The 71,082-nt window shown below is 36.9% G+C and overlaps 5 protein-coding genes, 1 long non-coding RNA gene and 2 pseudogenes across 10 annotated transcripts; 7 read left to right on the top strand and 1 right to left on the bottom strand.

The window, feature by feature from the left end:
- Positions 1-2,925: 2,925 nt before the first annotated feature.
- LOC109109890 (5'-AMP-activated protein kinase subunit beta-1-like) lies at positions 2,926-10,311 on the top strand. Of its 2 annotated transcripts, XM_042729020.1 has the most exons (9): positions 2,941-3,072; positions 3,725-3,739; positions 3,895-4,042; positions 4,171-4,322; positions 7,658-7,751; positions 7,859-7,973; positions 8,048-8,181; positions 9,399-9,467; positions 9,841-10,311. In XM_042729020.1, exons 3-9 carry the CDS (start codon positions 3,902-3,904, stop codon positions 9,916-9,918), a joined length of 783 nt encoding a protein of 260 aa, XP_042584954.1. In that variant the 5' UTR covers positions 2,941-3,072; positions 3,725-3,739; positions 3,895-3,901; the 3' UTR covers positions 9,919-10,311. The 2 variants fall into 2 exon arrangements, with proteins under 2 accessions (XP_018978446.2, XP_042584954.1); XM_019122901.2 differs by lacking the exon at positions 3,725-3,739 and having other exon boundaries at positions 2,926-3,072.
- A 1,213-nt stretch (positions 10,312-11,524) lies between these two features.
- Positions 11,525-15,865, top strand: LOC109089505 (phospholipase A2-like). Its single transcript, XM_042729026.1, has 5 exons — positions 11,525-12,012; positions 12,986-13,038; positions 13,310-13,457; positions 13,565-13,698; positions 15,088-15,865. The coding sequence occupies exons 2-5, from the start codon at positions 12,990-12,992 to the stop codon at positions 15,294-15,296; spliced, it is 540 nt and encodes a 179-aa protein (XP_042584960.1). The 5' UTR covers positions 11,525-12,012; positions 12,986-12,989; the 3' UTR covers positions 15,297-15,865.
- Positions 15,866-15,992: 127 nt separating this feature from the next.
- LOC122138134 (phospholipase A2, minor isoenzyme-like) lies at positions 15,993-19,463 on the top strand. Its single transcript, XM_042729027.1, has 4 exons — positions 15,993-16,084; positions 18,324-18,474; positions 19,039-19,172; positions 19,282-19,463. The coding sequence occupies exons 1-4, from the start codon at positions 16,036-16,038 to the stop codon at positions 19,401-19,403; spliced, it is 456 nt and encodes a 151-aa protein (XP_042584961.1). The 5' UTR covers positions 15,993-16,035; the 3' UTR covers positions 19,404-19,463.
- Positions 19,464-22,700: 3,237 nt separating this feature from the next.
- On the bottom strand, positions 22,701-26,747 carry LOC109109888 (C-type lectin domain family 4 member E-like). 4 transcript variants are annotated; one of them, XM_042729024.1, is made up of 8 exons: positions 26,643-26,747; positions 24,940-25,072; positions 24,609-24,699; positions 24,211-24,231; positions 24,039-24,125; positions 23,766-23,905; positions 23,246-23,358; positions 22,701-23,093 (listed from the first exon to the last, which is right to left on the bottom strand). In XM_042729024.1, exons 3-8 carry the CDS (start codon positions 24,676-24,678, stop codon positions 22,937-22,939), a joined length of 588 nt encoding a protein of 195 aa, XP_042584958.1. In that variant the 5' UTR covers positions 24,679-24,699; positions 24,940-25,072; positions 26,643-26,747; the 3' UTR covers positions 22,701-22,936. The 4 variants fall into 4 exon arrangements, with proteins under 4 accessions (XP_042584958.1, XP_018978437.1, XP_042584957.1 ...); XM_019122892.2 differs by having other exon boundaries at positions 24,211-24,288; positions 26,643-26,661; XM_042729023.1 differs by lacking the exon at positions 26,643-26,747 and having other exon boundaries at positions 24,211-24,288; positions 24,940-25,090.
- LOC109109889 (cytochrome c oxidase subunit 6A, mitochondrial-like) lies at positions 26,743-29,155 on the top strand. Its single transcript, XM_019122895.2, has 3 exons — positions 26,743-26,935; positions 27,283-27,425; positions 28,821-29,155. The coding sequence occupies exons 1-3, from the start codon at positions 26,758-26,760 to the stop codon at positions 28,908-28,910; spliced, it is 411 nt and encodes a 136-aa protein (XP_018978440.1). The 5' UTR covers positions 26,743-26,757; the 3' UTR covers positions 28,911-29,155.
- A 3,485-nt stretch (positions 29,156-32,640) lies between these two features.
- On the top strand, positions 32,641-34,047 carry LOC122138137. Its single transcript, XR_006155340.1, has 3 exons — positions 32,641-32,927; positions 33,646-33,762; positions 33,957-34,047. It is a non-coding gene; the product is annotated as an uncharacterized LOC122138137 (long non-coding RNA).
- A 185-nt stretch (positions 34,048-34,232) lies between these two features.
- On the top strand, positions 34,233-37,841 carry LOC122138131 (annotated as a pseudogene).
- Positions 37,842-47,277: 9,436 nt separating this feature from the next.
- Positions 47,278-51,675, top strand: LOC122138146 (annotated as a pseudogene).
- Positions 51,676-71,082: the final 19,407 nt, after the last annotated feature.

Raw genomic sequence — 71,082 nt, forward strand, 5'->3', positions numbered from 1 at the left:
ATATGCTACAAATGTATTTTTACAATAAGCATAATTTCTGTATTGCTTCATTTAAATGAATGTCTTTGAGTTTTTTCATCCTCAAATTATTATTTTGTGAAATTGTGTCTAGTCACGGTTAGGATTTCTCTCTCATTCAGTCTCAAAGCAGTTATGATGCAGAAGACTATGAAGGAGCTCAACGGTTGGGGAGAAAGGCTCTTCACATGGGAATTGCTTCCTTAGTCATTGGCCTTGTGATCATAATGATCTTCTCTGTTGTACACTTCACCACGGTACTCATTTGCACAAAGCTGTCTTGAATATATTATAAATGTGGTTTGTTTAAAGAATAGTTCACGTAAAAATGAAAATGTAGTCATTATTCACTCATGTCTCAGTCTTGCCAAACCCATATGAACTTTTGGAGAAAATCCTAGCCACTGGTTTCAGTATAATGAAAGTGAAGGACTAGCCAAAAAAACACCATAAAAGTATTCTAAAAGTAGTTCTTATGACTCATGCGCTATATTTCAAGTGTTCTGAAATTATATGATAGCTTTATATGAGAAACAGACTGAAATTTAACTCATTAATCACTGAAAGTCTTGGCAATGCTTCATTTGTGAACAAAGTTTTCCCTTAAGTTGAATCTTTTATATGAATTAATTGATTCTACTCACAAAATAAGTGTAAATAGATTGATAACAGATTGGACTGATCTGGTTTTTTAAAGTCATTGACTTGATGGTCCAATTGCAGTGGTTAAAATTCAGCTGGAGGAGAAGATAATCAGTGAACTTAAATTTCAGTCTGTTCATCACACAAAGCCTTTATGTGGCTTCAGATAACTACAAGAGATGTACCCACTTTTAGGGAGCTTTTTAAACTTTTTTGAGACTTGAAAACTCTTAATCCTATTTATTCACCAGATTTTCTCCTTTTCTGTTTCAAAAGAGAAAACTGAGTTTGGAACAACATGAGGATTACTAACTTGAGCATTCATTTTTCTGTGAACTATTCCTTTAAATAATCAGATGAACGTTATATTCTTATTGCATATCCTGTTAAGTAACATGATTTATTCATTGTGTTCTCATTTAGTAACAATTTATTTATTTTTTTTATATATCAACTAAACAGGATGCAATCTGATCATGGAGAAACCAGTTCGACGGGAAGACTACACAATAAATTGGTGGAAATCAGTTCCAGTGAATGCAGGAGGACAATGAGCTACACCCAAAACGCGTGGTTTCACTGTGGTGGCTACATGAGCTTGAACCATCTCGGGTTTATAAGTAATCAATATTTTCAAATGGAATGTATAAGTGGGTCTGATTTGCTCAAAGCATGGCCAAGAATCTGAACTACAGGAAATCTTACACTAAAAGTCATTTAATATTCATAGCATCTCAGAATGATGTTGTTTATTTCCGCAGGCAGTACAACTGCATTTGTACGTCTGTGTTTGCTGAGTATGATGACGCATCAAATATTGTAAATGTGTAGTTTAGAGGTACATTGTACAGTTACATTGTATTTGTCCTAAAAGCGTACAAAAACGATGCTTGAACCCAAATACCTGATGCTTTTACAGAACACAAGCCAGTGTATGTTTTTGGATGAATGTAAAATTACAAGAAGTATGATCATTTTTTATGAATATAAATAAACGTGCAATGTATGAAACGACTCAGTACACTAAATTCACAAGTGTCTGTAACAGTTATGGATTATAGCTGCACTAGACAGTGACTCCATCTCCAACTTTACACCCAATGCAATCTGCAGCGTTTGGAGTATCCTGTATTTTGATATGCAATATTATAGCCAGCTAAGGTTAAGTCTCGAGTCTTGGCAATCGCAGCAAACAAGCTAAATATGCAATGGTATACCAGTGGTAGTATTTACTTTAAGTGTTTCATTGACAAGTTTTCAGTGTACTTCAATGTACGGGTGATTATAGTAATAGTAATCAGTGTGTCACTACCATCAATCTCTCTTGAGTTACTAACTAATGTTTTCCCAAGATGTACTGCTGGCCCATCTCACTGCTGTTGCCACCCATGTCTGTGTTTATTGAAGTGTGCTTCGCCGGATACAGTTTCACTTATCCCAGTACCTCATTGCCAGTCATGACACTGCGAAACTGAACCATGAGAATGTGGCAAGCTTCTGATGAACACGTTTGTGGACACTCAAACACAGCTGGCTCACTCCATCACAGGACACACCCTATGGCATAGCCCCTAAAAAAATTAAATGAAGTAACTATGAAATATAAAATTAACCTTACTTCAAAATATTTGAAAAAAAAAAAAAAAAAAAAAAAAAAAAAATATAATATATATATATATATATATATATATATATATAGATATATATATATATATACTATATATATATATATATATTAAATAAAATATTTTAAATAAAATATATAAATGTTAAAATATTAAAACAGTATGTGCTGTTTAAACTCAGATAATTCCTTTATTCTTTTAAATAAACCACATTTCATATAATACTTAAAATGGAATAAATATGATGGTAGGTGGCCTACATTTGATTATTATAATAAACTCATACATAACATTAAAAATGTTTCTGTTAGTGTAACGACCCGTAGGTATGTAGTCAAAACTGCACTTTTATGAATAAGTAGCAGATTACACTGTATTTATATGTAGCAAACAAATATGTGAATAATATATTATATAAAAATATTAACAACGTGCTGTTTGAACTCATATACTTCCTTTATTATCTTAAATAGGCTAAAGCACATTTCATATGCTTTTTACGCAGTTTATTAATAACAAGCAGATTACACTGCATTAATTTGTAGCAAACAAATATGTGAATAATATACATTTGAGACAGAGCAAAAAAAGACCGTGTTACAGAAGTGGCTAAATGCAGTTTTCCTCCAGTTTAACTTCATGCAGAGCTCGCGCTGGTTATTTCCCCTGTCCCGAGCAGCAGGCGGAAGAGGTGTGCTTAACATTTAACCTTTTTGTGAGGCAATGTGAAAATGGCGTTATGAAAAGTTACACAATCGCGGGCTACAGGCAAATAAAGTTTTCAGAGGTAAGATATCTATTCATGAGGGAAATCACCACAGCCCGAAATGAAACGAAGATAAGCGACACTGTGGTCGTTTCTGTAGGCGAGACTTACACGCAAGAACAGGAACAAAGAAAAACGATGTCAAAATACGACCAAAGAAACATCATCCCAGTTTTTACTTCCTTGGTATTTCTAGGTTAGCCTATTCAACTCTTCGATTCCAAACTGCACAAAACGCCGTGTATCCATAAAATACGTGATTTCCAAAACAGCGGTCAAAGGTTAGGCTACTTTAATCGCTCGTATTGCATCGGTTTTTAACAACCTTGCGATATTTTTAAAAACTTTTATATTAAAAAATAATAAAACATCTCAAAAAAATATCTCGTAAAAATAAAAATAAGAATCTTCCTCTGCAATCTGCAGTCGGTTCGTCTTGTGGAACGCAAACTGTTCTTTTAGCACATTTTGGCTAAACGTCGATTATCTGAAAAAGCAAAACAGTAAGGGTTTCTGCCATGTATGTCCTATATGGTAAGTAAATCGTAAATAAATTGAAAATAATGACATTATATTTAATTGACTTTTTCCATACTATGTAAGTCAATGGCTACTGTCAGCTATTTTGTGACCGATTAACATTCTTCAAAATATCTTCTTTTGTATTTCACAGAAGAGCAACTTGAGGGTGAGTAAATGATGACAGAATTGTAATTTTTAGGATGACTATCTTTTTAGAAATGAACTTTTAAGACCCCAAGTGAATATGCTTTTGAGTGAGATGAATTGTGAAGAAAGCTCTTTTTCAAAACTGGAAGTCTCATTAAAATGCATGTAAATAAGGAGCAGCATGGGCAACACCAGCAGTGAGAGAAGCGGAGCGGAGAAGACGCAAAGGCGAGAGAGCCGTGGTGGCAAAGATGGCGCTCGACCCAAAATCCTTATGGACAGTGCGGAGGACGGAGACATCTTCCAAACAGATGATGCCAAGGTGGTGTGGTTACAGTGAAACATTAACCTTGAAAACATGTTCCTTAACTCATTTATTGCAGCAATGTCTGACTGCTCTGCTTCTATTAGCTGCACACACCTCATCCATCTTTATGTCTGTCTTACTAGGAATTTCTAGCCTGGCAACAAGATCAGGAATCAGATACTAAAGGCCTGCCAGAGGAAAGGCCCACCGTGTTCCGCTGGAACGGTCCAGGGAAAGAGATCTACCTGTCTGGCTCCTTCAACAACTGGTCCAGCAAAATCCCCTTGACTAAAAGGTGAGTGCTGACAGATCATTAGATCATTAGCATGACATGGTAGACTATGTTAGCACAAGAAACACAGCAGGAGGTATTTGCATCATCTTTAAAATTATAGCGCTAAACGATCTACAAGGTGCTGTAAGTCAGCTGGTCCTCGATAGTGGGTCTGTTCAGATAGACTCAAAGGACAGCAGGGGAAAATGAGAAGCTAAATTCAAATAGTAACATGCATTTGAAGGAGTAATCCATATTTAATACGTGTTAAGCTCAACTGACAGCTTTTGTGGTGCAAGGTTGATTTGCACAAACACTGCTGTTCAAAACTGCAAATCCAGAATATTCCTTCAACTACATTATTGTACATAATTGTCTAGCTTCACACATTTCAAAAGTGAACAGAAAACACTTCATTATGTTAATATAGCATTAGAACACTTTATCTCTCTGGTGCTGTAGTTTTGGCCTCTTTGTTAATCACTAAAATTGGGAAATTAAAGGGATACTCCATCCCAAAATGAAGATTTTATCAATAATCACTTACCCCCATGTCGTTCCAAACCCGTAAAAGCTTCGTTCGTCTTCGGAACAAAATTTAAGATATTTTGGATGAAAACCAGGAGGCCTGTGACTGTCCCATAGACTGCCAAGTAAATAACAGTGTCAAGGTCCAGAAAAGGTATGAAAGTTGTCGTCAGAATACTCCATCTGCCATCAGACATGCAATCGGGGTTATATGAAGCGACGGGAACACTTTTTGTAAGCGAAGAAAACAAAAATAAAGACACAAATCAAAGACTGTTGACTTAACGGTCTCCTCTGTGTCTCTCCATATCACCGTATGCTGCTTATGCTCTTCTGTATCATCCGCGCCACAAGGATGAGCTGTTTCTACGGGTGTTTAGCTTTGATTTGAAATAAAACAGCGTGTCCTTGTGGCGCAGATGATACAGAAGAGCATACACAGCATACGGTGATATGGAGAGACACAGAGGAGACTGTTGACAAAGGAATTATTGAATAAAGTCATTTTTTTCCCCTTACTTTTTGTACACGCTGTGTTCCCGTCGCTTCATATAACCCAGATTGCACGTCTGATGGCAGATGTTATGGACCTTGACACTGTTATTTATTTGGCAGTCTATGGGACAGTCTCAAGCCTCCAGGTTTTCATCCAAAATATCTTAAACTGTCTTCTGAAGACAAACTTAGCTTTTACGGGTTTGGATAGACATGGGGGTAAGTGATTAATGACAAAATTATCATTTTGGGATGGAGTATCCCTTAAAGACAGCACTTGCTGTGCTTTTACATGCTCAACACTAGTGGTCAGTGTGCACTTAAAAGAAACTGGAAAAAAACAACAGAGGACACTGGTGATCTCATGCTGAAAGCAAAAAGGCATCTTCCAGAATATACCTCCTTTTCATTCACTGTCATCACAAGTATGTTTAACTGTTTAAACGTAACTGTGAAGTACTTGTTCTCTGAGATTTTAATATGAATTGGTAAGATAAGCATTGTAGAAAAAAACTTAAGGATCTGACCTCAAAATGTGATTATCAACAGATGATTAGTGGACCCACACGTATTAGTCGGAAAACATAAACCTTAATAGATTTGGTATTTACGAATAAACCTGAACATATAACAAAAATGTATAGTTTAGTTTGTGGTTTGTCTGATCATAATATGGTATTAATTGCTAGAAAACTTGATTAGAAAACGATTAGTAAGATATCATAATAATCATGATGGATTAGTAAAATTTGAGATTCCTCGTAAAGACCGGGCTGAATTTGAGAAGGAATTAATGGCAATAGGTTGGAATGAAGTTTTACAACATAATCATGTAAATAAGTGTTGTGTTGAATTTATGATTTATATCAGTCGTATTGTAGATAAATTTATTAAATGTCAGAAGAAATCATATAGAAAAATACAGCTTCCTTGGATTAACGATACAATACGTCAATTAATGAAACTGACATTATGCCTTGAAGACTTTTCTTAAAACTAGACATGAAATAGATTTGCAGTTGTTTAAAGGACTAAGAAATCGAGTACTTAAGGAACTTCGTACTTTAAAATCAAATTACTACATTCACATTATCTGAAGCTAAGGGAAATGGTAATATAACATGTAAACAAATTAACAGTTTAATAAAACCAAAAAGTAAAGTTCAGGATAAATATATTCTTAAAGCTGGAAATGAACTTGTTCATGATTCAAAAAGAATTGCAAATATATTTAATGATTTTTTTATTCAGTCAGTAAAAGATCTTGCATCTCATTTTTCAAACGTTGAAGTTGATAGGCAGTACTTAGTCGTGGATGAAGATGCTAATCAATTTGAGAATATAGAGGATAATGTTAAATTATTTAAAATCTAGGAAGTGGATCAGTCTGTAATTATGAGAATTATTAATAAATTAAATACTACATATTCTAAAGATCTATATAATCTTGATACTGCCTTTTTTTTTTTTAAATGGAAGTGTTTTAGTTAAGCCCCTTACCCATCATATTAATCTTTCGATCAGAACTGGGCAGTTCCCTGATAGTTGGAGAAAAAGCATTGGTAAAGCCTATTTTCTATCTGGGAATATAGATGATATAATTAACTACAGACCAATAAGTCCCGGTTCTTTCTAAAGTGCTGTATCAGAACAATTTTTGCATCACTTAGAGACTTATAATCTTTTACACCCTTTACAATTTAATTTTAGGCATGACCATTCTACAGAAACTGCTACTTGCTTATTATTAGAAAATGTGGTCACTCGATAAAGGATTTAAAGTTAGTGCAGTATTCCTGGATCTGAAAAAGGCATTTGATACCGTAAATCATAATGCTTTAATGTCAAAAATAACAAAATATAATATATCAAAACGATCTCTGTTATGGTTTGATTCGTACTTAAAAAATCGTGAACAAAGTGTTGTCATTAATAATCTTAAGTCAGTTCTTCATAATATTGATGTAGGAATTCCTCAGGGAACAATTTTGGGTCTGATTCTTTTTACCATTTATATCACTGATCTTCCAGTCCTGGAAATCAACAAACCTGTAGTCATGTTTAGTGTACTTATATTATAAATTTGTGTACTACTTGTTTATTGTAATTGTAATTTATAAAAGCCCTACTAGGGACAAGTGATGCAAATTAGCTTTCGGCTACAAGCACTATGGTACCTGCATTGGATAACTGTTGTTTCATTTTCATCTATTTTCATCTGTTTATTGTATCTGTCCCTAACAAATAAAAAAAATTTAAAAAAAGAATAGAAAGAGAAAAGAACCTTCCACTTGCTTTTCCTTACTGTTTTGTTCTCTATCTCCTTTTAACAGTCATAATAATTTTGTGGCCATAATTGACCTGCCAGAAGGCGAGCACCAGTATAAGTTCTATGTGGACGGACACTGGATATTAGACCCCAAAGAGGTGGGAAAGAGTTTCTTACAGCGTTTGATTATCTGATAATCCTCATTCAGTAATGTATTTTGAAACTTGTACTTGCATTATGTTTAATTAATTCTATTTTCTTCTAGCCTGTTGTGACTAATAAGTCAGGTGTGATGAATAATGTTGTTAAAGTGAGGAAAACAGACTTTGAGGTTTTTGATGCACTGAAGACAGACTCTGAGAAATGTGCCGACATGTCAGGTAAGTATAAATCTATTCACTGTTAAGTAGTAGAAATATGCTACAGGTTCTGAGCTTCTGCTTTTTTCTGTCAGACTTGTCCAGTTCCCCACCTGGACCGTACCATCAGGATCCCTACTCAACCAAATCAGAAGACAGACTGCGCTCTCCTCCCATTCTCCCGCCACACCTGCTGCAGGTGCTCCTCAACAAAGACACTGGCATCTCTGTAAGTACTGCTCTGCAACATCCTGAACGTAAACCTGATCACCCAATGACAGCAGCTGCTCAGTATTCCTGAGATGTAATGTATTCCTGAGATGCAAAGCTGAATTTTCATCAGCCATTACGCCAGTCTTCAGTGTCACGTGATCCTTCAGAAATTATTCTAATGTGCTGATTTATTATTAATGCTGGAAACTGCTGTGCTGCTTAATACTTTTGGAACCTGTGACACTTTTCAGTATTCTTTGATGAATAAAAAGTTAAAAGAAACAGCATTTAAAAAAAAAAATAGAAATCTTTTCTAACAATATAAATCTTTACAATCACTTTTTATTAATTTAACAAATCCTTTCTGAATAAAAATATTAATTTATATCAATAAAAAGAAAGAAAAAGGTTTTCTATGTTTATATAAAGAATTATATTTTAAATAAATGCTGTTCTTTTTTTATTTTTATTTATCAAACCATCTTGAAAAATTTATCACAGGTTCAAAAAAATAAAAAAAATATTAATTATATATATATATATATATATATAGATTATATATATATATAATATATATATATATATATATATATATATATAAAACAGCACTACTGTTTCTAACATTGATAATAAATCAGCATATTAAAATGATTTCTTATCACAGAAAAAAAGTAAAGTATATTATAATTATTAAAAATATTATTTTATATTGCAACACAATATCAAAATATAACCTTTTTCAAATAAATTTAGGTTTTTCTTAAGCACAAAATCGCATGGCAAAGCACATGGCAAAGTTACTAAAACTTGCACATAAAATTTAAAGTTTTAGTAATTTTAGAAAAGTAATCTTAAAAGTGCATTCATAATATTAAATAAATAACGTAATAGTATTTAAAAGAAATAGAAAATTAACAATGGTGTATATTTTTGTTGTTTTAATTTATTTATTTATTTAGCTAGCTAGCTTTCTGGAACATAAAACTATTTGCATTACATTAATAGACGCTTCATTTGGGTTTTCTTACACACATGAAATCTGTTGGAAACGGATCAAGTGATTTGAAAGGAGGTTGATTCTTTGTAAATACAGTGTTGCAGTTAAAGCAGTTCCTTTTGCTGCTTAAAGAGATAAGAAAAGATAAGATCCTATGGTTGGAAATTGCTGAGTGTGGGCAATTTTTAGGAAAGCAGAGACTTTCCCTAACTTGTTCCCATGTCTGCTTTTAACAGTGTGACCCAACCCTGCTGCCTGAACCAAACCATGTGATGCTCAACCACCTGTACGCCCTTTCCATCAAGGTCTGGCAGGAAACTACACACACACTATAAAGAGACTCATAGAAGAAATTCTCTAATAATGTCCACACCCTCAGTGATAGTTCACCCAAAAATGAACCTTCTGTTATTTAATAACGATAATTTCAGTCAAAATCTGTGAGTTTTTTTTTTCTTCCGTGCAACACAAAAGTAGATGTTGCTGTCCAAAAATAACAAAAGCACCATAAAAGCACGTTACTTTAGTAGATAAAAGTGAGTAATGAGTTATCGAGTAAATGAGTTCTTATTTTCAGGTGAACTATCCCTTTAATCATTTTTATTTTGCATATGGTAGAGGTGGCCAGCATTTCCAGTCGATATCACTGATGTGCATCTGTTTGCTCTCCTCACACAGGATGGCGTGATGGTTCTTAGTGCCACACACCGCTACAAAAAGAAGTATGTGACCACACTAGTGTACAAGCCTATATGATCTCAATCCACCAACACTATTCTCACTGGTTTCTGTCTTATTCCACTAAATGTTACTCACCGAAGAAAGGGACCATGCCTATCAAACGTCACCAAACGCATGCGTCTCTGTGAGTTTATATTTGTGTGTTTCTGAATGTCAGTGTCCGATCCATAAACCAGTATCTACAATGTTTGCACAAATAATGTAATGCATTTGCCAAATGTAAAAATATCAGCTTGTAGACGTGTTTTGTATGTGGCTTTTCAGTTTATGAATTTCAAAATACTCATAGATCATTCAAAGGACATCTGTGATGTCTGTTTCTGTCTTTTCAGATTTAGAAAATCTGCAAATAAAATTATAACTGTTGATGAATGGACCATTGTGCTAATAAAATGCACACTAAAACATTGTGTATTGTTTGTTTACATGAAGCAATCACACACTGATAGTGTATTTTGTTGGATAAGCTATACTTTTTTAACTATTCTGCTGCTTTAATATGAGCACTACATATCTGTCTAGATGGGTATATGATGCATTATGTTCATGTTTTTCTCAATGCAAGGTTTTCTTTGTTGCATTTTGCACAGAGGTAATTGAATATTCTCTTGCACATAAAGGTGGTTTCTGTAAGCTAGTCTATATTATTGATATCCCTACATGGCAACAGTTTTGGTTATTAAGGTTGGTAGGTGTTTTTTGTAGTGATGATACCAGGCGACAATGTTGAAAGTCCTGCTAAACTGAACTAAATATTTGCGGTGTTTTTAGATTGCAGGAAATCTCTCATCTGCAACGCATGAGCCTTGAAAACAAGCTTATCAAAGTTAGTGTGATACTGTTTTGTAATTTGGAATCCATCCTAAAATATCACACCAAAAAGTTTCACCAAAACAAAACACTAGATCTTTTAGTTTTCAGTAAGACTTGCGATTTAACATTACACAATACAAAATTTTGATTACACAATATCCAATAAGGCATTAAAGATTCTTATTTGATCTCAGTAATAATAATAATAATAATAATAATAATAGTTGTTTACATTTATATAGCACTTTTCTGGGCACTCAAAGTGCTTTACACACTGTAGAAGGGGGTAATCTCCTCAACCACCACCAGTGTACAGCATCCACCTGGATGAGGCAACGGCAGCCATATTGCGCCAGAACGCCCACCACACACCATCTTATTGGTGGAGAGGAGACAGAGTGATGAAGCCAATCAGCAGATTTGGGGATGGTTAGGAGGCCATGATGGTCAGAGGCCAATGGGCGAATTTGGCCAGGATGCCAGGGTTACACCCCTACTCTTTTTCGACATCCTGGGATTTTTAATGACCACAGAGGGTCGGGACCTCTGTTTAACATCTCATCCGAAAGACGGTGCTTTTTGACAGTATAGTGTCCCCGTCACTACACTGCAGTGTTAGGACCCACACAGACCACAGGGTGAGCACTCCCTGCTGGCCTCACTAACACCTCTTTCAGCAGCAACGTAGTTTTCCCAGGAGGTCTCCCATACAGGAACTGACCAGGCTCAAACCTGCATAGCTTCAGTGGGCAACCAGTCTTGCGCTGCAGGGTGATATTGCTGCTTCAGTAGGATCCTGGGGGGGGGGGGGGATCTAAATACTGTACGTTATGAATGCATTTAAATAACCAGTTTCAGTATAACCTCGGTTTTTATACCGAAAGTGGAGCATGTGGGCAGAGAAAGGAAAATGCCACCTGTTACTGAAAAGACTTGGCAAAATCAGCGGATAAATTTACAAGTGGCTTGCTTTAATCTCTCTTACTTTGAGTTCAGTTAAAGTCTTTTTTCTCTGTCATAAAAGTATGTGACACAGGTTTAATGAAAAATGCAAAGTATGCAATACACCAAACTAGTCGACAGACTGGTTGACTTAAATAACAAGCTGCTCACATGTACAAAAAAAAAAAAAAAAAAAAAATCCTGTCTACAAAAAGAAGGCTGTCAGTTAGAGAAGAGACAGTTTTATGGTGCAAGTCATAGTGATTGGTATAGCGCTTTAGCTCACTACTTGTAAAATTACAGCGTTTATTGCTTAAATCATTTAACCAGAGAGGAAGCCTTTGGATATTGGAGGTAAGATAGTGAAACAGTCATTGTTATATTGACTTTATATTTTCTTTATTAAATTGACTTTTCCATTACGAACATTATGATTAAATGGTAGCATGCAAAGGTGTCACATAATATAGTCAGAAATACATCTGCGTTCTTACTGAGAATAATGCACTGTCTACATTAAGATCATAAGCTACAATTATCCCACATATTATTTTCGTCATTTATAATAAATGAAATTAAGTTAGAGGAAAGAGTGTTGTTAACTGTGACTGAAACGGAATTTAAGCCCTTTTAGAATTTATACAACCTTGCTCTCTGTATGGCTATATTTGGATTACATAACAGATATACACTATTCATAAATAGATAAAATACACAGTAAATGGAGCAGTGGTGTAATGTATGTATTTGTTTAAAGCAGGTTGAATATTCATGCTCCTGGGGTCTTAATCTGTGTTTTGTATCATTTAGCTTAGGTAGTCTGTCTCATGAGAATTGTTATGTCACAGTGATTTACTGCATCAAGAGAAAGGTGTGTTTTCGTTGACATGTGAAGCCACATCACACCCAACCAGCCTCAGTTCTCCAACATGCCTTTATTTATTCAGAAGACACTTAAACACACAAGCATTGTGCTTAAGAAGATTTGTGCCTGTAGTTAGAGGTAAAAGGTTGTAAGGGAAGTGAAGTTTAGAACAATGCTGCACAAGACAGCTTGCAAAAATAGTTTGGGTTGGTATATTTTAATTTTCATGTAATGTTTAAAAAATGACACTATTGTATCCAAAGCAATATGCACATTCTCTCAACTGATCTCCATGGCCTTTTTGAACATGGTTAACCTCCAGGATCTCAGACAGGAGACAAAAAGCTGCTGCAAATTTCTAATCTCTGAGAAATCTCTTATTTCCTAATGTGTGAGAAAACAACAGTAAAATTAATAGATCTACAATAATATATGCACTATGACATTTTTTGCTTCTTGCAGTGGTATGGCTGTCTATCTCACACTCTTGATCTTTATCGTGACTCTGCCAACATGTAAGTATACTGTTAACCATAGCCTTCTTAACAATGACATAGCCTATTCATTACAACTTTTTCTAATTTCATGTGAACTGATTTAAATAAAATTGACACATTTTATCAATATAATGCATAATTGCTGAGGGAAAAAAAAGTATTAAACCTTACAGACCCCAAACTTTTGAATATCTAGCAGTTTGTTCCCGTCAGTAGATTTGTTTTAGTACTCAAACTGATTCAAAACCACATTTAGCACTTGAGTTTTCCAGTGATATCTTCTCTGTAGCTCATCTGAACAGCATTAAAAACTTACTGCAGTTCGAGGACATGATTGAGTGCACAGTACCGAACAGTTCACCGCTGCTGGACTATGCAGACTATGGCTGCTATTGTGGTTTAGGTGGAACAGGGACGCCTGTTGACCAGCTCGACCGGTTAGTGTATTATATTATATTTTGTGAGAATGTGTTAGTGTTTATCACACAGTGTTTATTCTGAGTAATTGTGTATTATTAATGTTCTTTCTCTAATGATCTGGTAGGTGTTGTTTTACCCATGATGCTTGCTATGGCACAGCAAAGACCCTTCAGTCCTGCTCATCAGTGTTTGACAGTCCCTACACAAACACGTATGACTACACGTGTGATAAGAATACCAAAACGATCACGTGTCTGGGTGAGTGAAAATGCGGGGACGCCAACATGAAGAAAAAAATATATCACTAACATCACATGTAAAATTTATACACATAAAAAAAAAAATAATAATAATAATAATTTTTTCTCTGCTATCAGAACTTTTTTCAAGACAAGCCACAGATGAATTAGACTAACTGTTGTGCGTCTCAGAACAAGTGGCATTTCTTTTCTGAATGAATCAATGTTGCCGAATGAATCGGTTGAGTGAAAAAATCAATGACTCACTCAAAATCCCTGACAGAACAAGTGTTGTTGAACGAATTGGTTGGTTGAGTGGCTAAATTGTAAAGGTAATGTTGGCTATAACTGAAGAAACTTCCCCACAACTAATACAAAACTGACAGTCTGTTTGAAATAAACAGACAAATGTAATATACAACCAATGGAACACAATTAACTGTTGTATAAGTTAATTTTATATCATTCTGAGCATTCTGAGCATCAAAATATAATTCTAAGCATTTTTTAAAGAGTACAGAAAAATATACTGCAAACTATAAATGTTTCAGAAAAATTACTGCATTTTAATTGAAATTAAATGAAAATGTATTAAATTCAATCTTCTAATAAATGCAATTAGTTGACCTTTTTTTGAGCCACTAAGGTAGGACATATACCTGTAATTTCATAATTAGACTACTTCGTTTACTTTAGTTTGTTGTGTCCTTATTACAGTGTAATTATACATTTAAGTATCGAGTAATATTAATTAACTACTTACTATATGGTTAGGATTAGGGTTACTTGCATGTAATTATGCATAATTTGTTGTTATTATAATAGTAAGTACATGTGTACTTTTGAATACTTACCAGCATTTATGGTAAAGTATATTTGAAGAGTTCATTTGCAAAAACAGAAAACTGTTTTTAACAATTTTCGAAAATCATGTTTTTCATTGTGCATTCCAATAAATCTCAATCAAACTGCAGTTGGGTTATTTTGATGAGGTAAAAAATACAGCTAACACAATAAAAACATGATAACATAAAAAACATGATTTTTGATTTATGTTTTTGCAAATAAACTCTTCATTTGTAATTAGACATTTGTAATGATGAAGTTGCAGTTTAGTAAAATGTTAACTTTAATATTAAATAAAACACTACAAATTATAATCAAGTACTTAACTTGTTTTAGTGTGTTATTCAACACATCAACATAAGTGTACTTTAAATCACAACAAAAGATCTTTAAAACATCACATTTTAAGTTTACATAAGTGTTATTAAACCGTCTTTAAAGTGTACTCTCTTTGAATATATTTAAGTGGCCTTGTGTTATATTATCTGCAAGTAATAGCTAAAGTGCATATTTAATAAAACTAAACACACTCCTTTATACAACCTCTCTTTTTCTCTTTCAGACAGTAATGATGAGTGTGACATGTTCATATGCAGGTGTGACAAGGCTGCAGCGGAGTGTTTTGCTCAATCACCTTATAATGCCTCCAATAATCATCTGCCCTCGAGTGTTTGCAGCTCAGCTTCCAGAGACCAGCAGCTTTCTTACCGCTCTCACTGCATTCGCAGTCACTCTCACACTCCTATAACACAACAAAATACCTTGCAATAAGTGAAATGTACATGCACTGAACATAACCATGTTATTTCTTGTGATTTTGGTCATTTAAAACCCTTTTGTATGCCGACAGCTGTTTTACATGTACTCAAGCATTTTGTAACTTTTTCCAAGACTTATGAAATTCTCATGCTTTTTCGAGAAAACTGAATTCTTCTTGTACCAGCTGTGCAAATTGCAAACACATGCTGACGTTCCCAAAGATGAAAACACATACACACACACATGCGTGTTTACTTAGCTATCTAAATGGGGACATTCCATAAGCATAATGGTTTTATACTGTACAAACTGTATATTCTACTGTCCAGCCCTACACCTAAACCTTACCCCTAACAGAAAACTTTCTGCATTTTTACAGTTTTAAAAAAACTTTATTTTTATACTAGTTAATACTAGTTTATACTAGTTATACAAATGTGGACTTCTGCAAAGGGAGGTTGTTGGTGATTTTGTCAGGTTTAGCTCACTTTTGTGTACAAATTTGTCCCCAAAATATGGTTTAGTAGGTACACGTAGACAATCCATAAACACACTCAACTTGCACAAAACTGTTACAATCTAAGCAACTTTCCTTTTGGGAGCTTGTGTATGTGCATGCATATTTATTAACATATCTTATGTTTCTAATTCACAAAGTTAGCTTATCAATGTGCACTTCCCATCAAGGTTATATAAATAAGTTTTAGACCTATAAATAAATGGCTACTACCACTTGTTCATAGTCGTCACCATGAACACCTTCCTGTCTCTTGTTATCCTGAGTGTGAGTCTGCCCACCTGTGAGTACACTAAATATATGTTCCACTATTCAGCTCCTTGTTTCATTTTATTTATTTTATTTTATTATTTACGCAAACCAAAAATGAAACTTATAGAGATATTAAATATGATTTGCTAAACAGCATTTATTTATTTAGTCAGTTCAATAATTGAACTTATAACTACCTTCTGGTTTTGTTGTTCATTTATTAGATCAAATATTTTATGAGAATACTGTAACAGAATTTGAAGGGATACTCCACCCAAACAAAATTTGTCATCGTTTACTCCTCTGTGTTCCAAAAAATAAAAGTTTTATTGTTTGCAACACAGAAGAAGGTATTTTGAGCATTTTTTATGCATCCATACAATTGAATGCAGTGGGCTTCTTTTTGTGTTCTGTAGAAGTAAGAAAGGCATACAAGTTTTTTTATTTTATTTTTTATAACATGAGTTTGCGAAAATGACAGAATTTTCATTTTTGGGGGTAGTATTTGTATTAAACAAGAACTTAAAGTCAGAAAGCTGTGCATGCTAAAAAGACTGTAGAATGAAATGAGCTTTGGTGGAGAGTGTTGAAACACAACTGTTTCAATGTCTGTAACTTATGTTGTTGTTTAATATTCCCATATAAATTTTTACTTATTTTGAAAACTAAATCTTGTCCCTAAACTGTTTTAAAAAAGAAAGAAAGTGCAGTGACTACCAGGGTGGAAACATGGATGCCCATTTAAATTTTGTATTTTATATGTACATTTTGTACTCTTATAATCAAATTTTAATTCTGCAAATAATTTGTTTAAAATACTTAAAGTAATTGGTCATAAAAACTAGCTGTGTTACAACAGACCTTCCTAGTCTCTACAAGGTCCATGGAATACTGGATGAAGCACAAACCAGTCATATAATTGCTATACATCTCTCACAATTGCTATGCATCTGATCTCTCATAAGTATTTTGTAAGTAAAATCGTTAAATTATAGATTTTACAGGATATGTGTGTGTGTGTGTGTGTGTGTGTGTGTGTGTGTGTGTGTGTGTGTGTGTGTACCTACTTAACCATATTTTAGGTACAAATTTATACCCAAAAGTGAACTAAACCTGACAAAATCTCCAAAAACCTCCCTTTGGGGACATCCTCATTTGTAAAACTGGTATAAAAATAAAGTAAAAGTTTTTTTTTTTTTTTTTTTTTTTATTGTAAAAATACAGAAAGTTTCCTGTAAGGGGTAGGTTTAGATATAATATACATTCACAACAATATAAAAAAAAACAATTACACCATAAAAACTACCACACCTATATAACTAACCAAATTAGATAGCTAATTAAACATTCAATTGTACATATCAGTACACAACTGTGTGTGTGTGTGTGTGTGTGTGTGTGTGTGCAAAAAAATAAAAAATAAATAAAATCATAAACATGTAATAAAAATGGTTCACGTACTGTATTCCTAAAATTTTAAGCCTGAAATTTAAAAGCATTTTTATCTTTTTTTAGACAGTTTGGTAAGTATAGGACAGCTGATAATTAAAGGGATACTCCATCCCAAAATGAAAATGTTGTCATTAATTACTTACCCCCATGTCGTTCCAAACCCGTAAAAGCTTTGTTCGTCTTCGGAACAATTTAAGATATTTTGGATGAAAACTGGGAGGCTTGAGACTGTCCCATAGACAGCATAAATAACAGTGTCAAGGTCCATAAAAGGTATGAAAAGCATCGTCAGAATAGCCCATCTGCCATCAGTGATTCAACCGTAATGTTATGAAGCGAAGAGAATACTTTTTGTACATAAAGAAAACAAAAATAACAACTTTATTCAACAAATCCTCTCCTCAGAATTGCCAAAATGGCGCTACGCTGATTTGGAGAGACACAGAGGAGAGGAATTGTTGAATAAAGTCATTATTTTTTGTTTTCTTCATGTACAAAAAGTATTCTCTTCACTTCATAACATTACGGTTGAATCACTGATGGCAGATGGACTAATCTGACGATGCTTTTCATACTTTCCTAAACCTTGACACTGTTACTTACTTGGCAGTCCATGACAGTTTCAAGCCTCCCGAATTTTATCCAAAATATCTTAAATTGTGTTCCGAAGAAGAACAAAGGTTTTACGGGTTTGGAACAGCATGGGGGTAAGTGATTTATGACAAAATTTTCATTTTGCGGTGGAGTAACCCTTTAAGAATACAGTCTGTTGTTTACATAACAGTATGAAGCACTGATACACTATCACTGTTCAACAGTGGTGGTGCCTCTAGACTACCGTGCGGTGTGGCAGTTCAGGGATATGATCATCTGTACCAACCCTAATAGCTGGCCTATACTGGATTACGTAGGCTATGGATGCTACTGTGGAGTAGGAGGCTCGGGGACCCCAGTGGATGAACTGGACAGGTCAGATTTAAACATCAGGTTATATGCAGGGACACTGAATTAATCGGCTGAATCAGTTTTGTCAGTCACACTTCTGCCTACTCAGGCTGAGACATTTAGGGCATAGTCCATAAATGTTCAAATGTTGCACAAATGTATTTATTTTTGTAGGCAGCATGCATTGCAACAACAACAACAACAACAACAACAACAACAACAACAACAACAACAACAACTTAACATTCAAGATATATCTTTCAATACTGTGTCTTTCTATTTTTGTTATGAACATTTAATGACAAGAATGTGTTACAGACAAGCAAATTTAAATATTACCTTCTTAATGAAATTTTCAGAAAAAAAAAATCAGATTTTGTCACAATAGTAATGTGAATATTAATTAAGCGTCTCATGAATATTAATTATGTACCACTATACCATTTCTCCTTAAAGAAAGTGGCTACAGTTTTGTTTCTTTTCCACAGCAGCCAAGCAACACAAATATCCTAAAACAGAATAATTATTGATAAAAAATGAAGGCAACAGACTTTGAAATCATGTCCACTATATTCTCGATCTCTCTAGGTGCTGTAAGGTCCATGATCGGTGTTATTCTGACTCACGGCAACATGACGACTGTTCGGGTATCTTAGACAACCCCTACACTGAACTCTACTCATTCTCATGTGACAAAGCGGCAAAGAAAGTCACCTGCGATGGTAAGATGCTACACTCAAGTCTATCTGCAAGCTCTGTTAGTAATTGAGACCTAAACTGCATCTGGTTTGTGGCATAAAATTTGGACTGTTGATCTTTTATTTCTTGCAGCTGACAAGAATCGTCCATGTAAGATGTTCATCTGTGAATGTGACAGGAAAGCAGCCGAATGCTTTGCAAAAGCGGGTTACAACCCAGAACACGAGAAATATCCTAATGAAAACTGCAAATGAACTGAAATGCGATAAAGGTTTGGGATTGTCCCTAAAGTCTCATTAAAGATAGCAATGGTATATCATGTAACAGTTTATTTTTGTTCATGCCAAGTGATATTTAATTCATAGCAGACAGATTTCTTTAATGGTATATGCAAATTCATGCGATTAAAATTATTTAATCGCAGCGAAGATGTCTATCTTAGATATGAAGTAGGCTATAATATTAAGTCTTGGATTTCAGAAAATAAATCTTATAAGAATTAAGTCAGTGAAACATTTTTCAGTGTTTATCCCTTACTATACACCCAGGACATCATTGACTACCTTCCCCTCATTCATTTCTTAAAGTCAGACATCAACCTTTTTAATATTCCAAAATCTATTCATTATAAACAATATAAAAAAAAAAAAAAAAAAAAAACAGTATGAAACAGTATCTGTTTTCTTATAATTTTTTTTCCATACTAGGTGGTTTATGTTTCTTATTAATTTGTATTAGTTTGATAATCTCTATCAGATTATCTCTTTTTTATTGGTAAATGTTGTTAGCTTTGTCCCTAATTTGTAAACACAGTTTTACAGCTTACTGTGATCTAATTGAGAATAATAAGAATCTATACTGTAAACACAATTCTCTTTTCTTTGATAAGTGGGTTAAAAATTTGAAATCATATTCATAAATGTAAATTTTCTAAATGCAAACCTCTTTTTTAAGATTCAAACTTGAAATGAAAATGTATTTTTTAATCTTTTGAGTTCTCTACAAACTTAAAAGCAATAAGAACAATGGCTTTGTTGGAGGACTTGGCACTTCATCTGGACTGAAAGACCCTGGATTGTTATTGTTATTTTCCTGACACACATCATACACAAACTGGGTTTTGGATATATGATTTAGTTGATTTTTGGTGTTTTTTTTTTTCAAATATAACTGCCTATCAAACATTTATTTAAGTAGGTCTACAGTGATTTTTTACACTGTTAGTCCTTGTGTAATTTGGAAAATGGATATTTTATGTAGAAAATGTAAGAACAATCATAATTTGGTTAGGGTTTTTCTTTATTTTTAGAAGGGTCGAGTGTATGCAGGAACAATAGTGGATAAATATGATTCCAATCCGTCTTGAACTTGGGTCTCCAGGAGTCTTGTGTACCATTCAATTATTCAATTAAGCACACTTCTTTTTTACAACCTCTCATTTTCTCCTTTAGACAGTTATGAGTATGCACTGAGCATAATTGTGTTATTTATTGTCATTTTGGTCACTTAAAAAAAAAAAAAAAAAAAAAAAAAACTTTTGTGTGCTTATGGCTGTTTAGCATGTACTCAAGTGTTTTGCAACTTTTTCCAAGCCTTATGGAACTTTTTTTTTTTTTTTTGAGAAAACTGAATTCTTCTTATACCAGATGTGCAAATGCCAAACATATGCTGACATTCCCAAAGATCAAAGCACACACACACACCCACACACACACAGACACAGACACGTGTACATAAACACACTCAACTTGCACAAAACTGTAACAATCTCAGCAACTGTACATTTGGGCACTTCTTATGTGTGTGTGCACATATATTAACATATCTTACGTGTATAATTCACACTTTTCAATGTGCTCCACCCAGCAAGGTCATATAAATAAGTTATAGACCTATAAATCAACACCTTTTCATCTAGTCTGTTATGATCCTGAGTGTGATTCTGCCCATGTGAGTACACTTCAGATATGTTCCACAATTAAGCTCCAGCTTATTGTTTTAATTAATTCTATTTTATTATGTAGGCAAAGCCAATATTTAACGTATAGAAATATTGAATGTAATTTGTGAAACAAATTTTAACAAACTATTTATTAGTAAGTGCGATCATTGAATTATTAACTAACTACTGGTTTTGTTGTATGATTATTAGATAAAATATTTTCTGGGAATGCTATAAAGGATATTCCACCAAAAAATAAAAATATAAATCTGTAATCATTTACCCCCTAATAATGCATATGAAAAGACTGTAGAGCGAAATTAGTTTTGTGAAGTGCAGAGAGTGTTGCAACACGTTTCTTATTGTTGTTGTTGTCTTGTCTTAAACTTTAATATAATTTTCCTACATTAAATTGAAGTTATTTTAAAAACTATATATTTTTCCTAAACTGTGTAAATGAATGCCAAATGTAAAAAATATATACTTAAAAGTATATAGTAATTTTTAAACCTAATTGGTTAGACCGGTTGAGTTGCAAATGGCCCTGTTAAATGCTTACCACTGGATGAAGCAGAAACAAACCATATGAAATTTCTATACACCTATCATAAATATTTTATAAGGCAGTTGTTGAATTAAGGATTTTATGAGTTTAATTTTGCTCATAAACATATAGTATATGCTGCTTCTGTTGAATAGTGAAGTTTGCATTCTGAATTGTGTCAGACACAAATTGGCCAATTTAAAGGGACAGTTGCCCCAAAATTTTAATTATGTCATCATTCATTATTCTGTCACCCTCAGTGCCATTTTAAACCCATATGCCATTGAACTGTATGACTATCTGACTACTGTGGAAAATAATTTTTGAAAAGTGAATTTATTTAAAAATATCCTGGCCACTCTTTCCATATAATGACATACCGTAAGATGTCAAGTTTCAAAAAGGATGCACAAAATCATAATTATAAATTAAAAGTGGTCCATACGTACTATGTTCCAAATCTTCTGAAGCAAAATGATAGCTTTGTGGGGGAAAGCCTAAAATTTAAAAGCATTTTGTCTTTTTTAGACAGTTTGGTAACAGAACAGTTGTTGATTAAGAAATACAGTTGTTTACATAACATTTAGATTTCATTGCACCATTAGACTGCTAATCAGTATGAAGCACTGATAAACAATCACTGTTCACAACAGTACTGGCGACTCTAGACTACCGAGCGCTGAGGCAGTTACAGAGACACTGAATTATTCATTTGAATCAGTTTTGTCAGTCAAACTTTAGCCTTCTCAGGCTGAGAAGTTTAGTGCATAGTTTATACATAAAGAGTTCATCTGTGAATGTGACAGAAAAGCAGCCGAATGCTTTCCAAAAGCGGATTACAACCCAGAACACAAGCAATATCCTAGTAAAAACTGTGAATGAACTGAAACTCAATAAAGGTTTAGGGCACTCCCTAACGTCTCATTAAGAAGACTCTCTTTACTTGCTAAACCCTGGATTTCAATTAATTACATAACTAATTATGACTGCATAATAATTAGGATAATTATGATTATTAATTGACCTCTTCAATTAAATTGGGCCAAAAATTAATTGAACAAATTATTCATTTTAGTGAACATTTTAATTAACTGGATGTGTTCATTTAACAGGACTGTACACTGGAACACTATAAAAAGTGACTTATGAAAAGCAAAAGTACATTAAATGTGCATCAGTCAGGCAAGTACAGTTTACAAACAAAAAGAGGACATTTACAAACAGCTAACAATTTCAGAAGGAGCATGTCCAGAGCTGGGTTTTAGGAGAGTCTAATGCAGTTGACATGATGGCGAAGTTTCCTACCGCATGCCTTTCTCTAGTTTGCGTTCACAAATGTGATACAGTTGTCTGTGACAGTCAGCATCATGCATCAGCTTTCGATGCACTGTGTCAGATCCTTTTAAGTAAGAGCAGGACTCCATACCCCAATAAGCAGGTTGATTTTCATCCCAGAACCTGAAAAGAACACAAAACACAATGAATTCAGAAGGAAAAGTACTGATCTGGTTGATATGCTGTACAGTATCACTTCTGTTTTGCATAACTTTTAAAAACAATTACAGACAGCCTAAAACACATGCTTATAATGTACGCCAATGATTTCTTACTGTGGATTTGAATGATAATTATCTCCATTAACCCAGGACCACTGGCCAATTTTGTCCCTCTTGAGACCAATCCAATAGTCAGTCCTCTTCTGAACCACTCTTGAAATGAACTCCTGAAATAAAGAGGCAAAATATGCTTCATCAAGTCTGTATTTATTTAATCAAGAATACAGTACAAACAGAAATAAATATTATTACAATTTAAGATAAGTGCTTTCTCTTTTAATATATTTTAATATATATATTCTTGTGATGGCAAAGCTGAATTTTCAGCATCAAGTTGTGCTGCTTAATATTTTTGAGGAAACTGTTGTACATTTTTTTCAGGATTCATAAATTGTTGAAATAAACAACATTTATTAGAAATAGAAATCCTTTAAAAATGTCTTTACTGTCACTTTTGAACAATAAAAGTATTAATTTCTTAAAAAAAAACAAAACAAAAAAAAAAACGTACTGACACAGAACTTTTGAACAGAAATGTAAATGAAGATGAAATTATAAACTCAATAATTCTTACCAGCTCTTCCTCATTGTTCACAACCATCAAGTGCGCCCCAAAGTCGTTGCATAAAGACTTTGATAATTCCCATGTCCCATAAACATTCATTATCAAATAACAGGTGTTCCTATATAAAACCCAACCATCTGAGCAGGGCCCTGTATTTAAGAAAACAAAATGCACTATTATAGACACAACTTCCTTACCAATGTAAAAATCATTTATAATTATAATATGCCAATTATAATCATTTTAAATCTTTTTTTTTTTTTTTTTTTTTACATATCTTACCTCTGTCACCTTTGTACTGGAATGGGATGGGTGTAATATCATCAGAAAGAAGACCTCTGGTCTGATCCTCTTGTGAATTCTTCTTGACTAGAGAATGTTCAATTAAAACAAAGCAGTTACACAATGATTAACCCATAAAATGTTGCTGAGGGACATTATAAATCTGACTTACAGTTGAGACCTGTTACGATTCCTATTACCAAGAATGAAAGCAGGAGGAGAACCGTGAACATGATACAAGCCACTTTGCCTGAATATTACAGTGAATAAACAAATGTCAATAGTTTATAGCAAAATTTCAATCAGACATATCAAAAGCAAACACCATTAGATGAGCTTATGTACCATATACCACTATGCTTTACTTGTCATTTAGCTCACATTTTTATTTAAAGCAATATGTTATACAATTAATAAATGGATTATAAATTGATAGGAGCAGATAGGAGTCTTTTTCAGTTCATAGATAACTCCTACCTGGACTTGAAGCTTCTAACCAGTGTATGAGCAGCCAACACCCATAGCCACTGTCTCTGCTATAATAAGCTAAAATGATACTACTTTACTTGCCTTGCTGGTAGAAGGGATCCACCCTGTCAGGATTTCCCTCCACATCATCTGAGAGTTTGTTGGACTGCATTCCTTGAGGTCAGCCTATAGCCTGATTTTAATGACAAAAAAAGGGAATCTGAAAATGCATGAGACAATGCCACTTTTACAAAGTTCTCTGAAATAGGCTACTAGAGGTTCAAATACATCGCAATAAGTCTGTTATTTTCAATGCAAAAGATGCAATAGCCTACTGTTATGAGCATACACACATAAACAATAAGAAACCACTCTGAATTCTAGTTGTTTAATCTTCAAAGCGTAAATAATCTTTAAGAAAACTTCAACTTACTGATCAGCTTGTTTCCTTGCAACACATAGAGTTTTCCATGGCACAACAAAGAAAGTGAAGACTGTGTGGAATGGCAGGATGACGCCAGAGGGGCTGGTCCTCTCCACCCAGCCAAACCAAAGCTCTGGGTTTTCTGCCAAGAACATCACAGTTGCCAGAAATCCATGACAAAGTAGCTATAAAATATATATATCTTAGTGGTAAGTCAGAAAAACAACTGTGCACGAGCTCTTCGCATGCCTGTTGGCTTTTTAAAGTTACACATGTCAGTTCTAATCTAAAATAAATGCAGCAGCAGCTTGACAAATGAAGTGTTCCAAAGGAAATCTCGTATGGGCCTAATATATTGTTTCATTTAATGAACTATAAAGACTTGCATTTACACTGAACAGTGACTGATGATTCATATGTACAGCTAATTGAAACAATACGTGCTATTCTTTTGCTCTCTTGAGAAATTATGAATTATATAAGGGAATGCAAATTCTAGTTCGTATGTATGGAGGACTAAACCTGCAGAAATTAAAAATAAGTAAATGAATAGATAAATAAATAAATGTAATAAAAGGAAAATAAATAAATAGTTCATTTGTAATAAAACTGAATCCTGAATTTATATTTTAAATGACTTTTTTTCCTTTATGTATTTATTTTACATTTATTTTTATTCTTTTTAACTTTTATTTACTTATACTTTCATTCATTTTTATATTTTATTTATTTTTAAATGTTTTTATTCATGTTTTAATTTATTCACGGGTGTATTTATTTCCAGATTTATTTATTTATTTATTTATTTATTTTTACTTTTCCGTGTGCAACATGGAAATGAGGATTGAGAAGCATATTTTAATAAAACAATCATTTCTTGCTCTCCCCGTTAGGTTTAAACCAGGAAAAACATTCAACTTCAGGATTTAAATATCTTCAAATGTCATTCAAATTATTTTGTGTCTTCAAACATTCAAATGGTTACATTAAGCCGCTGCTTGTTAAGTCTGGGAGGCCATCTGTCCTTTCACTCATCTGGAACCATATTCCAATCCCCTCCTAGAACATTATCCGATGGGTACTGTACTTTAGTTTCTGTAATCACATTAGAAATATCTTTTATTTATTTATGAGTTTGAGCTGCATTGTTAAAGCCATAGATATTAAATGAAATGAAAAAAAAAAAAGTTTTTGTACACTTTGAATATATGTAGACTATTTATTGATATGTATGTTAAATGTATTCTAATGCTTTTTAAAAAAGAATGCATAAATTATAAATTTTTTGGAGTTACAACAGATGACATTTTACATCCTGAACTAACCTTACCATGTTATGAAAGGCATATTTTATATTCACAAACATACAGTAGTAATTAGCCTATTAGCTGTAAAATTTCTAGGAAATAATAATTACTATTAGTTATTATAGTTATAATAGTTCGCCAAAAATATGATTTTTAATAAATAATTGAACTTTTATTAAAAAGTCAAAAATTAGCATGTTTTTCCTGTGGATTCCTTTATGCTGCATTACAATTCATGTCTTGTTTTTATCTTTACAGTGCCCTCTGATTGCTACAGCATTTACTAACATAAATGAGTGACAGGTTCACAGGTAGCATACAATAGTATTCATGGTTCTTCTGACGTCTTCCCAAAAATCATTTTTGGCATTAATCATTAACTCAGAACAAAAAAAAAGAAGTAACCTGGTGATCCTGATGAATCTTTTGAGTGAATGGATACGGAAGATTTGAGTCACTCATAAATCAAAATCCCCAACACTCGTCTGATAGAGCCGTTGTTGGACCTTCCCGTCACTAGATGGCGCGCGCGTCAATCTCCAGCACCAGCAGCCGCTTCAGAGCTTCTTCCGCCGCTGTTGTTCCAGGCTCCGCAAAAATGGCCGCGATCGGACGTCTATCCCAGAAGCTCCTGAAGTCCGCTGCGCTGACCCAAACCCGTCAGCTCTCGGCTGCAGCGGCTCACGGCGAACAAGCAGGTCAGTAACCAACTCTGAATAACCTAAAACAGACGCCTTAATAAAAAAGACCAACCGTTACGAACAGCCGCGGCTCTACGTCTTGACCTTGTGGAAGTGACGCGAATGGCTGACTAATGTCGTTCTGTCGTTGACATAAGTTGCAGAATGCCAGTTGGTTCAGGCTTTTGTGTAACGTTAGTAAGTTAGCGAACATGAAGTTAATTGTCTTTTGAGAACTACATAGTTGAATTAACTAAACGACTAGCAAGTGGACCGGTTAATGTGACTTCGCTATTATGGAAATGTCCACACGTGTCAAGTAAATTTGTTTATAATGTGTCTCTTGCTGATACATGTTAATGCAGCCAAGACCTGGAAGATCCTGTCGTTTGTGGTGGCGCTGCCCGGCGTCGCGGTGTGCATGCTGAACATGTACCTCAGGTCTCAGCAACACCAGCACGAGCAGCCGGAGTTCATCCCCTACAGCCACCTGCGCATCCGCAGCAAGGTGAAAACACCCTCTTTACACTAAAAACACCTTTAAAGAGCCTACAGGATGAGTCTGGTGGGAGATTGTTTATTTATTTATTTATTTTTTAATGAAAAGAACGTGTGACGGTTCAGTGGAGTCTGGTCATATGCACTTTTGAGTCAGGTTTGCATTGAATTTTAAATGTGTGCTTTACTTGTGGGGTTTTGTTTTAGTACTTTTGTAACACTGTAAACACAGTCATTGGTCTTAAAGATCAATGTCATTCAAGATCAATGGGCTGAAATGAGGGTTTTGTCAGCTAAAGCTGAGCATCACATTTGAAAGCCAAGAAACATGATTAATCTCTACCCCTCTCTCCCAAATAAAATCAATGTAAGAATTGCTGGTTTATCTGACATTTAAGATCTGCATGTACTGTAACTGAGACCTTAGAGGGCCTCCAGGAATGAGGCTGTGACCTCACACACTATAACCATATGCACTGCATATATCAGTACATAGAAATGTGAATGTTTCTGGTAATGTTGAGATATTGCTAGAAAAATATTTTAGAACTTTAATGTTCTAGATATTACTCACTCGATATAACAGTACTTCAATGATTATCGTGGTTTGGGGTGGGGTGATAAGATTATAACAACATTTTTACATGCATATACAGTATGTATTATATTAAAATACATTTGCTGAGGATTCAAATGACAGGAAAAAATTTTTATGACATTGTAACATCTTTATAACCTAATTGTGCTTAAATTGTATATACTGATATAGTATAGTTATATTGTAGCCATTAATGCAGATTCAAAATATTTAACATAAGAAATAAAATACGGTAAAATGGTAGCATGTAAGAATACATGATTTCCACTGTTGCTATTTATCATTGTAATTGTTTCATGTATATGCACATTTAACAATGCTTACAGGGATGTGATTTTTCTTAATGTTCATATTTCGTGACTTGAAGTACTGTATGACCCACATTAATTGCATAAATCAGAGGATATTTTTCTGCAAAACAATAATCAATTTACTCACTTATAACATGCATAAACCATCTTCCCAAAATTGTAAAACATTTATGAATCAGTCAATGAAACTTATTATTAAAAACTCTTTTAATTTTTAATTTTAAATCTTTTAATTTTACAATACGATAGTGTTACAGCAATAAATATATATATTAAAATATTTGTCATTATTTTGAAGTCAGTTTGCATACAGAAAACTGATCACATGGCTGATACAAATAATAAAAAAATACATATTTACATATTTTACCAAAACTTTTGAATGTATGAAAAATGACAGACTTTTGTGAACATTTCTGTGTAATAATTGAAAAATACATATGCTTCTGTTGTTAAAACAACAATCTCTTTTCTCTCTTCCCCACGCGTACATCAGCGTTTCCCATGGGGTGACGGCTCCAAGACGCTCTTCCACAACCCCCACGTCAACGCCCTCCCTGATGGCTACGAGCAGCATGATCATTGAAAGCTGTCTGGAGCTCTATCAGAACTCCCCTACAGGGACCAGAAGGCCCTCTGTCTCTTCCTCTCATTTCTCTGGACCACTCCTCAGTTTTTTTCAGTTTACATAACATCAACATGTTGATCTTACCTCTGTGCTCTCCACACCTAGTGGAAGTACCTTATGGAAAGAGTTACATTTACTTAAGGACCATTGTATCACCTTGACTGCTTAAACTGAAATAAAAAGAAATCTATTAGTTAAATTTATAAACCATATCAGAAGTCTCATTTTTTTGAAGGGAGTGATTGAAGTTGTCAGATCCTGGGATACATTGTGTTTTGCCTGAGTTTAAATGCTGCATTAGGAGTATAGAAGAGAAATGCATTAAAGCAACACATTTTTAAAAACTGCTAACGGTTTAGTGGAGTCTGTGTATTCTATTCATAGTTGCATGTGACTTAAAATATGTAAATATTAATATATACATATAAAAATTATATATATAGCTCCCTTATAAACGCAAGGCTAAAATGGATAACGAAATGCAGTTTGTTCCTCCAGGCTCGCCGTACTATCAAGACACTCTCACATGACTTTACTCTTGTGACACATTCCTTCTCAAAAACGAAATTTAATGGCATCATGATGAGATATTATCAGTTTCCGTTTATACTGAATATATTACTGCCATTTGGTTACTCGTAAATTTTTTAAACAGTATTCTCTAAACGAAAATGAATGTTTAGGCGAGTGGGAATTAGTGACGCAGCTGAAGTTGGAACACATGCGTAAAGTTTATGTAAACTTCATTCAACCCACTGACGGTGAGTGAAAATGATACCTGTGTCGGTTCTTGTTGCACAGACACGAAACATGGAAGACTTGTTTGTCTCCGCATCTGCGTGTTCAACCAAGCGCAAATGTTGTCTAACATGGATATAAACAAACACAAGCTACTGCTGTTAATGTCGAGTCTCTTAATAAGTTAATACTAATTTCCCATTAAAACGGATAATCAGCATCACATTTTTATTTATTTATATGGCGTGTTCATCTTGACAGCAGCTGAATGAACCTCGCTAGCGTTATCCAGCATGATTTGAGAATGATCCAAATGATTTACTTTGAAAAAGTATCTTGTCAAAACAAAAGTATTTCTTAAAGTATTTAAAAGTTTAAATTTCACATTTATTGGTTACTCTTGATGAGTGCAACAATAAAAGTTTTATATAAAGTATTTTACTGTATTTACACCTAGGGTTGAAGAACGTGTGCATTTCCAAGAAATCAAGAACATGTGACCTTTTTGTGTAATGCCGTTACAGCAACATCAACAGTGTCAAAAAATCATATATATTTAAATTTTATTAGTAACCGGGACAAATTGTATTATAATGAATATATCTTGACCTTTTTATTCCCAGGTTTAAATTTTTCAATGTGGTCTCAGACTGCTGGACCGGTTTACATGCAGTGCTTTGGTTTTTCTGTTTGTATTACTTTCCCAATACATTACGAGCATAGTTAACCGTATTTTGTGGTTGAAGGGATTAAATCAAAAATGAAAATTTACGCACCCGCAGGCCAACCAAGATCCACAGAAGTGGATAAATTTAGCATTACATTACTTGATCACCCTGTTTCCTCTTTCCCTCATGTTGTTCCAAACCCATAAGACCTTCATTCATCTTCGGAACACAAATTACGTAATGATGAAATCTAAGAAATTTCTGACCTGCATAGACAGCAACACAACTGACATGTTCAAGGCCCAGAAAAGTAGTAAGGACATCATTAAAAGCCAAGTCCATATGACATCAGTGGTTCAACCGTAATTTTATGAAGCTACAAGAAATACTTTTTATGCACAAAGAAACAAAAATAATTCCTTTACTCAACAATTTGTCACCGTCTGCTGCCATTCATGAGAGTACCATGCCATATTTTTGTTTTCTTTGTGCACAAAAAAGTATTCTTGTAGCTTTGTAAAATTACTGTGGAACCACTGCTGTCACATGGACTACTTTAACAATGTGTTTACTACATTCATCTTCGGAACACAAATTAAGATATTTTTGATGAAATCCAAGAGCTCTCTGACATCTGTGATATTCTACAAAATGGCGCAAGGGTGATGCGGAGGAGAAGAACTGTTGAATAAAGTCATTATTTTAGTTTTTTTGTGCAACAAAAATTATTCATGTAGCTTCAAATGGACTGCTTTGTTGATGTTCTCTTGGTACCTTTCTGGACCTTGAATATAGTAGGACCCTATCTATGGAGGGTCAGAGAGCTCTCGGATTTCATCTTCAGTATCTTCAATTGTGTTCCAAAGACAAACAAATGCCTTATGGGTTTGTAATGGCATGAGGTTGAGTAATTAATGACACAATTTTAATCTTTTTATGGTGTTATATTAATTATAAGGCATAATTATAAGACAATTAAATATCTCTAAAATGTCACTTCTGGCCAAAAAAAGTCCATAATCCAAAATAACACTTCCTCCACTGACAAAGTCCATCCTATGTTGTCCTCTCACAACAAAATCCACTGATATATTTGTTTAGAACCGTTTTAGACTGTTAGCGCTTGTAAATGGCAAACATCTATGCTTATTTCTCTCCTAATTCAGACAAGATTACTTTTTCACTGAAGAACGCAATGTTATGGATAGAGGAATTGTATTTTAGCTGGAAGCAACAGTTTAATGTCAAGACACCTTAATGATTTATTTTTTTATTGCGAACACCCAGCTTTTCATTGTTGACTAATGGACTGGAGTTGTGTGAATTTTTTATGGATTATTATTATGTTTTTATCAGTGGTTTGGACTCTCATTTTGATGGCACCCATTCACTGCAAAGGATCCAAGTGATGAAATGCTAAATTTCTCCAAATCTGTTCAGATGAAACAATCTTAACCACATCTTGGATGGCCAGAAGCTGAGTTCATTTTCATTTTTGTGTGAACAATTCTTTTAACCAGATTGCTTCTGTTTCAACAGACTATCAATGGCTGAGACAGCAACTTTGACTGATTCTAGACGGTAAGAATAATATTCAGTGTGTAAAGTAAACCTTTACAGTCAGTGATATGTGGTGGCCTTGTACAACATGCTTGCCGTTTCCTAAGATGCCCTTTACAAAGGCATGCCTTACAGTGTGACCCATAAGTGCAGTCATGAAGAACAGAGTGCTCATTGTCCAGTGCATTATACATGCTTAGAGATACTATCATGCTTAACATCAATGGAAAACACTTCTGTATCAGTTTCCTCAATTTTAATAGTAATACTGGAAGGCAAGAGGTTTGGCTTAACGGCTAACTGTACATCTTATGTGTTTCATCATATTTCCAAAAGCAGCTTCTTCTTCCTGTACGATAGTTCAAAGGTGCAAGAGGAGGTTGACCTGACTAGAGATGGGATTTACTACTTCACACAATAAGTAAAGAAAATTAATTAGATTTAGTTTAAAGCATGAAGAAGCAACTGCACCTTCCAAAACACTATTATAACACAACTGTTTTTAAAAAACGACCTTCATAATACATCATATATATGAGCATGACTGTGTTTGTACTGTTGCAGACACCAATAGACCAACAAGAGCTGCTTTGTGGCCAGCTGGCCGGTGTGTGTCGTTGTGTATCTGAGCTGTCCTCATCTCCTGTACGTCTGCTTCACCTGCGCAAAAGCAAATATGCAGTCCGCATGAAGGATAAATTTCTTTGGTAAGAGAATATTTTGTCTTTGGGTAATGACATTACAAAACCTAATGTCTTGGTGCCTAGTACCTCCTGACTTAAATAAAGCCAAGGTTTTGGAACAGAGCGATGCAAACTTGGTTTGACTGAAAGCAAGATTTCTGTGTGCTTTTATGGTGGTTTTACAACTCTTTTGAATGGGATCTTTCTCTGGGTTCCAGGCATTAAGCTGTGTGGTTGACATTCCTGATGTGAGTGTGTGTGACTTACTTGATCAGCTGATTGCCCTCTTCTGTTTCTACAATGGGCCAGTGCGTCAGAGCTACCAGGTGCAACATCACAGTCGACAGCGTTCCGTTTTTTTTTTTTAAATAAATAATAACACTTTTATTCAGCAAGGATGCTACAAAAAAAAAAAATAATAATAATTTTTTTATATGTTATGTTTCAAAAAGATTTTAAATAAATGCTGTTCTTTTGGAAAACTAAATTCATCAAAGAGTCTTGACAAAAAAATGTATCATGGGCCCTACAGAAATATTTAATCAAATATGTTTCTTGATCACCAATTTAGTATATTAGAATGATTTCTGATAGATCATGTGACACAGATGACTGGATGATGCTGATGCTGAAAATTCAGCTTTGTCATCTTTAAAATAGAAAAGAGATATTTCAAATTGCAATAAAAATATGTACATATTGATTTTTAATAAGTTTTATGATTTTTTTAATAATAAGTTTCTTTTTTTTTGCAAGTTTATTTTGTTTTTATCTATTTTACTAATTAATGGTAAACGAAAAAATGAGAAATATTACGTTGGCAGCTATCTTAAAATAAGATTAAGATTTTTTAAATTTTCAATTAAAGTTTAAAACGGAAATGTTTTATGGTTTTTCTTTGTCAGATGTAATAACCTTGCTTCATTCAACAATAAAAAGTCTTACAGACCTCTAACTTTTGAAGTTGAACAATATCTATTAAATGTTAATACCATATTCAGACCAATTCCACATATATGTTGTGTTTTACTGCACTTAACACAGTTGTACAGTAAACAGGAGTTGGCTCTACGATGGGCTAGATATCTCTGTCACCTGCAGGGCGGCTCCACTGAGCTGCACCACATCTTCAGCTGCTTGAGGACCATTGACTCCACGCATGTAAGTATGAGTGGAATTATTCTAAAGAGATGTTAAACTTACTTGGCTCATTACATTAACAGTGTGCCACAAGACATTCAAATTAATTCAGTCAGTCCTGCAATAGCAAGCCCTGAGCAAAGGAACCTGTCCTTATGTTAATTGTGAATAGCCTGTTTGTGAATGGTCACTTCTCTCCTCACTCACCGCATCAGATTGATCCTCTGCTGCTGCTGAAGGCTGCTCTCATTCTTCAGGCATGTCAGCGATGTCCTCTGGTCTTGGCAGGCTGTATCCTCTACAGGGGCAGGTGAGCTTTCACTGCAGAAGAAAATCTGTTTATGATAATTCATAATCATATTTATTCCAAATATTAAACATGTATCTGTAATTGGCTAAAGCAATTTAGATGGACATTTCTCTGTTGTATAGGTTGTTAATAACCAAAATCCCCCCTCCCCTAAAATTAAAGTTAATGTGTGTATGAGACGCAAACATACAGCCAGGTACAATCAAGCTCATGGTGACTCCAGATGGTGATTCCTGATACTGAACACATCCTTGTGTATTTTTCTTATTTCTCATTACAGGATTTTCAGGTGACGGCCAATGGCCTGAGCTCATTGGTGGGCTCACCGTTCTCTTTCCACAGGACTACCACACAGGTGTTCCTGATGCCCACTGAACTGCACATGCTCCGCTGCCCCCCAGTGGATAGAGCATGCAGGTACAAATCAAGAAGCGTATTCTGCCATCAATTACTCACCCTCATGTCGTTCCAAAGCCAAATTAAGATCTTTTTGCTGTCTATGCAGAGTCAGAAAGATCTCAGTTTTTATCAAAAAAATCTTCATTTGTGTTCTGAAGATGAACAAAGGTCTTATGGGTTTGGAACGACATTAGGGAGAGTAATTAAAGACAGATTTTTTTTTTACTTTGGTGTGAACTATCCCTTTAATACATATTTGCATTTTGTAGATATATTTACATACTATATTATACTATATTTACATATTTACATACATTCTGTTTAAAAGTTTGGGAATGGTAAGATTTTTTAAATGTTTTTAAAAGAATTAATTATATTCCCTAAGGCTGCATTTATTTTATAATAATACAGTAAAAACTGTAATATTGTGAAATAAATATTATCACAGTTTAAAAGGACTATTTCTATTATATTTAAAAATGTAATTTATTCCTGTGATGGCAAAGATGAATTTTCAGCATCATTACTCCAGTCTTCAGTGTCACATGATCCTTCAGAAATCATTCTAATATGCTAACTTCATGCTCAGGAAACATTTATTATTATTATCAGTGTTGAAAACAATAATGCTGCTTAATAATTTTTATGAAAACTGACACATTTTTTAGGATTCTTTAATGATCATTTGTAACATTACAAATGTCTTTGCTGTCACTTTTGATCAATTCAACGTGTTCTTGCTGAATAAATGGATTGATTTATTTTTAACAAAATCTTACTGACTCCAAACCTTTTACATATTCATTGGTACTTATATATTCTCATTCTTAGGTCTCACTGCAATCAACCTCCCTGCCAACCCAGCAGGTCCCTCCTCTCGCACCTCACCTTACACCACAACCAAAGATACTGACTCTTCAAGCTTAGACCCCACACATTGTCCCCCACCATCATATCAGACATAGACAGTGCCATCTTCTCCTCGCTCCTCACTCTCTGATGAACTGTGTTTCAGCCCTTCTCCCTCACGGGTTAACACTCCCATTCATTCCAATCTCATGAACCAATCAGAGTATTTCACTCCTGACTCACATGTCCACAGCACTTCTAACGGGACCTAACTTGTGTGCGGTGGAAGAAACACTTGGCAGGCCTGAACATAAAGCAGGATATAGATGCAAACTCGGGGTCAGAAACCCAAAAAGCAACGGTTTTAAAATTCAGATCAGGACATTCAGAGTGAAGAAAATCGCACCCCCCAAAATGGTAATAACACACTAAAACTCTCTACAAAAACTCTGACCTTGACAGTCAGATTAAAAGTGAAGAAAATAAACTGGATGCTAACAATCATGTGACCAATAAAAATGGAAACAAAGAAAAAACAGAGGAAGAGGCAAAAACAAAGAGCAAGCAAATCAATAGGAAACTCAAGGAGAAAAATGAACCCACAAACACCCCCTCGCCACATGAGACCCTTGAAGACACCTCTCTAGTGCCATTGGTATTATACCAGCATAGAGTCAAAGGTTTGGTGTTGGCCCTGCTAGTGGAGCCTGAGTTCATCACAGACCATTCCGCCAGAGAGGAAGTGGTAAGAAAAATGTGTCTGTTTAAAATATATCATCCATATTTAAGGAACACTTCCAAAAAAAATTGTATTTGCAAAATGTATTCACATTTGTATTGAAATTTTAGCCTTACATCACTTGGATCCTCTGCAGTAAATGGGTGCCGTCAGAATGAGAGTCCAAAACAGCTAATAAAAACATCACAGTACATCCACAAGTAATCCTCACGACTCAAAACAAACCCATCATTAAGACTTTGTTCATTTTAAACCACCGCTTTTGGCCAAAATACCAAATTCATAATCCATAACAACAACAACTCCAGTGAAAAACGTCCACTGGTCATATGGAAGTGGACGTGGATTACTTGTGGATTATTTTGATGTTTTATATCAGCTGTTTGGACTCTCATTCTGATGGCACCCATTCACTGCAGAGGGATCTCGGATGGTCTGAAGGTCAGTAAATATTCTGCAAGTTTTCATTCTTTGAGGTGAAATGTTATTTTAATTGCATGAATTTTAATGTGTGTGAGTGTGTGAACCCCCAATATATATTTTGAGGTTTGTGCTCAGTGTTATTTTTTTATTTAAAGGAAATTAATACTTTTATTCAGCAAAATGTAACTGTATTTTTGATGCAATATGCATCCTTGGTGAACATGGAAACTTTGAGACAAAAATTCTGCCCATTAATTACTCACTCTTGTTGTTCCAAACCTACAAGACCTTTGTTCATCTTTGGTACACAAATTAAGATATTTTTGATTAAATTTGAGATCTTTCTGACCCTGCGTAGACAGCAACACAACTACCACGTTCAAGGCCCAAAAATGTAGTAAAGACATTGTTTAAATAGTCCATGTGACATCAGTGGTTCAACCGTAATGTTATGAAATCTACGAGAATACTTTTTGTGCACAAAGAAAACAAAAATAATGACTTCATTCAGAATTTTCTGAAGGTCTTACGGGTTTGGAAAGACATGAAGGTGAGTAATTAATGACAGAATTTTCATTTTTCGGGTGAACTTTTCGTTTAGAAGAATTAAAAAACCCAAGAAGTGTTTCTTCTGTTATAAAAGTATACTCTACTACAACTGCAGCATCACAGCAGCTTGGCATCATTAAATGGGCTTGAGGCTCACTTGAGAAATACCTCACCTGGGACACCAGGCCCACCTGGGCCCTACACCTTTGCTCACTATGACTGCATTCAAAACACTCTGACTAGTAAGTCCAGTTTTCATATAAATATTATAAAATCTTAGTCAATTCAGTCAAAATAGTAACATGCACAAATGATTGTGTATTTAATTATTCTTGAAATTAGTTTTTGTTTTTGTGGACTTTTAATTTGATGTGTAGCTAATGTACATGTGGGCGCTCCGTTGGACCCCAGGATCAGGCCTTTGTGAAGGCCACTAAGCTGGTCCATTCACATTTCTCACGCTTAGACACACTACAGGAGGCTATTGTCAGGTTAGTGTGTGGGTGAATGCCTGTTCAGCCATTTTTATCATTTAATGTGTATTTTGGCAAATTTCACATGTATGTCCTGTTTGATTGATTTGTAAATTATCTCTGCATGTGAACAGTTCAAACATAAGTGTTAAAATAATTGAAGCACATTTCATTTGTTATTTTATGTAACACATTGTGTTAAATGTCCTGAATTACAGGAATGCTAGCTCGGCAGTGTATGGAACCCGTACCACGGCCCAGGAGACATATTTTCTCCAGCAGGGAACACCTGTCAGAAACTCTGGAAGTCCTGATCCTCAGGATAGTGCCTTCTCACTACCAGAAAAGCCCGTCTGCGGCTCCTTAAAACATGGAGTTAACCTCCTTTAGCTGGGCCTCTTTTTTTGTAAAAAGATTTTAATTCTTGTTATATCTCTTTCATTTCATAGATATTCACCATATTTATATGTCTCTCGTACTACCCAGAATGTAATTAAGGCTTTTTTGTTTATATAATAGGCTGCTGTTCGTTCATTTAGTAATTAAAAGTAGAGGCTGAAATTGATACTGTCATTCCAAGTAATACTAAAATATATAAGAAGTGTCTCCATCCTGCGAGACGGATTCTGCTGTAGCCCTTTGCTGTTTCAGAGGAATAGACAACTGAGGCTGAGACCATTCAGTGTTACTGTTAAAGGTAGATGTGTATAGCTGTTGAAACTGCCACCTTTTTTAAATGGAACAAATTTGTACTTTTGCGTGTTAATAAATGTCCTTTAGTAAACCTGTTTGATTATTCTGTTAGAAGGGTTTTAGATATATCAGATAATTGCACATGCAGAAATATTTAGAGAGTGGCTGAAAAAGTATTTGGATACCTAAAAGGATAGTTCACCCAAAAATTAATATTCTGCAACCATTCACTCACCTCATGCAGGTCATTTTAAACCCCTAAGACTTTATTTTATCGTGGGAACACAAATGAAGATTTTTTTTTTCAATAATCTCACAAAGCTTTCACACATTTTATTGTATGTGCTTGACACACAGGAACTATTAATGTTTGTTCTTGTGCATCAAACAAGTACGTCTGTGTGCTGATCAACGTTTAAATGTGAATAAAGCCTAAATTAAATCCGTTCATCATATAAAGCAATCATGTCTCTTCAGAAGAAGTGGATTAAACCTTTTTTTTTAATTCATATTGATTATTCTCACTCTCTTTATGAACTTATTTTGAAGCTTTTAAAGTTTTGTTTGCTTGTAATGGGCTTTTCTTAGAGGGGGCAGAAATATCTGACGTTTTTATTAAAAATTACTTAATTTGTTTTTTTTGGAAGAAAAAACTAAAGTCTCATTGGGGTTTGGGTCGACCATGAGGGTGAGTAAATGATAACAGATTTGTTGGGTGTGAACTAGCCCTTTAAATCTTTACACACTTTTTAGACAAAGTATTTCACCACAAATTTGATCGTAAATTATAAAACATAGATATCCCCATTCAATATATATACATTTAGACACTTTTTGGTTGTCAGACATTCCACCAGTCGTGTTTGTTACAGTAAATGTGAGCTACACCTGGGTTTCTCTGATAGGACCTGTGTGAAATTATTGGAAAACTGACTTCATCCAGTAAAAATCACACTGAAACTACCAGGCTAAATTAACTTCAAAAGTGAAGTTAATTGTGAGAAAAGCTACTTAGTTGATTGTTGGTTATCTATGTAATTAAATTTATACATTTGTATAAGTATGAATTGCAAAGTGTAGCTTAAGAATCCAAAATACTGCTTAGGGCCAGTATGTGCTACCAGGTGAATGGTTTCTATATCCCAGATTACCTCTCTGTTAGTTGTGGAAGCTATTGTCAGGATAGGGCAGTTTGGGAAAGTTTTATGCTTTTCTTGGTCCAAGTTGTTTCTCCGTGCAAATGAGCAGCCTCATTGGTGATGGTGCAGATGTTCTTTAATGATGGTCATTAGGGGTGAGAATAAGAATGGCCCTGGACTGGCAGGGCTCTGGGCGCCTCATTGTGCAGACACATTTAAAAGGTCGATGGGGGGTGCGAATGGGGCTGCTTAGGGGTCCCAAACAAAACCAGGGGGAGGAGAGTCCAAAAGAAGCCAGAATTCAAATTCCACAGGAAGAAAAACTGCGCTTATTGTCCAAAGCAGGATCAACCCCCTCATTCGTACAGTGGAGATCCCGAGACAAGCATCTCCGGAGCGCAATATATGGATATTTGAAATGGCCACGGTTACGCGCGCACGAGTTTCACTGCTGGTCCTCGCTTTCGTGACTATTACTATAGGAGTACAGTGCCGATCGCTTCGTTCACAGCTTCGCAAGGTGACATCGTTGCAAGGAGAGCGTAAAATCCGTATTGGACACGTCCAGAGACGGAGCCGTCGCGAACCAGGATCCGAGCACGACCAGTGCGCCCTCCTGAGCGCCCCGTGGACGGAGCAGCACCACTCCACTTGGTTGACTGGGGCCAGATTGTACCGTGTGAAGATACTATCGACGATGAGTGATGGTCCACGTCGTGCTGTTTTCCCAGAACAACCCCTCTTCAGATTCGTCAGACGGGTTTATCGCTGTTGTCAAGTGGGCTACCATTGTGGAAGTGTCAAGGGAATACAAGGCAGAAGAGTTTGGGGTACGTACCTCTCTGTTCCGACACCTTGTTGAAAAAGTGATGCTGGTGTTCCCATAAGGCTTGCAAGACTGGCGGTCAACCAGTTTTACCGGCCGTTTTGCTAATAAACCGTAAAATTTAATTAGGGCAATTAAGTCTTTAAAGCAGCCCAAGAGCACTGAGGGTCTAAATGAAATCAGCGTTATTCAAATTTAGTAATGCTTCCGAAGTTCGAACAAAAGTAGTGTTGAGGTGTTGCCTTTTTTTCCTTTTTTTTTTTTTTTTTTTTCCTTCTTTTTTCAGTATGGGGAGAGTTTTCGACAAAAAAAAGTACTGTAATTAAAAACGTAGCATACAAAAACGTCACAAATATACCTAAAAATTTTATGGGTGTTTGTTCAAAATACATTTTTTGTTCAAAATACAATTTAGCTTTTTGCTAAATAAACAGAGGAACTTCAACAGACTGCAACTTGAAAATTTCTGTCAAAAATTAACTTGCAAAGCTAGACAAGCACAAAACCCAGTGTAAACCTAAATCATCAATCTGGTAATTCACAATTTTACAGCAGGTATATTTTATGTGACAGCAGTATCCCTAATCAAGTGTCCTTTTCTTACTTGTCAAGACTAACAACATTGAGTTTTGTCTGCTCGGAGAGGATGTGGACAGCACACCGTTTGGAGAAAAAGGAAGTTCATTTTCACTTTTCAAACCCCCAACCACCTCAACATCCAACCTGGTTTTGCTGCCCCTCGCTGGAGAAAAACGAGGGTTCCCCCCTACTAGGTGAGACACACCCAGATCCTTGATAATGAAAGTCCTGGCTGTGGAAGTGTTGCGAAATGGTTTGTTACAACAAATTTCTCCCAAGTTTTTTTTTTACAGAGCCCGTTCCTTTTTTGGAGAAAGCGGAGTCCCTATCCAATTTTTTTTTTCTTTTTTTTTCTTTTTTTCTTTTTTTGTATTCGGTCACACCGAGGTTTTTTTTTTTTCTAGACGCTTCCCCCGTTCTCCTTTTTGAAGTTTTTTGTTGTCCCCTTTTCTCCACCGTGCTCTGTGGCTTTTTTTTGCTTTGGACTCGTGCCTTTTTGTCTTTTTCACATTCCAATCGGAGCGCGCAGCATCCGCTTTTATTCAGGGGAGTTTTATCCACAAAACAAGAGAGTCACGACCGGTCACGCACGACATTTTTTTGCGTTAGATACAGTTTTCTGCATCTTGCCACCACGTGTTTTTTGAGTTTTCTATTTAGTTAGACACCAAGTGTGAGTAGCTTGCTTTTTTCTTACACCCTTTGATTTCTGTTTTTTTTTTTTCTTGTCTGCTTTTTTTTTTTTTTTTTTTTTTTTTTTTTTTAATTTTTTTTTTTTTTTGTGTCTTTTCTCTGGGCCTTGCATCCTGGTCCGCCGATTGTGTTGTTTTTTTTCGAGGCTTCAAAAGCACCACCTTTCGCTTGCTTGCCTTTTTTTTTGCTTATTTTTTTTGCGCTTTGGCAAGCTAGGTCAGATTTAGGAGGAGTCACACACGTCACGACAGAGATCCACAGTGAAGAGAGTATATTGGTTGAATATTACATCGGGGTGTGAATTTTGTTGAAACTGCACACCCTTTTTTTATTCTCTTTTTTCTTTTTTTTTTTTTTTTTTTTGCAGATCTCGCAAGAAAATACTGAGCTTCTGAAAAACCAGTCCCTAGAATATTTTCTCTTTCCCTCGTCCACAACAGAGTCTGGTTGAGAGCACTACAAGTCGTTAGAAGCTGAGAGTGGATCTGCTTGCCTTCAGATCCAGGCCGATACCGGCTGGGCCACATATGGAGGAGCCGCAGCGGTCCAAGCGTAATGGAAAGTGGATCGGGGTGAGGCCCTTGAACAAACCAGGGGTCATTGTCAAAAGCAAAGTCCCCCATCCCTTCAAGAAACAGTAGTAACTGGTTAGTGGGGGGCGGTGAATGAGGGCAGGGATGGTGCCTGGCCCCCTGCAGCCCACTTTAGAGCTGGGATGGCCTTCCACTGCAGCTTATTGGGATAATTCACACAGCCCAGTCAAGAGTTGGGGTGTACATCTAGAACATGCACCCCTTTATCGCTCTGACGTTACAGATAGCAAGCTTATATTCAAGCCATACTAAACAGGGTTTTAGCAAAATACATTTTGAAACTGCTTCTGTGTCCAGCCAAATACTGTCAGTCCCTAGCGCTACCCCCCGTCACAAGTTCTTTGTGGCCATTAAAATCTCTGTCCATTCAGTCCACTAACACTGGTTGTGACTATTCCCTGGTGGTTACGTTGTTTTTGTAAGAATGGCTAATGATTCCCATTGTTCTGTGGACAATGGTGCTTCAGTAGACCGCTTCCTGTAATCAGAGGGCTGAATGTTATGTGGTACACTATGCACTTCAGCATGTAAATTGAATTATTAACTTATGGGTGTTATTTGGAAGAAAAAGGTATGACTGTAAAAATGTAAATAGTGTAAAATTTCAGTTCTATATATAATTTTTTTTGATTTGTATATGCATGTCCAATAGGTGTGTTTCTCTCTCTTCCTGTGGTCAGTGTATTGTTTTTTTCTCAAATATTTGAGACATGTTGTCTCAGTAAGGTGTTTTAAATTAAAATCAGTTGTTAAAATTTATGAATGGGCTCACATACTGACAACATGAAAGCTTTCCCGTGCTGATTGATAATTCAAGACAAAATAAAAAAAAAAAAAGAAAAAAAATGGGTTTTTCAGATGGTATTTGTTGAGCATCACCAACACTGCTCAATGTCAAGTACTCAAATATTAACATTAGGTTTCCCCCCCCGCTATGCACAATAATTGATCAAATGCTTGGTTGGACATGTTTAGGAACTTCAAAATTTTGTTAGCCAGTAAAGATTTTGTTTGCTAGTTTTATTCAGAAACATCTATTAGATTGATTCAAAATTAACAGTAAACAGACCAATTTTATAATGTTAATAAAGATTTCTATTTTGCAAATAAATTGCTGTTCTTTTTGAACTTTTCTATTCATTCAAAATAAAAAAAAATATAATCAGGGTTTTTTTGCCCCATAAAAATATTCAGCAGCACAACTGTTTTCAACAGTTAAATAATTAGAAATGCAAATACAGCAATATTAGATGAGTGATTTCGGAAGGATCATGTGGACACTGAAAAGACTGCAGTACATGATGCTGAAAATTCAGCTTTTCTTGTGGCATCACAGGAGTAAAGTACATTTTCAAAATAGAAAAATAATTTTCTCTTTTTTTTTCAGATTCATTGGCAGGTGTACTGAAATTTTTACAGACAATTCGTACAAGGACCTTTATCTGGCGTCTCCCCCCTGTTCATAGTCCCCCATATTTTTCCCACTAGCAATAGTCTTTCAGAAACAGTGGACAATTAACTGCAGTTGGTAAAAAAAAGTGGACTGTGTGGTAAATATTTTATGGAACACTTAAAGTTTAAAAAAAACTACAACAATACAAATAGTTTAATGATAAGCCTTTGTCTCATTTCTGATATGTCCCACTTGTGGCTGTTTTAAAAACGTTAATTTTTTTTTTGAGATATGCCATGATAGCAGTTTCAGTATGAAATACAATTACCTTTTTGCTAAATGTAGTGAAAAACAGGGAACACTGAGGTCCCATTACATGTGAATATAGGCGGGTGGGTTAGGTTGAGATATTTAGAGAGGCCAGAAAGTGGGGTGAAAAGTGCCCCTTTTTATCAAACTCCCCCTTAGCCTCTGATGTCACACTAAACCGACAAGATGTAAACTCTCATTTGAATATATAATTGAGAGGAAAACAAAACTCTTCCAAATTTAAAAAAAAAATTGCCTTGGTCTGGGGCTATCTAATACAACAATAAGACACAATTTAAATGTGGTGTGTTCTCAGGATCAGGTACTCCACACCTGCATTTAGTTTTTTTTTATTTTATTAATTTACAATGACATTTGTTTCCAGGTTATTAGCATCTTTAAAACTCACTTTACAAAATGTGATTTTCCCCAAATTAATAAAATAATAATAAAATTACATTTAAATGTTTAAGAAAATTTTAAAGTCACCTTTAGGCAAATCTAGAGAGCCCTGGTCCCCCTGGTTGAGATCCACTGGCATATATTTTTTTTGACAATAAACTACCTGAAATTGTTTATTTTTCACTCTTTGTTAAGATTGTCACACAGTTTATACAATATAGACCAATGTTTTTGTGATCAGATTTTCGTAGTTTTCATAAATTAAATGTTTCTGATTATTAAAGAGTCTGGACCTCTGGAACCCGGATAAAAAACAAAATGTTTAAAGAAAAACCAGACATTGGTAAGTGTGGTGAATGTGTTTTGCGGTGTCCATTTTCAACTGAAATAGTTAAACTCTACACTTTTTGCCCTCAACACAGGCGGAGGCTAAAGTTCACCAAGAGAGAGAGAGGAAAGAGAGAGAGAGGGAGCAACAGAGTGAGGGAGGAGGGAATGCAAGGGAAAAGCAAGTAGCAAAAAATCACATTTTTCAAAGCAAAAGGACAACAAGTGTCTAGACTTAATAAAGGAGCTGAAACAGACGAAGAACGCTGGAAAATGAAGAGAAGACGAACACTATAAAGAAAATGAAAAACAAGCTGTTAATGTGACAAGACAGACTAACTGAACTCAAAGCCTGAGACAGAGGTGAATTTGAGCGGTGTGCGATATTGTTTTGCCGTGTGTCTACATCTGTTTGCCACACAAAGAGTGGGTTGGTAATTGCTTCAGTGACCAGGATATAGCTTCTGTGAGCAAATTATATACAAAACACGGCTGCTTAACACTTCCGAACGCAAGAGCTGGAGGGGAGGAGAGGGAAGAAGAAGCCAGAGGAGAACGAAGCGGCCGGGCTGTCGGCCTTACAGGAGCAGCCTGGTGTGGTCTCTAAAACTGGGATCAGGGCTGTCAAAGCGCTGCTGAAATCCCGGCCATGGGAGATCTGGAGCGAGAACGGGCTCGTCGGCCGGTGCAGAGAGGATGGATCGGGCTGATGGCGAGAGCTCGGAGGAGGGAGACATGGACAATCCACCTCCTATACTTCCATGAGCTGGAGAGGCTACCGCCAGAGGAGGCCACGAGGCAGAGAGCTGAAGTAGACCAGCTGTTTGCAGTCAGTATGGTGTCTTTCTGATCAATCTATCCAAGCTTCATCCAGTAACACGCAATCAGAAATGTCTAATATGACTGTAGTGTCTCGAATGTTGTTATTCTAAAGAAAACATCATCTAAAATCCACCACCTGGCATCTTCTCAACTTCCTGATTTTACTCCACAAAAATTCTTGATTAAACCTTTTTTTTTCCTGGCTCATTCAATGTCTTCTTTCTTCTATTCCTTTTCTTTGGCTTCCTCTCTTCTCTAGTGCTCTGCTTCCCAACTGATGGGGTGAATAAAGGAGGTTCCACCTTTTTTAGTTACTAATTACCCACCCTATTCCATTATTCTCTGGCCATTTCAAACTTTTTAATAAATGAGCTACATCGACTGGTTAAAATTAACAGAGTGACAGTGTCCATCGCTGTGTGTGTGTGTGTGTGTACACACATGACTGTGGTGATATTGTAAAGATAGTGCTGTTGTGAGGGGGCGTTTTGTTTTCTAAATGTGTGGCTTCTTGAATAGAGATAAAAAATGGAATGCATTTATTTAAACCTCAAAAGGAATTTGTGAGTGATTTGTATAGGGGAAATGCATTACTGTTGGATATGTTTGTGTGTTAGTAAGGCTTCGTGTGCTTGTGTTGAATTCAAGAGGGTTATTTGCAATATCTTTTACTGGACTTTGGCCCCTTGTCTCTTGTCTTATCTTACAGTGTAAACATTGCACCCTCTCTACCTCTGTATTATCTATCCTTTCTCTTCCCCCTCACCCTTCTCCCAAAACATTTTTTTTAAAAATAGCCTTAAATTTAATAGCCTTAAAAATAAATTTAATTAGGTATTTTCAGGAAAACAGTGCCATTAGTGTACTATGTGTTTGTCTACTGATTTAATTAACAGAATAATGTACTTTCACATGACACTTTTATAACATAAAATATGTTTTTTATCTCTTACTTGGAATATTTATTTTTAACCATTATAATAATGTACTAATATATATATATATATATATATATATATATATTATATATATATATATATATATAAAATTCTAATATCAGCCACTTTGCAGCCTAACCAGCACAATTGCATTTTAAAGGATTGATTCATTAAAAGCTAAATTCTAACTTAAATTAAAATATTATGCTTATTTTAAGAAATTTGTATGTTCCTGACATCATACTTAATGGAATGAAATCATCCATTTTATTTGATAACAGCTCAAATGAGATAAATTTCTTCATTGGTCTTAATTTGTTATTGAGCATTTATTTATTACTATTTAAAACATCTCAATGTATGTTAAAATGTAAATTGCTTCTATATTGCACAGCTGAAATTTTCACCACCATTACTGTGGTCCCATCAGTGTCACATGATCCTTCAGAAATCATTCTAATATGTTGATTTGCTGCTCAAGAAACCTTTTCCTTCTTATTACCAATGTTTAAGACAGTTAATATTTTTGTTGAACCTTCTTTTTCAAGATTTTTTGATTAATGGAAAGTTTAAAAAACGAGCATTTACTTAAAGTCTCATTTTTGTAACATTATACATATGATATGATCTGTACTAAATCATGTTTGATCAATTTATTGTCATCCGATTCGTTGCTGAATAAAATGGTGATAATTTATTAAAAAAAAAAAATCCTACCCCCAAACGTTTTGAATAATGTTATATAATATGAGTCTTACTTACTGTGGCTTAGTTTTAAATAAATATCGGCATATTTTTGCAAAGGTCATAACCACATATTTGGGGGTTAAAAATCAACTGGAAAATCATGGAAAAGTATGACTCTTGAAATTTAATTAATTTTAAATATAATTCTCAACACGCGAGAATGTGCACACCAAAATTATCCTGAGAAGCGGTTAGTCAGTAAGTAAATATCATGTTAAAGTCTTCATATGAATTTCACTAAGACTTTGTTTGGAATATTCAGAAATGCCTATTATAATGTATTCATAGGAAAAAAAAAGTATTGGGTGTGTGTTATGAGAGGATCCTTGCACAATGGCTAAAAATGATAAAAGCTATATGCAGCAGTGCACAACCTACAAACCAGAGAGAGGTAGTGGAGTCCCACCCGCCTCAAACCAATCCCATCTCTCCCCAGCACCTCACCAAGGGCACACCGATGAAGAATCAAAAGCGAGCTGGTCTGTACAGCTGGTATGTCAAGAAAAAGGCAGAGATCAACCAGCGTGAGTATGAACATTTCTTATTTCTCTTTTTTAATTTCATTTTAAGAATTACACTAATGATTATCTCACCCTGATCAAATGCAGAATTCACCAATGCCAGTCGAGGTGTTGTGTCAGGAGAGGAATCCGGGGATGATGTAAGAAAGGGACGGAGGAATCGATTCAAATGGGGCCCAGCATCCCAACAAATCCTGTTTCAGGCCTATGAACGACAGAAAAACCCCAGTAAGGAGGAGAGGGAGGGACTGGTGGAGGAGTGCAACAGGTAAGGAGTGAACTGGGTACCAACTCAAAATGTTTTTAAAGGTATGCCATAATACCTGTTGAATGTATATGTGTTTTAGAGCAGAGTGTCTTCAGAGGGGAGTTTCTCCATCTCAGCTGGCTGGCCTAGGCTCTAATTTGGTCACAGATGTCCGTGTATACAATTGGTTTGCAAATCGGCGTAAAGAGAGGCATTTCGCACACAAACTGGCACTGGACGTGCCCTATAGCAGCCAAATCAGCTCCCTCCACAGGCCAGACACTACCATCCATATCCTTCACCAGGTATAATGTCAATCGGGCTCATACCTATCCCATTTGTTGAATCATTTTGTCAAGTGCATATAAAATACTTTTTTTAATGACAATAGGTTGGGGGGGGTTTTAATAATTCTTCCTAGATTTCTCTCTCAATATGACCTGTTTTCACCCCACCCTTTCTCTTTTGTTGATATCTTGAAGTTCTGAAGTACAGCCAGCCAGTTCTGAAGTACAACCAGCCAGTGGTTTGTGAGAGTCTGGGCACAGTGAGATGCTCCAGTGGTGAAGACCGATGTGGCGGCGGTCGTCTAGCCAGTCCTGTTCAACTAGAACCCAGTCATACACTGCTGGATACACACCATCACAAACCAGTGAGATTACACTACTTTACACAAAACACCACAAAAAATAACATTTTAAAGGGGTCATAAGACGTTGCTAAAAAGAACACAATTTTGTGTATTTGGGGATCAAAAAACACATTATTTTCCACATACTGTACATCATTGTTGATCCTCTATGCCCTGCTTTTTCTGAAACGCATCGATTTTTACAAAGCTCACTCGGTCTGAAAAGTGAGGTGTATGCTGATTGGCCAGCTAGCCATTGCTTTGTGATTGGCTGAATGCCCTCAAGCGTGTGACGGAAATGCTACGCCCCTTACCATACTGTGATGCCGTGTCCCGGCGCGACAACATAAAACCAGTAAAACCCATTACAAACGAGGCATTTGTTGCATCCAGTGGGGACATAATAACTGATTATAATGACTTATACTGTCATTTTACGCGTTGTGTTTCCCCAAAACTCACGTTTGAATCATCAGTGGCAAATTCTTTAGATAATGACAAACAACAAGACCTACTCTACACTGCCCAAAACTCACGTTTGAATCATCAGTGGCAAATTCTTTAAATATGAAAATGTACTTACAGGCTGTGTGTCAGAAGCACCAGACTGTCCTTTATAATCCATAACATCCCCACCACACATAAAAATACTTTGTGTGTAGACGGCATTGTAGGCTACTTTCCCAGGCACACATCTGAATATTTGGGTTGAACTGTTCTGGAACAGTGTTGTAAATACATCTTAACCATTGATTTCTAGTTGTGTCCTCTTTTGGAAGGCCAAACAAAGTAGCTTAGCTTTCACTCGGAAACACACAGCGTCTCCCACACTCATGGCAGCGGCAACAATACTACAACAAAGTTACGCCTTCTTTCTTTGCATAAACATTTGGGCGGTGTTATGCAAACTTTCCCACACAGCGACGTAGACAAGTGGGGGCATGTTTGAACGAGGGGTTTTAGGAAGGCATGGTCGAGTCTTAACTTTTCTAAAGAATATCTCTTTGGGTTTGAGACTTTAGTCTTTGCAACTTTAGGGATCTTATCTATTCACTAACAGCTTGTAACACTCCAAAGAAAAAGGAAAACTTGAAATCTCATCATATGACCCCTTTAAGTGATCACTGACTGATTGCTTTTATCTCACAATAAGTTAAGAAGGTCGGAAATTAAGTTATTAATTTAAAACTTACTTAGGCAGCGGCTAATTGCACGCTAATTGTAAATACCGATAAATTTATATTTACACTATTTAAAAATTGCAGTATTTTCTGCTATTTTATCACCTTAGTGGTGTAAATTGAATCTATCGCCATTATATTATTAAAGTTATTAAAATAAAACAACATTAAATAATAAAATATAAACTATAAACTATCATTTTTATTAGAATTATTAAATGGATTTTGCCTCATTGGGACAATAAAGCCCTCCCTACACCTATCTTAACCCTAGCCTTTATTTTATTTTTCCTTTATTTTATTTTTTTAATTAAATGCCTTTCCGATGTGATAAGAACTGTGCAAAGGAAGACAAATTAGTTCGGCAAAAGGTGGATTGCTCGCGTCATAAATAATTATCACCTAGTTAGCACAAATAGGTTATTTGCACATTTTTCACATTTAAAAAGCACCATTTTTTTTAAATTGTTTCTTATTTCTAAACCTGTATGACTCTCTCAAAAGAAGATATTTCACAGACCTGTTTTTTGTCCATACAGTGAAAGTAAGTGGGGTCCAAAACAACTCCACCAACTTATATTTTAAATGGACAAAACACTGGGGACTTTTAAATCTTCCTAAATTGATGACAGAATTAAAAATTTTTCCATTGACTATACATTTAAGGCAAATGTAACTCAGGTTTCAGAACCTGACAGGCAAAGTTTCCATTTTCTCTCTTAGGCATCTGGTGGTGGCTCCTTACCTCCAGTCAGTACTCTCACTTCCCTGCATGGAATGTCAGGACCCTCTGGTACCCCCTTCAGGACTGATCATGGCCTCCCTACCAAGTGTTATGAGTCTGGGGGACTCTTCACTTTTCATAGGTACAATTCATATAGTGATCTGGATTAAGAGTTAACACCAACACACTGCTAATTAATACTAACATGTCTTTTACTGTAGGCTTGACGTCCTCTCAAACACAGACGGTCCCTGTCATCAATAACATAGGGGGAGGCTTTACTACCCTTCAGCCAATCTCGTTTCAGCAGCAGCTTCACACCTCACCTCAGCAGCCAATAACGCAGCAGCTTCAGAGCCACATTTGCCCAAGCTCCTTCATGGCAACAATGGCACAGTTGCCATGCCACAGTATGTACTTAATTAGAGGTCTTAGTAATGAATTAGTGGGTGCATCAAGACAAGAGTCACTATTATAGTAACTACAGTAGCCTTAAAAATGTTAGACAAAAAAAAAAATTCCATGAACAATGTATAAATAGTCTTTTTGCCATAACGAATTGAGAACATTTTTAAAGACCAGATAACTTTGAACACACATTCTACTAACATTACTGGAAGACTGTCTTCATAACTTTGATAGAGCATAAGCCAAAGTTCTGAAAATGCTACCAGTTAGCTGGCTAGACAGAACACTTTATACTAGAAAGGCGGTGATGAGTTTTAAATGGACAAGCACCATACAAAGACTTAGTTTGACTCATTTCAGAGATGTAGTGTCGAGTTAACCAAAAATTCCACTTTAATACTGCATGTGTTTCAGTGTACAGCAAGGCAGACCTGAGCTCTTACTCCTCCAGTCTCCTGTCCCAGGCCATGCTCATCACAGACAGCAACAGCATTGGGACCCTGACTAACCTCACAGCTGTTCGACAGGCATGAACCAAACACAAACTCATCACACTGACATGATTACATGCACATCATTTTCAGATTAAGGGCTATATAATAACCGGCTTGTGAATCTACAGCAATTCTTTTAAACGATCTATCATTTTCCTGTCCCATCAGATTCTCACCTCAGATCCTGAGGGTCACTCAAACACTCCCATTGAAGAGGAGTCTTTACATCTGCAGTCCACTTCACCTGAGCCAGGTACAGACCCTTGCAGACCCTTGTGCTTAATCTAGCTATATTCAGATGTTTCTGTTTTAAAACATCTGTTTAATTACATTTCCAGTGTCTTCAGGCAGTTTGGAGCTCTATCCTCAGACACACACAAGTGAAACCCATCCTTCACACCTGCTCTCCTCTTCACCCGGAGATATAGACCCTTACATGCCTACACAGATGGTCTCTACTGCACAATAGCTGCAGCTACTGATGTTAATACCAATGAGAGCTGGTGTAAAATTTTAAATACATTAGAGAGCAAAAATAAATATTAGCAGTCCTTCTAAAAAACAAACTGCCACTTTGCTACCTGCTGCCCACATTGAGGAGGAAGAACAACCTTTAAACTCCATAAAATTATCAAAACCATTTAATTATTCTCCATAAAAGAACTGAGTTTAATTCAATATGGAATCTTTTGTGAACACTGTACATAAAATTACTGTAAAAAATACAAATGTCATCATTCTAGATTTCTGTGTCTTGTCAGGCTGTAAGACTGATTAAAATGAATAAAAAGTTTTGAAAAATACTTTCTGGTAAAATGGCAAAATAAACATACATTATTGATGTTTTAGAGGGGATTTATAGCATGAAAACCTGTTTCTTGCTAATTTAGAGTCTTCTCTAAGTTTTGCAGTCAACTGTTGCTATACAATGAATGTCATAAAAATATACTGTACAAACACCAAGAACAGCATTTATAGGATAGTAGACCTTAGTCACCATGTTGAATTTTACGCAGATGAAAAACAAGGCTGTATAAAGGTCCTAGATTTCATATTTACAAAAAAATCACAAACTTTTTTTTTTTTCCCAGAAAGGACGTTTCATCAACTGAACACTGTTTTTAAACAACAGTACAATCCTATAAACACACAGCACTTATGTATCCCTCACAGCCTCGTTTTCATTTCAGTCAAAAATTAAATATGGCATTACCCTGACTGAGGTCTATTACTTCAAACAATAAATCAGCACTTCTTTCTGCCCTCAAAAGTGATGATAAAGACATTTATTATGTTACAAAAGATTTCTATTTCAGATAAATGCTGTTCTTCTGAGCATTCTTTTCATCAAGGAAACCTGGAAAAATTGGAAAAACTCTTTTCCAACATAATAATAAATGCTTTTTGAGCAGCAAATCTGAATATAAGAATGATTTCTGAAGGATCATGTGACTGGCGTAGCGACGCTAAAAATTCAGCTTTGAAATCACAGGAAATAAAAATGACAATTTTTACATATTCTCAAATAGAAAAACGGTTATTTTAAATAGTAAAATAATAGTGAAATAACCAATAATATTCGCAGAATCTGACACAGGTAAGAATAGATGCTCATATTTGGCCACAGTTGTCCATGATATGTCCCATTAATGTTTTTTTTTTTCGTTTGTGAACTCTTAACAGGAGAGACTTAACAGCACATTTGGTCCGTCAGCATGATGCTGTTTTGAATCTTCACCCGTGCAAGACAACCACTCCTCTGTACAGAGCTGCGCACTTCTCAATTATTAATTCTAACTGGATGGAATAGCGACAAATGTACTTCAAGTAGACCCAACCATAGTTGGTCACACGTTACGTCACTCACTTACTCAAATCTGTCACCAAGTGAGTGAACGAACCTGTGAACATTGATTGTGGAATGACAGTGATCTCTCGTGGTCATATTTGAAACTACATTTTTGAGCTGTTTCTTTTATCAGTAGTCCCGTGTTTTGCTCAATTTTGTTTCAGACTGCAGTGAGAAGTATAGAGAAGGAATATATTAATGTTCTAATAACAAAATAAAGCAATCTAGCATTTATGTATCTCAATGACAAAACTTAGTGATACAGGTAATTTTAATTAAACATAATTCATTATGTGATTCCAGAAGATTCAAGAACTGTGTTCTTCATTTAAAATATTAGTAAAGTGGAAAAAATATGATTTCCACCTCTGTGTCCCTTCCAAAAGTTTTCATCTACACCACTGGTCCGAAATACAGAAAGTTTGAAAGCACTTTATTTACTTCAGTACAAGGAAGCTGTTTAGTTTCCTATTTCTATAAGTATACTTTGTGGATTCCTGTCACAAAGTTCAGGAAAACGTTGATAGATTTGATTAACTTGTTAATTAACTGTTACAAAGAATATCACAGACTCTTGTAACAAAATTTACAAAATGTTTTCACAAAATGTTGGAGTATTCATGTGGCAAAGCAAAAAATAGCCTTACACAGCATATAAACTGATTGGTGTTTTGCTTAATTAGGGTTACAAGAAATAATGAAGCAGGCACCCCAGTCTGCATGTCTGTCAATTTGCATGTTCTTGCAAATAAACTCTGCTCTTAAATCCAGTTCTGTTGCGACCACTCTCAGAGTGATTTGCATGGTAATGTACATGACAATGTTAATGTATTTGGTCTTAGTGGAATAGATCTGCTACGCATACTGCTGCTGTGGCAGAGCAAGTACCGAGACTTGCTACTTCCAATACATCCACAACATGCTGCTGTGAGCATGTAAAAAATACTGCTGCATATAACATGAATACCCCCCCCCCATAAAGTAGGATACACAGCAATGGACAATACAAGCCAGTATGTACAAGTCACTGAGTATAAGGATATAACTGCTGGATTTAAGGATATAATCCCAATAGGCCTACATTAGAGAGCAAATCAATTTTAGCCAGTACAGTCTTAAGCCCTCATCCTGGATTTGCACGTTATGTATGTCCATATGGGCTCTGGCAGATTGGAACCTGCATCCATTAGGCTATGGCATCATTCACTTTGAACCTGTGTGGCTCAAAGCTTGCTCAGTCGCCCAAGCAGCCTCATAATGTCTCCTTAATATTCAGTGATTAAAATATGAATTGACTATGATTTACACTGTGTATTGGATTGCCCATGCTCATTGTTTTATTAAATTTTATTAGGTAAATTGCTCAATAGACAATCATTGCTCAATTTTACTATTACTAATACTCATATATTTGGGGGGGGGGGAGAACACTGTATATTATATTATATTATATCACATTTCACGGATTTGCGCTGTGCAACATCTTCACACATGTACAAGTGTGACATCATACCTTTGTAAATAAATACAATTTTAAATTCACGTCTCGCACACTTCAGTGTGTCAGAACTATGTTCTTATTTTTTTACCAGCTTCTGTAAGCGTGTATGGCGTCTGGCTTTTGGAACCTCACTGTGACTTCAGGTAAGATTTGTATTTAATTAAGGTTATAGAGTGGTGGAAAAACTATGATGTCAATTTGTAGGTAAAAACCCGGAAGCAAGTTAGCATTTTAGCACTTCCGGTTCCAGAGTCAATGGGTTTTTTGAATGGGATTTTTTTTTTTTAAATTTAATCCCTAAAATAAGGTCCATGGTTCACACAGGCTCAAGATACTTTCACGTTTTATTCTACGATGTAAAAAAACACACCCCAGTTACACCCTAATCATGATTTAACTGTGAAGTTTCTTAAAAAAGACAGTTGCTAACAAGTTTGCTAAATGGGACCACAGGCGCTGTCGGAGAAATTAAACGTTATCACGCCGAAGAGTTCATCAATTTACAGTATTTTCCCAGTCGTAGTATAATTTGTTATACAATTAATAGTAGAATAACCAATTAATAGTTTCCCCGGCATTTTATATTGTTGGTCAACAATGTTTTTTTGTTTTGCCCTGAAATACAACACAAGTCTTCAAATGGAAGATGCTCATTTTACTCGCTTTCCTACTGATGTGGAGACTCTGGGTTCATAAGGTAAACTCATATTATGATTATTTCATGTAACACCACCAGTGGCGGACTGGGACAGTAAAATCAGGCCGGGAATTTGAAAGCAACTTAAAAAAAAAACAAACCAACACAAAAAAAACTTCCAGTTGATCATCACTTCACACCAAATACAACCACAACAGATTACAGAACATAATAAAAGTCAGAAACACTCTAGTAGACGTTATTTTGTTTGGCTAGTAGCATCTCATAAACCCTCCATTTCCACTATCCTACTTAAACTGTTTTTATACTGATCCTATATGACACTGATGGTGTCTTTTTCAATTGTAGTGCTGTGAAATCAGCATTAGAAGGGATTACTGACTGAAGCAAATGACTATCACAAATTTTGCAAAGAAACAAAAAATTTGTAACAAGAGCTGTTTGTTCAGCCTAGTGGAAGAAAAGTGTCTATACTATATAATACCCAATTCTAGATTAACGAGAAATTATATACAGTTATACATATCACCACTCTGGTCAATCATTGTTCCAAGAAAAAACATTTAACAATTTACATAATTCTCTAAATTCACAACAACACTTACCTTTAAGTGCTTTAAATTTGTGAAGCGACAGAGGGGGCCTAGGATCAGACTTTTGTGGTGGGGCAGCTTTTTCCTTCCAGGCTATGGTTGCGCCAGTGTTGCTTGTTCCCCAAATGCACACTGCCAGTTCTTTCACAGACAAGCTGTCCTTTAAATTAAGCCTGGTATCTTCTTCAATTTTTTTCACTGTGTATTTACTACACCTTCACTAATATCAACCTGTATGAAAACTGAAACACTTAATCAAGAAATGTAACAGAATTGTAGTTTATTTTTTATTATTATAACTCAACAAAAACAACACAACAAAAAAAACCTTGACTCAAAATCTGAATTACACCGAGCTTACAATTGTGTGTTTTCATTAAGAGTTGTTGGATTCAAACAACTCCTTCAACTCTCCTACTTATAACAATATCTTCAAGTCCTGCTCCTGTGGACAATGCTTTCCCTGCAGATTTTAGTTTACAACCCTATTCAACACACACCTAACCAGCAAATCATCTTTGTGCTTCAGGATTACTTGAAAAAAATAAAAAATAAAAAATAAGAAGATTAAAAAAAAGTTAAAATCAAATTTCCCCTGAACACAGGTTTGAAAAAAAATTCACATTCACAAGGACAGTAGGTCCACAGAGTAGATTCAAGACCTAGATAACAGTTTAGTTCAAATTCAAGTAATTATCTTTGTTTATTTTAGGTACAAAAGTGCATAATATAAAACAACGCTTTATATGATGTAATTTATGAACAATTTATCGATTACAATATTGGTCAGAAAAAGTAATATTCTGATATTTGCGTACATTTTTCCCCCCCCCCCCCCCCAAAATTTCCTAGTTTCTAAACTTTCATGAATCTTCTTACAATGTATGTTTTGCTTTTAAACAAATATGATGTTTAATCGCAGGTTCCCATTCAGTCGGTCACATCTCTATAATCCCAATAGCCCTACATTAGAGAGTCAAATCCAATTTTATGCCAGTAGCAGTCTCTCAAGCCCTCATCTGGGTTTGCACGTTATGTATGTCCATATGGGCTCTGGCAGATTGGAACCTGCATCCATAAAGCTATGGCATCATTGCACTTTGAGCCTGTGTGTCTCAAAGCTTTGCTCAGTCGCCCAAGCAGCCTCATAATTTCTCCTAATATTCAGTGATTAAAATATGAATTGAACTATGAATTTATTATATTATATTATATTAATATTATATATATTATATTAATATTAGGTATATTATATTATATTATATTATCTTATTTTTTCACGGATTTTTGCGCTGCGCAACGTCTTCACACATGGACAAGTGTGACATCGCATACCTCTACACAATTTTACCTCTAAAACAATTTAAATTCACGTCGCGCACACTTCAGTGTGTCAGAACTGTGTTCTTATTTTTTACCCGGTTTCTGCAAGCGTGTATGTGCGTCTGGCTTTTGGAACCCCTCACTGTGACTTCAGGTAAGATTTTGTATTTAATTAAGGTTACACAGTGTGTGGAACTATTATGTCAGTTTGCAGGTAAAAACCCAGAAGCGAGTTAGCATTTTAGGCATTTTCCGGTTCCAGATCCATGGGTTTTTTGAATGAGATTTTTTTTAAATCCCTAAAATAAGGTCCGTGGGTCACACAGCTCAAGATACTTTCACGTTTTATTCTACAACATAAAACACTCCAGTTACACCCCACTCATGATTTTTTTAAACGTTAAGTTTCGTAAAAGACGTTGCTAACAAGTTGCTAATGGGACCACATGCGCTGGTCCGAGAAATTAAACGTCATCATGCCGAACAGTTCATCAATTTACAGTATTTTCCAGTTTTTTTTTTTTGTAGTATAATTTGTAACACAATAATAGTAGAATAACCAATTAATAGTTTTCCCGCATTTTATATTGTTGGTCTGACAATGTTTTTTTGTTTTGCCCTGAAATGCAACACAAGCTCTTCAGATGGAAGATGCTCGTTTTATATAATCGCGTTTCCTACTGATGTGGAGACCGCTGGGTTCATAAAGGTAAACTCATATTATGATTATTTTCATGTAACACACCACATTTAATTCTTAGTCACGTGAAAGTGAAACTTTAAACGATGCTAGTGCTTTAAAAACCACGTTAATTTTAAATGTTTTACGGCCACATGAACTGTTCCCCCTACTGGAAAAAACAGCTTCACCAGCTCAAGCTGGTGTTTTGGAACATGGTAGCTGGTACTGTTAGACCACCCATATCCAGCTTATGCTAGTGGCTTGCATTTTTTCAATGAAAGATTAATTATATTCAAAGTATGAATAATTATATTAACAAGTGTTTTTTTAACCACGCTCCAGTTACAAATACATTTCCTAAGCCTGTTTCTGCTTGTAAGAAAGGAGAACAAAAACAGACATTCAGGAGAAGAATTCAGTCCGTCCCTGAGATTGGTTTGCACGCGATCGACATGAAGGACGTGTACTTCATGTATCGATCCTTCCGTGCCACAGAAGATTTTCTGCGGTTTGCCGTTCAAAGGACAGGCATATCAGGTACAATGGTCCTGCCCTTCTGCTATCCCTGCCTTCCCGTGTCTTTGCACGAACGTCCGTGGAGGTGGCTCTTGTTCCCCTCAGAGAGCAGGGTGGTCACCTTCTCAACTATCCCAGATGATTGGGTGATACTAGCACAATCTCGGGATCAGTTGTACGAGCACATGGACCCTTGTGCTCCGGCACCTCAGCCTGTTGGGCCTTCAGGTCAGCTTGAGGAACGAGCAAACTCCTCCGCCGATGCAGAGGACCTCTTTTCCTGAATGGAGTTGGATTCGTCCGTTCTGAACCAGACACACGCCTCACAGAGGAAGGTGCGCAGTCCGGTGGCTAGCCTGCTTGAATACGTTCAAGGGCAGGACAGTGGTCCCACTGAAACTTTTACAGAGGCTCCTGGGCATATGAACGGCTGCAGAGGCAAACTTACAAACAAAACGCTTCAAGTTACATATGAGACCGGGTCCAGCAACTGGCTTTATGGCAGAGTCCCGAGGTGGGGCGGGAAGCGCGGTCACTCACCAGGTCCAAGTTACACCAGCCTGTCGCCAAAAAACCTTCACGGTACCCCGTGGCCAGATCTTGCATTTCTCCGGGCAGGGGTGCCCCTAGAGCAAGATCTCCAGGCATGCTGTGGTTTACATGATGCCTCCACCACCAGCTGGGGCCATGTACAACAGGCATGCATTCTCGGGGTTTGGGACGGATGCCCTCAGCTGCAGTGGCACATCAATTGACCTAGAGTTGTTAGCAGTGCACCTTGCCTTGAACCGTCTCAAAGGTCACTTACGAGGCAAGCATGTGCTGGTCCGAATGGTGGGTCTGCGCTCCCATTGCATTCACAACCTCGCCCCGCCACCTCCTCCTTCCTTTGGAGTCGGAAGGTTTCTGAGTTCACTGTCGTGCCGTTCACATTCCAGGCCTGCTCAAACCGTACAGCCGCCGAGCTGTCTCGATGCAATGCTCCCCCGGGAGAATGGCGACTCCATCCCCTGATGGTCCAGCTGATTTGGAGACGGTTCGGGAGCCGCTCAGGTAGACCTGTTTGCTTCCCAGAGATACCCTCTCACTGCCAGTTGTACTCCCCTGACCGATGGGAACTCTCGGCACTGACGCACTAGCACACACAGCTGCCACGGGGCCTACGCAAATATGCGTTTCCCTCAGTGAGTCTAAGTCCGGAGGACGAGGAGCAAGTCCTGCTATTGGCGTCGTATTGTCCCACTCAGACCTGGTTTCCCGCGAACTAGTGCTCCCTCGCGACAGCCCCTCCTTGGCCGATTCCTCTGAGGAAAGGATCTACTGACTCAGAGACGGGGCACCGTTTGGCACCCGCGTCCATACCTTTGGCAACTCCATGTCTGGTCCTGGATGGGACACGAAGTTCTAGTGACCTACCCCAGGTGGTAGTGAACACCACCAATTCGACAAAGGCACCATCTAACCGAGACACGCTTATGCCTTGAAGTGTGAACCTGTTTCATTGAGTGGTGTTCTTCGCGGCCGAGAAGACCCCCGAGGGTGCCCGTTGCGATCGGGCTTTCCTTTCTGCTGCAAGGGCTGGAGTCGAAGGCTGTCTCCCTTCACCCTCAAATTCCAGTTTGCCGCTATTGCTGTGTACCACTGATTGATTGGCCGTGAATGGAAGTCTTTCGGTAAGCATGAACTCGTCATCAGGTTTCCTTAGATGTGGCCAGGAGTTTAAATCCTTCCCGGACCCCCTCTATACCCTCTTGGGACCTGACTCTAGTGCTAAAAATCACTACAGCATGCCCATTCGACGCCTTTGCATTCAGCTGAGCTAAAGTTTCATTGAAAACTCTGCTCCTGCTTGCACTGGCCTCCATCAACAGAGGGTAGGGGACCTTCAAACGCATTTTCGGGTCGATGATTGCGTGCCTATAGTTTGGGGGCCGTCAGACTCCCAGGTAATCCTGAGGCCCCGGCCCATCTACGTGCCCAAGGTTCCCACTGACAACCTTCAAAGACCAAGTGGTGAACCTGCAAGCGCTGCCCCTGGAGGAGGCAGACCCAGCCCTGGTTTTGCTCTGTCCCGTCTGAGCATTGAGATGGTATGTAGACCGGACCACAATGCGCTTTCAGTCCCTCAGACCAGCTCTTTGTCTGTTTACTGAGGCCGGCAGAAGGGGAAACTGCCGTCTCTAAGACCAGGATGCCCCGGATTGTGGATGCCATAACCCTGGCTTATCAGGCACAAGGTGTGCCCCCTGGCCCTTTGGCAGGTTGTGAGCCTCACTCAACTAAAGTGTTGTGCAATCCTCCTGGGCACTGGCTCGTTGTGCCCCCGATCGCTGACAGATATTTGTGAGTAGAGCTGCTGGCTGGGGGACCCCCTTACACGTTTGCTAGTTTCTATAGCCTTCGTGTAGAGCCGTATCCTCCTGTGTTCTCACCTCAAATGGTAGTGGGCACTGAAAGGCCCCTGTTAGTGTCGCCTTGCTAAACTACTACTCCAGGTGTCCGTCAGACTGTAGACCCTGTTTAAGAGCCTCCATCACCCTAGAGCAGCTGGATGCGGCGGAAAGGTCCCGGCGCAGGCCCTCATTCTGATGAATCCGTGAGAACCGTGGAAGGCTGGTTCCAGTATTTGAGACCTAAGCAGTACTCCCGTATGCTTATAGTCCACGGTATAGCCTTAGAGCCCTGTGTTTCCCCGCAGACTTCGGCCCTTCCAAGAGGTTTGAAATCACCTCAAATTTCTCCATATATACACCTAACATATGCTATTAATGTTTATAGCTTCCGAAAACTCTTCGGGAAGGATGGGCTTTCCGCAGTGTCCCTTTTTCCCAGGAAAACGTGTACATTCACAGGTGTTATCCAATCTCACCCAGTGAGTAGTGCTTTGAATAATTACGAGTGGAACTACTTGTTCCGAGCCCTAGCCTACACCTATCGGGGCTATGCGGCTCGTACAGCAACTGGAAGGGACAGCACCCATGCCGCTTTGGTATTGATCCCCATTAATCGTCCCACCGTGATGTCTAGATTGACCGACTGAAGGGCACTCTCGTTACGTATGGTAACCCTCCGTTCCTGAAGGAAGTTCGCCCCAGTGCTCTTCTATATATACTAATATACTATTAATAAAACAAATACGTACCATGGTTTTCTGAAATTTGTTTACGTTTTGAAGTACAAGAAAACAGCAGAACTTTTCTCTGTGGGAAGGTGTAAAGTTAGGGACTTTGAGGCCTTATAACTTTGGCAAGATTAAACAGATGAACAACTGGGTCAAGGGGCACCACACGTAACATTTTTGCCTGTTCAATTTTTTGTTTTGTTTTTGACTTAATGGCTATTTTAAAACATAATCATATTGTAAACTGAAATAAAGATAATGAAGCTTCACGTTATTATATATATATTATCAAATTTGTTGAGATCATCAAATTCAAGACCAAAGACTTAATTACTTCAGGTCTGTGTACCTTGAATTTATTTAATACCAGAGTTTCAAAATTTGAGTTGAATTACTGAAACCCGACTTTTTCAACATTCTTAGTCATGATAAGCACCTTGATAGGTCTGCCTGAAGAAAAAAAAAAAAAAAACAAAAATATTGGAAACGTGACCAATCCACACCATCGCAAAACCGTCCCCAAAAAGCCGCAGTGTCAAAGAACTAGTAATTTGTTTTTTTTTTTGTAACAATTTACATTTAATTTAAATCATTTGCAGACACTTTTATCAAAGCGACTACAAATGAGAACAGTAGAAAACATCAGATCAACGAAAACAACAACGGTATACAAGTGCTATGACATTCTCAGTAATCAAACCTTCTCTCCATCTTTTGAATTTTTTTTTATTGCATTGCTCAATCACCTCTTTCTGATTGTCCTTGACCGTTGAAGTACACTGTCTGGAGGTCGATAGAAAGTGGTTCTAAAATTTCTGTCAGGATTATAGAATAGCTGATAAAGTAAGCATAGGTAAGGCCCGATGTGTGACCGGCTGTCGAAGGGCCACATTATCTCCTTTGTATTTCGATTTTTTGATGACGAATTTCCTGGTTTTATTCTTATAATTTGATTATATATTTTAATGTTGATATAATTTGTTTTTAGCATGTGATTTTTTTTATGTACTATTTCCACTTATTTTATTGATTGCGTAAAGCACATTGCTCAGGCTGCTGCTGGTTATAATGGTGCTATATAATAATGAAACTTTAACTATCCCTTTAATTGTCCTTTCAAACTGCACAGAGAGCTCACTACAATATGAAGTCTTCATATAATTCATAATTTTTTTGTCTGTACTAGGAAATTTTCATCAAATTTTTAATCAAAACTCCCAAGGTATTTACCAATGTTTTAACCTCTGCCTTTCCTACAAAACACAACAAAAAAACAATAAAAACTATGAGATATGCTTTATAAAATAAGAACACCTGGATTATGACATTAAAGAGAATAAATTTCTTATTCTTTAAAGATAATTGTCTCTTTCTTCTTCTTCTTCTTTATCAATAATAATACAGAATAAATCTTTTTTACCCCCGCTTTTCTGTACTAGAAGTTTTTTATCAATTTTTAAATCAAAACTTTCCCATGTTCTACCAAATCACCTTTCCTTTTTAATTAACAAGCGCGAGTTCTATTTAGACTGTTTGCAGTTCACAAGTTCATGTGACACCTGTTTTTAACATAGAGATCCTATTAACAAATCGCCAAAACCTGTAACCAGGCAGTGACCTAGTGGTCTGATAAGCACGGCATATATGTTCAGGCCAGCCCATAGAAGTTTTGGGAGCCCTAAGCAGATTTACAAAAGATGCCCATTTTGACCATTTCTTTGCACTATTTTAAATGTTTAAACCGCTTGCTTTCCAAAAAAAAAAGCATTAAAATTTAAAATATTATGCTTTAATAAAAAGAAACACCTGGGTTTTGAAAATTAGGGATAAGTAATTTGATTGTCCAAGATGCATGGTAGACGGGGATCCTACAGGATAAATTGTTCCCATTGCTTAAACCAGTATGATATTATCCAATACGGTACCACCCAGAGATAGGCAAAGTGGAAAATTAATAGTCGCTACTCTACCTCTTTTTCGCGGATTCATCTGTCTAGTTCTGATTGACGAAGTATAAAGCAAGGAGAGTGGGTGCACTTATAGTACAAGTGTCCAGCCTTTTGAAGTCATTCACATCTAACATCTTCCCCTGTTTTGTGTTAAGCGGCTTGGTGGGCTGTGGGGCGGGGACAGGGCGAGGGGGGTGGGGGCTGGGGGTGCTCTCTGTTGTCAGTAGCAGGAGTGCCTAGTGGTACAGAAGTTTCCAATAAGAAGAGCACATCTTCCGATTTTCTCGGGGCCTGGAATTTTCTGTGTACAAGGGTTGGGGAAACTAGAGAATATGGTTGGAATTCAAATCACATGCAGATTTAATAAGAGCATGTTCTCTGGAAACTGTTATGGAAGCCCATTGGCGAGACTGCACAGGCCTCGCTATTTGCCATCCAGTTCCAATATCTTGTGGGGTCTGAAAGTGTAAGAATTAACTTGTTATTCTTGAATTCCATCTGGCTTGATTGGTCCAACTTCTGACCCCTGAATCATATTTGGTTGACTTACCACAAAATAAAGTCAGATGACGAGCAGGGGCTGGGGGTGGATGACAAAAAACGTCTCTAGGTTACGCATGTAACCACCCACCCTGGCGCTGCTCTGTGCAGTACATGCACTCCGTGGCGCTTACGTAGAGCAGAACTCAATGCTTTTTGAGGACCTTAGACCAGCGCTTTTGTTTTGTTACAGAGGCAGCAGAGGGAAGGCTGTCTCCAATGCATAAGGTTAGCCCACTGGCTAGTGTATTGCTATTGTCCTTGGGCGAGCAGGATCAAAGACCTGCCATTCCCCCCTAGGGGTGGAGGGCCCACTCAACTAGGAGAGTGGCCTTCTTCCTGGTGCTGGCGCATTGGCGGGTCGCTAAACAGACATCTGTTAGAGCTCCGGCGGGCTGGGTGTCCACCAAACCACTTAGTGAATGTTTATAATCCCAACGTGTAAGGAGTCTCGTTGTCCTCCCGGGTACTTGCCCCCGTTGGGCAGTAACAGAGATCTGCTCGGTGTCAAGTGCTGCCTTGTTGCGCCCTCCACTCCACTGACTTTATGCGTGCGTTATCCCCTCCTCAGTTGAGTTCCTCAGTTCAGAACCTTGGGTTCCTCCAGCACTGTTGATGTCCAGTCACTTGCAGGCATGCCCTATCGTCAACCCCCTGTGTTTGGACTAGGTGCCCTCCATGTATTGTGTTTTCCCCCTTTATGGGCAACCCACGGTGTGTATTTGCACAGTAAGTTCTTCTTGGTAGCATGTGTCTTTTCCTTGTCTCTGTTGAAAGATTCCATGCGGGCTGGGTACCCCTCAGAGATTCATGTGTATCACCGCTACACGTTTGGTACATGCCCTGTTAGTCCCGCCTACGTGCGAAGGATGCAGGCTGCTAGCCATGTCCACGCTGGAATATGCTACCCAGTCCAATTCTGGTCTGGTATAGGCCCTCACTCGTTTGCTGACATTAGATATATTTAAGTGAGCACGTGAAAACTGGACATCACGTTGTTTTCATGTGGATTTCTACTTAATCACAGAATATTTTGTTTTCGATAAGACTTGCTCATGTTTTAAAAGTAGACATGTCAAGCACAACACTGCAGTGAACGCTGCTGATGTACTACGCTGCTGACATGTTATCTTTGTTAATTATGGCGCACCCAAAACACGTCCGCAGCGTCATACGTCAGCAGCATCGTGAACGCACTCACAACAGACCCTGAAGAGAAGAAAATTGCTGAATAAAGTTCAATTCCAGTTCAATTCAAGTTTATTTGTATAGCGCTTTTTACGATACAAATCATTACAAAGCAACTTTAACAGAAAATTAATTTTCTACAATATTTAGTAGTAGCTTTATCAGTGATGACTGTCCCGTTCAATGTGCATATGGCAGAAATGTTCAGAAAATCAAATAAAAGACGTAACAAACCGCACATTACACACTATTAACAGCAATTATGCAACAAACTTATAGCAAAATGTGTCTTTCTTGTATGTTTGTCCTCTGGGTTAGCATCATCTGAGGTCCTCTGAGGGGTTTTGCCATCATCTCTTCTCAGAGTGTTCTGGATCCAGACTGGAGCTTGTTGAATTCCTAGATTAGCGTAATCCCGTGGCAAAGCAGAGACACAAATAGAGACATAATTAGCGTAGCTGCTGTTCAAGCCAAGTAAAATTAATTAGTTTAAACCCAAGCTAAAGAATAATAATGCACATTTGATCAGATATAACTGCAGTCCAAAATTATGAGATGCCATTTTTTGAATGCTTGGCCAAAGAGGTGTGTTTTTAATCTAGATTTAAACAGAGAGAAGTGTGTTCTGAACCCCGAACATTATCAGGAAGGCTATTCCAGAGTTTGGGAGCCAAATGCGAAAAGCTCTACCCTTCCTTTAGTGGACTTTGCTATCCTAGGTACTATCAAAAGTCCAGCGTTTTGTGACCCTTAAGGGAGCGTGATGGGTTTGTAGCGTGGTAGAAAGACTAAATAGGTACGCAAGAGCTAAGCCATTAAGGGCCTTATAAGTAAGTAATATATTTTGTAACTGATACGGAACTTAATAGGTACCAGTGCAGAGACTGTAGTTTGGGGTAATATATGATCTATTTTCTTGACCTGGTAAGGACTCTAAGCCGCTGCATTTTGGACTACCTGTAGCTTGTTTATTGAGGATGCAGGACAACCACCTAGCAGTGCATTACAATAGTCCCAGTCTAGAGGTCATGGAATGCATGAACTAGTTTTTCTGCATCAGGAACAGGTAACATGTTTCGTAGCTTGGCAATGTTTCTAAGATGGAAGAAGGCTGTTTTTGTAACATGGGAAATATGATTTTCAAAAGACAACTTACTGTCTAAATATAACACCCAGATTTTTGACAGTAGAGGAAGTAACAGTACATCCTCTAATTGCAAATTGTAATCTACGAGATTCTGGTGTAATGTTTTCTTGGTCCAATAATTATATCTCTGTCTTATCTGAATTTAATAGGAGAAAATTATTGGTCATAGTCCAATCTTTTACATTTTTAACACACTCTGTTAGCTTAGATAATTTTGAAGTTTCACCTGGTCTTGTTGAGATATATAGTTTGAGTATCATCAGCATAACAGTGGAAACTAATCCCGGTATTTTCTAATGATATTACAAGGGGCAACATGTATATTGAAAATAGCAGAGGACCTAGGACAGATCCTTGTGGCACTCCATATTTTACTGGTGATAATATGATATGACTCCCCATATTAGATAAACAAAGTGGTAGCGATCGGACAGGTAAGGATCTAAAAACCATCTTAAGCCTGCCCTTGGATACCTGTTATAGTTTTGTTAGATCTATCTATGAGTATGTCCGTGATCTATGGTGTCGAACGCAGCACTAAGATCAAGTAAAACTAGCAATGAGATGCAGCCTTGGATCTGAAGCAAGAAGCAAGTCATTTGTAATTTTAACAAGTGCCAGTTTCTGTGCTATGATGGGGCCGGAAACCCGCTGAAATTCTTCATAGAGATCATTTTTTTGCAGGTAGGAGCACAATTGAGCAGAAACAACTGTTTTCTAAAATCTTTTAGACATAAATGGAAGTTTGAAATGGGTCTGTATTTTGCCAGTTCACTAGGATCTAGTTGTGGTTTCTTAATAAGAGGCTTAAACCATCGCCAGCTTGAATGGTTTTGGGACGTGACCTAAGTAAGAGAACAACGAGTTAATAATATTGAGAAGCCGTTTTTTCTGCTACAGGTAGTCAACTCTTTCAGTATTTCATATGTGGTAACAGGGATCTAATAACATGTTGTGTTGTTTAGATCATGTGATAAGTTTATTTAGCTCTTCCTGTCCTATAGTTTGTAAAGCACTGCAGTTTATCTTTGGTGCGATAGATAAAACTAAAGTATAAGCTGCTGTAGAAAATCTACATTTGTTATTGTTATTTCTGATGTTATCTATTTTATCAGGAAGAATTCATAAAGTCATTACTATTTAACTGTGAGTGAATATTTATATCGGGTGGCGTCTGGTTTATTTGTTATCTAGCCACTGTGCAAATGAAAAACCTTGGATTGTTTTTGTTGTTTTCTATGAGTTTGGATATGCTCGGCGCTGGCATGGCAGTTTTTAGAGCCCTGTCTATAGCTGGACATACTGTTTTTTTTCCACGCAATTCTAAAAACTTCCAAGTTCGTTTTTCCGAAAGCGTCGCGTTTCCGTCTCGCGGAGGGGAGAGAAGCGGTTTCCGTGTGGAGATCTCGAAGACGTAGGGGGAGAAGTCATCGCCCGGGGCCTGGCTCGCGTCCCCCGCTGCGGATGCACCCAGGGTCTGTGGTTCCCGCGCGCCGTCGTGAAGGACATCCTGGGCAGATCGCGTCCTGGGTGCACCGGGCCTGTGCAGAGAACACACGGGGTGGGAGGTCGTGGGACTGTTAGTAGCACACTGCAAACTTACCCCTGGACTTGTGAGTGTCAGCCCGGGAGGTTTCCAGCGCGGCTCTCCGCTCTCTCAGCTGGGCCTGCCTCTGCTCCAGGACCCGAATCTCCTTCTCCACGGCCTCGAACGTGTCGTCACCTGCAATCAAAGGATGCAGCTCGAACGTGTCGTCACCTGCAATCAAAGGTAGACAAACATCCGCCATTAAAGCAAGTAACAGTGAGTAAAAGCATTGTAATGTGTGTGAATAGAGTATTAGCGATGCACGCGGGTTTAGCGACAACCACGCTGGTGAGCTACTAGCGGACTCGGAATTCAAAATAAAACTAGTGATAACAAGGCGCTCTGATTGTTTTTTGTTGTAGAATACGATAGAGGATATATTCACACGTTATAGAAACGAAAATGATGGTGTATAAAATAGATTACAACAATAAAAAATATAAAAAATATAAATAACGTGACGGAGCTCAGACTAGAGGCATACGACAGCAACAAACAGGAAGTGACGATTATATAAAGTCATATTTTATATAAAGTCATAATTTTTGTTATTTTTGGACCACAATGTATTTTCGATGCTTCCACAAATTCTAACTGACCCTATGATGTCACATGGACTACTTTGATTATGTTTTTATTACCTTTCTGGACATGGAGAGTATACCGTACAAACATCTCAACTAAATCTAAAATATCTTAAACTGTGTTCCGAAGATGAATGGAGGTCTTATGGGTTCGGAACGACATGAGGGTGAGTCATTAATGACAATATTTTAATTTTTGGGTGATCTAACCCTTTAAGTATTTTTTTGGGAGTATCTCTACATCACTTGAGTTTTTGTATTTCTGTCAAATTATACTTTTGCTCCACTACATTTCCTAATTAAAATTCATAATTTTACTCAGATACACTTCCCTGAAGCATATTTGTTACTAAAACAAAATTAAATCAGAAGAACACTGATGACAAGAAACGTTCTCTAGATTACGCGTGTAAACCCCGGTTCCCCAGAGGAACGAACTGCTACTTTGAAACGCTATGGGAATGCCTTCAGCATGTCAATGCTCTGAATCACATGTGTAATCATCCCCATGGATGGGCGAGGCATCATGGGTGGGGTGAAGTAGCGATCAAGAAGGATACAGCGGCAACTTCTGGTAAATGAACTAGCGTTCGCAGGGATGCTGGAAGTATAGCACTGAGATGCAGCATCTCGTTCCCTTGGGGCACCAGGGTTAATGTGAAACCTAGAGACATTCCCCTTCAGGAACTCAAGCTGTGTCGAATCACTGTGGGAACGAGTATGCCCATGCCACCAGACTTACAAATCCCTGCCTGGTGTGGAAGAGCACAGCTAGGGCGAAAAACAGAAAAGGCCAGAGTGGTTTAGATATCTAGGCCATAGAACCTGATGAACATTAGGGGTGTGGACCAAAACGCAGCGTTGCAAATGTCCTGCAGAGATAAACCTGCCAGAAAGGCCTTGGAGGCCGCCACACTTCTGGTAGAATGAGCCTTGACCCCAAGGGCGAGGGGAGATCAGAGGACTCATAGGAGAGACAAATGGCATCCACTATCCACTGGCTGAGGGTCTGTTTAGTAGCAGAAAGACCTCTCTCTTAGGGGTACCATAGCACACTAGCAGTCAGTCCGCCATTCTCCACAGGGCAGCTCTGTGGCCTTATGCATCCAGTGCTCGCACTGGACACATACAATTACACTTACAAGTTTCTGCTGGTCTAGAGTCCCAGAAGGGAGCAGGGGAATTTAGGTATATAACCCACCACAAGGGTAGAGAAACACTTTGGCCAGACCGGGTGCAAGTCTAGACAAGAGGGGGCCACTGAGAGGGCCTGCAAGTAAACAACTTAGCTCCCTCATATTTATCTGAATTACTTTCCTTACATAAACTCTCTCAAACTCTTAGATCTGGTTGTCTTAGATTGCTCACTGAGTTAAAATTAAAGAAAAGGGGTGAATGTGCCTTCACTGTTGTAGGCCCTAAACTCTGGAACAATTTACCAGTTCATGTTAGATCTGCTCCTACTGTACAGGTTTTTAAATATTAACTCAAAACGCATTACTTCTCCATCGCTTTCAATGTCCTTGGAGGTTCCATTTTTGTATTCGATTTTTGATGACAATTCTGGTTTTATTTTTTATATTTTGTTATATCTTTTAAATGTTGATAAAATATGGTTTCAGCTGTGATTTTATGTATTTTTTTGATGTACTATTTACCAATTATTTTATTTGATACTGTAAAGCGCATTGCTCAGCTGCTATAAATGGTGCTATATAAATAAATGAAACTGTCAGGGTTCATAAATTTGCCATCTCTCTCTCTTGTCTGTGTTTGTGTTGATGTGTGTGTGTGTGTGTGGGTGGAGCCACTGATTACTGGGCAGATCAGCACCCCGATCAGGATTGATCAGCACGCCAGCTGGAGATGATCAGTGCGGTCTATTTCTCTCTGTTCTCACCTTGTCTTTTGTCAGATGGTTTTTTTATTTTTTTTATTTTTTTGTGGATGTTCCTGCCTGACCAGTTACTGTTGCTGCCTGTTCGTTTGTCCTGCACGTCCGCTTTCACTTCAACGGCCTCGCTCGGATTATCACCGCTGTTTACTTCTGGATTGTTGCCGTCTTCACTCATCTCTCCGGATTTTCACGTCTGGACAGGGCTGTACTACAGCGTCCCTGTGTCACTAAGTGTTTGCTTCCATGGACATTGTTTCACATTATCCTCATCTCTATTCCTGCATTTTACCAATAAACTCCCTTTTTACTTGCAATTGATTCCATCTTATTTTCATCACAGAAACTTGAAACTATCCCTTTAAGGCCTTTCAAAACTGTACAGAGAGCTCACTACAAATATGAAGGTCTTCATAAAATTCAGTTATTTTTTTTCTGTACTAGGAAGTTTTTATCGTTTTTAATCAACTTCCCCATAGTTCTACCAAACCTTCTTTTTGATTACAAGCTTGATATCTGTTTGCATGTTTACAAGTATCATGTGAACCTGTTTTGAAACATAGAGATCCATTACAAATACAGCCAAACTTGTACCAGCAGACATTGGCATAGCGTCTGGCATAGCATAGTGGACATTCCCCTTCCCTCCTTATTAGGGTATAAAACCATTAAGTACTCTAATAAACTGAGCCATTGGACAATGGTTCCTCTCAATATTTGGTTCAAGGAACTGTAAAAATTTTAAAGATCGAGAAACAAGCACGGTTGTTAAGATGGGTGGCCTATGACAAAGATTTTA

Source organism: Cyprinus carpio, chromosome B8 (assembly GCF_018340385.1).
Source record: "Cyprinus carpio isolate SPL01 chromosome B8, ASM1834038v1, whole genome shotgun sequence".
Classification (NCBI taxonomy): domain Eukaryota; kingdom Metazoa; phylum Chordata; class Actinopteri; order Cypriniformes; family Cyprinidae; genus Cyprinus; species Cyprinus carpio.

What these genes read in the sequence shown, in the direction of transcription:
- LOC122138134 (XM_042729027.1), top strand. Translation starts at nt 16,036, where the DNA reads ATGAACACCTTCCTGTCTCTTGTTATCCTGAGTGTGAGTCTGCCCACC. An exon ending in GAGTGTGAGTCTGCCCACCT is followed by an intron (nt 16,085 to 18,323) that starts GTGAGTACACTA and finishes ACTGTTCAACAG; the next exon opens with TGGTGGTGCCTCTAGACTAC. An exon ending in CCAGTGGATGAACTGGACAG is followed by an intron (nt 18,475 to 19,038) that starts GTCAGATTTAAA and finishes CGATCTCTCTAG; the next exon opens with GTGCTGTAAGGTCCATGATC.
- LOC109109890 (XM_019122901.2), top strand. Translation starts at nt 3,902, where the DNA reads ATGGGCAACACCAGCAGTGAGAGAAGCGGAGCGGAGAAGACGCAAAGG. An exon ending in TCCAAACAGATGATGCCAAG is followed by an intron (nt 4,043 to 4,170) that starts GTGGTGTGGTTA and finishes CTGTCTTACTAG; the next exon opens with GAATTTCTAGCCTGGCAACA. An exon ending in GGATATTAGACCCCAAAGAG is followed by an intron (nt 7,752 to 7,858) that starts GTGGGAAAGAGT and finishes ATTTTCTTCTAG; the next exon opens with CCTGTTGTGACTAATAAGTC.
- LOC109109889 (XM_019122895.2), top strand. Translation starts at nt 26,758, where the DNA reads ATGGCGCGCGCGTCAATCTCCAGCACCAGCAGCCGCTTCAGAGCTTCT. An exon ending in GGCTCACGGCGAACAAGCAG is followed by an intron (nt 26,936 to 27,282) that starts GTCAGTAACCAA and finishes ATGTTAATGCAG; the next exon opens with CCAAGACCTGGAAGATCCTG. An exon ending in ACCTGCGCATCCGCAGCAAG is followed by an intron (nt 27,426 to 28,820) that starts GTGAAAACACCC and finishes CGCGTACATCAG; the next exon opens with CGTTTCCCATGGGGTGACGG.
- LOC109089505 (XM_042729026.1), top strand. Translation starts at nt 12,990, where the DNA reads ATGGCTGTCTATCTCACACTCTTGATCTTTATCGTGACTCTGCCAACA. An exon ending in TATCGTGACTCTGCCAACAT is followed by an intron (nt 13,039 to 13,309) that starts GTAAGTATACTG and finishes TCTTCTCTGTAG; the next exon opens with CTCATCTGAACAGCATTAAA. An exon ending in CAAAACGATCACGTGTCTGG is followed by an intron (nt 13,699 to 15,087) that starts GTGAGTGAAAAT and finishes TTTCTCTTTCAG; the next exon opens with ACAGTAATGATGAGTGTGAC.
- LOC109109888 (XM_019122892.2), bottom strand. Translation starts at nt 24,678, where the DNA reads ATGCAGTCCAACAAACTCTCAGATGATGTGGAGGGAAATCCTGACAGG. An exon ending in GGATCCCTTCTACCAGCAAG is followed by an intron (nt 24,289 to 24,608) that starts GCAAGTAAAGTA and finishes TGTAATATTCAG; the next exon opens with GCAAAGTGGCTTGTATCATG. An exon ending in AATTATCATTCAAATCCACA is followed by an intron (nt 23,094 to 23,245) that starts GTAAGAAATCAT and finishes TGTTCTTTTCAG; the next exon opens with GTTCTGGGATGAAAATCAAC.